Raw genomic sequence first — 72,089 nt, 5'->3', positions numbered from 1 at the left:
CCTCTTTGCCATGGGTGACCCTACCAGGGGCACGAAGCCCCAAACAACTTAGCTCCGAGGATCATCGAGACAAACACACCCCTCCACCACGATAAGGTGACGGCTCGAGGAGGGGAGTCTACAAAATATATTACTCATACCAACACTGATTGGAGTGTGTCCCAACAATGGCAATAGGCAGAAAAAAATAGGTTCGCTGATCAAGAATTTAATGACTTATATGCCAGAGGGAAAAAACTGCTCAAATGCCTGCTAGTTTTGACTTGCTTTGATCTGTTGCACTTTCCTGATGGAAGGAGCTGGAAGAGCTGGTTGTTTTAAGTTAGCGGCCCAGGGACAGACCCAAATGCAGGACTCCGAGGCCAGGGCATGGTATGGTAAGAGTGGTTTTGAAGTAGGTCAAACACAAAAAGGCAGTCAAAAACAGATGGAAGCACTAAAACACTAGGCAACAGACAAGATCCAAAAACATGCACGAGGTCCGATGACTATGAGGCAGACGAAGAAACATCGACAAGACGTGGTCAAACTAAAGAGGCACAGGCTTGCTGTGATAAAGGATTGCTCTACACTGAACTTGCTAACTTACCCACACAGCGGAGTATCTCAGGATGCAGTAAAAAATAAGCAACGAACTGGCCAACGACACATTCACCACTTACGTGCTTGCTCAATTAGTGTCAAACATGCAACACAGCTGTGTGACAGCTGTCAGAGGTCGCACCGCCCAGGGCAGTGGCCTGGCCACACCCTTCACAGGAAGCGCCGCCCATGGCAGTGGCTAGGCCATGTTCCTGACACTGGTGGCCAGGATGTAGGGGGTCTAAAAGGATCCTGCCCGCACTGGACCGAGTTTGCGTTGCGTGCAAGTCTTCAATCGTGGCAACCGCCACTTGTTCGTCCACAACTTTCACCTCCTCCTGTTTGGTTCCTGCTTTGCCATTGGGACCCTCCTTGTGGACGTCCCCCTGAGTTGCCCCGTAAGGACCATAGTACTTGGCATCTCAGTCGACCTACTGAAATGTTCGGCCAAGCTGCTCACTTTGGGTGGCCTGGACGGCCATCAGACAGATTGAGGTGGTGGTTTAAAAAGGTGGAGTCACACATGCTGATAGCACTTGGTCAACAGAGAATTGTTCCGATGCATCCATCTTCTGCTTACCTGGGGTCAGGTCATGGGGCAGCAGCCTGAGCAACGAAGCTTAGACTTACCTCTCTCTTGAGGCACTATGCCCAGTGCTTACCTTTTTCTCCAACACAGTCTCTCCAGTGAATCCTATGTCTTCCCTGGGGCTTCCTCCCAGTGCATGTGTATCAAACACTTTAAACAAGGAGGTGACCAGGACACATCTTGATCAGATGCAGAAGCTACCTCTTCTCTGATCATCTGGCATTACCAAGCTTTTTTCCCTCTTTCTGATCGACATCCCAAACACTGAGTAGAGAAAACTCGATATATAATCTTATTTAGATCACGACCAACAGCTCATATCCATAGGAGTGGGTAGGAATGTAGATATAGCGATTAAAAAAATGGAATTTGCCAAAAAAATAGCAGGAGGAGAATTTGTCCATTCCACCTCACATACAGTGTAGTGAAAGAATATTCGTTCTATTCTCAAATGATTATTTTTTGCACAACTTCCCAACTTCAATGTTTAAGATAGTCAAACAAACATAATTATCAAATAAACATAACCAAAGTAAAAATAAAATGCAACTCAGATTTGCTGTAAAAAATATGAGCAACAGTTAATTAATGATTTAACAAGGGTGTCATGGTTCTGCCGGTCCAGCCCGGGCTGTGTGGGTTCCCGCATAGTCGCACTGATTAGGAGGCGCACACCTGCCCCTCATACTCGCTGATTGACTCCGGTATATATAGGACCCAGGGGACGACTGGTCTTGGCCAGATCGTCGCAACTCATGCCCCGTTCCTGCACTCCCGTATCTCTGATCGTAAACCCGTGTGTACCGACCTCCGCCCGCTCTCCGACCAACCCCGTAGGCCTGACTCCTTTGACACTCCTGCCTTCTTTGATCGATCTTCCTTGTACCGACTCCTGGCTGCCCGCAGATCTGCTCTCTACGCCCGACGTCCTGACTGCCGCTGCTGCACTTGACTGTCTACTTGATCCCCGACCTTGGAACAAATAAACACTTTTCCCAAAATGCTTCTGCGCCTCCGGAGTCCCGCATTTGGGTCCTCCTCCATCTCGATGGATCGTGAGAAAGGGGGAGGAGGTTACTTTTTCAAACAGGAATAGGGAGTTCTTTTCTGTTTTTACTAATGAAAACACTTTTTACCAGTTTACTGAATTTGTCTTTGTATGGTATTACACATTTTTTGTACGTTTGTTTAAGGATCTTAAAATATAAAGTGGAGAAACAATGCAAGAAAAAAAATGCGATCAGCATATATACTTTTCATGGCACTGTATATATCGGATACTAGTTGAAAGAAACTATCAAAGTATTTGGTGGCTATTATGCAGTGCAGAAGGACCAATGGAGAGTGTGCTAAGTAAGTGAAGAAACGACTCCAAACGGGGTGGAACAGTTGGCGGAAGGTGTCTGGTGTTCTATGCGACAGAAGAGTCTCTGCTAGGATGAAGGGCAAAGTTATAAAGCAGTGATGAGGCCGGCCATGACGTTCGGATTAGAGACTGTGGCCCTGAAGAAACAAGAGGAAGCAGAACTTGAGGGAGCAGACATGAAGATGCTGAGGTTTCCGCTTGGAGTGAACAGGTTGGATAGGATTAGAAATGAGCTTATTAGAAGGACAGCCAAACTTGGTTGTTTTGGAGACAAGGTGAGCGAGAGCAGAGTTTGATAGTTTGGACATGTTCAGAGGCGAGAGAGTGAGTACGTTGGTAGAGGGGTGCTGAGGATGGAGCTGCCAGGCAAAAGCGCGAGAGGAAGACCAAAGAGAAGGTTGATGGATGTTGTGCGGGAAGACATGAGGACAGTGGGTGTTAGAGAGGGAGATGCATGAGATAGGCTTAAATGGAAAAATATGACACGCTGTGGCGACCCCTAACGAGACAAGCCAAAAGAAAAAGAAGAAAAAGATGTAGTGCAGCTAGTATTATGTTTAATAATTATTTCAAGGGTATAATACTTGTGCAAGGTTCAGCTCTGTGTGGTGGATCCTGGAATAATGGGCAGACCATTACATAGTGTCAACATTGGGATACATTTATGTGTTTAAAAAATATTTCTGATGAAACAGAAATATTGGGACTTTTCCATTTCTTGAAATGAGATTTGTATTAGTAATAATAATAACCATCTACATTCTGGGCATTTAGTCATTTTTTTTCTCTTCACACAGCTCACTCAACTTTCCCATGTCCTGGGAGTCTGCTTAAATAGATTATTAGATAATTTAGATTTAATCCAAAAACTGACTGACCTGTTGGGTTATTACTGTTGTTTTTTATGCAAATAAAACATCAAAATGGCATAATATCAAATAACTTCAAAAATCTACCCTAGGCAGACTTTTATCTGGTATATTTGCCAACAGAATAACTGTCTTTAAGCGATGAACTGTATATGATTTTACAGGTTGATCTACTCCCAGGCATCACGGTAGGAGATTGGTTACCACACATGTTGTTTGGGTTGCTCATTCAAGGGGAGCATGAGGTAAGCGCACATACATTTAATAGGGCTTGCAAGCAGGCAGCAAATTGTTATGTTGCCCAGAAAGTTACCGTATTTTCCAGATGAAACCGTACACCGGAAAATAAGCCACGCTCCCTCTGTGTAGCATTGTCTTTTCTTTTTTTTTTATACATACATGAGCCGCACCTGACTTTATTTATTTATTTATAATTAGATATTCACACAGAAAGACTTTCTAAATGTTGATTTACATTCCTGTCTTTAACACTGCAGTACGACGTCTCAAACATAGAAAATTGTTTTCATTCATCCTCCTGTTCACTCAAACCACAAAAGTTGTCGTCTTCAGTATCAAAGGTGAAGAGCCTCAGAAAGTCTCAGTCACAGACCATTTCACTCTTTCAGTCACTCCAATGTGTCATGACCAGAACGCAGAGTTGGACCCAAATGCACGACTCAGGAAACGTGGTGGCAGTTTGGGAAATAGCTTTATTCAGTCCAAAATTAGTAACCAGGCAGGCAGTCCACGAGAGCAGCAGCGATAATGATGTCTGGCTTACGGGGCAGGTCAGAGACAGGCAGGGGTCAGTACACCGGAGTCTAGATCAGAGTCGAAGAAGTGCAGGAACGAGGCATCAATGGCAATGATCTGGCAAACCCAGACCATCCGCTGGGTCCTATAAATACTGCAGGTAATTACTGGGAATGAGGCACAGGTGTGCACCTCCTGATGACTGCCGGTGTGTTGGAGGACCTCCACAGCCAGGGCTACGACCGGCAGGATCATGACAGTACCACCCACCCCCTCCCCCCCAGACACACACACACTTTAACGGCCGGCCCTAGACGGCCCAGGCGTACCAGGGTGGGATGCATGGAAGACCCTAATGAGCTTAGGATCTGCCACGAACCGGGACGCGATCCGAACGCTCTTCTGGGCCGTATCCCTCCCAGTCCTCGAAGTACTGGACCCCCTCCCTGTACGGCGGGACAACAGGAGCCGACGCATCGAGTACACCGGGGCTCCATCAACCATACGGGGAGGGGGGTAGGCCGGAGTGACTAATGGCGAAGGGCGAGCAGCCCTGACCAGGCTCATGTGGAACGTGGGATGGACTCTCATAGACCTGGGGAGCTTCAATGAGACAGCGACCGGATTAATTACTTTGGTGATGGGGAATGGACCCATGAACCTGGGAGCTAGCTTGCGAGACTCTGGTACCCAGATACACATACATGAAAATTACCGGGGTGTGTGTGGGCGGTGAGCGGTGGATGAAGGCGGCGGAGGGGGTTCTACTTTGCATTTTTTCACATTTCACAGGGGGTTCTGGTCCCCATTAACTGCGAAAAACGAGAGATTACTTAAATGACACTTGTCTCTGTTCCAACACTGTACAATTCCTTGGACTCTCCCATTCTTCTAAATATTAGTCATCCATTGTGTGCTGTCAAACAAATGATTTTTATGCTGGCATGAGAAACAAAGAGCTGCAGTCATTGATCAGAAAAAAAAATACTCAGGCGAGACCTTTCAGGTTACAAGACATTGAGTCAAATTTGTACCCCCATTTTTGGTAAAAAAAAAAAATAAATAATCTATAGTCATTCCACCCTGGAAAAGAACACTTCAAATAAATAATTTAAAGTTAAAAAATAAATATGATACTAATGCCAAGTATAAGTGTAATTTCTGATGATAGCTGATGCTAACACAAATGGTAAAGAAAACACATGGCAGCAATGGGTGTTGTCAATGTTGAGGACAAAAACAAGCCAAGCCTAATAATTACCTTAGCTCATATGGCCATCGGCCAGTTTCTGAGTTGTCAAACTTACTGTACCAGTTTTCACGGCAATAGAAAAAAACAATCGTTAAGTTAAAACAACAAACAAAATCGGGTCTCGTTTTTTTGAACGGTATTTTTGTTTGAAAGCACTTTTGGTTAATGCCTTGACAGCTGTATTTTTTCCATCTGAAGTATGTTGCTGCTTCCTATCTACCATTTATTTTTAAAATTGTACAACCTTTGGAACAAAACAGACATGGAAAACTAGTCTCTGTCTAAAGAGAATAAATTTTACTAAGTCATTCAAGTCAGACAAAGGAAACTCCCAAATGAATCAATGGAATGGAATGCTCATTCATTGTTGACACTAAACACAAAAGGTCAATTAAAATACATTCTTCACTGAAACAATTTTTTGGCTAGTATACAGCTCTAGATTTACTGACTGTAATTTTATACTTGTGTGATATACTCAATATGTTTACATGCACTAAAGACACTGCAGTCAATAAAATAATAAACTACTCCAAAAGTTGTTTGAGGGCGGCATGGTGATTCAGCTGGAAAGCGTTGGCCTCACAGCTCTGAGAACCCAGGTTCGATCCCGGACCTGCCTGTGTGGAGTTTGCATGTTTTCCTGTGCCTGCGTGGGTTTTCTACGGGCACTCCGGTTTCCTCCCACATTCCAAAAACATGCAACATTAATTGGACACTCTAAATTGCCTCTAGGTGTTAGTGCAGCTGTTTGTCTCCTTGTGCCCTGCAATTGCCTGGAAACCAGTTCAGTGTGTACCCTGCTTCCAGCGCGTTGACAGGTGGTATAGGCTCCAGCACTGCCCACGACCCTTGTGAGTATAAGCAGATAAGAAAATGGATGGATGAATAGTTGTTTGAAAGATACAAATCTGCATCCTGACTACTATTACTACTACTACATTCCCTTGTGCAATGCACAAAACTTTGTCCTTAACCTTACATTTTTTACATCATTTCCCACAGCCTTCCAATCTTAGCCCATATTCAGCAGCTAACAACGCATGGGCGAGGGCAAGAAGAAGTGGTTGCTGGTCAAGGACCGCCGAGCTGTGGGCAACAGATGCCAGCTGCCGCTGGTCGAGCACCGCCGATGGTTGGTCGAGAGACATCTGCTTCCTCTGGTCAAACAGAGCTGAGGCGGTGGCTGCTGGTTGAACACTACTGAGACATGGGCGAGGGGGGGGGGGGATCTTGCTGGTCTTGCACCTTATAGGCATGGGCAAGAAGCACTAGCTGCTGTTAGTCGAGCACCGCTGAGGCATGGGGAAGAGGTGGCGGCTGCTGGTTGAGCACCACCATGACATTGGCGAGAGGTGGCGACTGGTGCTGCTCTAGCAACGCCGCGACATGGATGAGAGGTGGCTGGGCACCGCTGCGGCATGAGCGAGAGGAAGCTGGGGTTCAGGTACCACCAACACATGGATGAGTGGTGGCTGAGGGTCAGCTACCGGCGAGGCATGAGCACAAGGCAGCCGGGGTCTGGCACCCCCTAGGCATGAGCACAATTTGACTGCATGTCAGGCACTGATGAGGCAGAGTGCACAGGGACTTGGGAGGGTGAACTGGAAAACATGCGTGGTATGGAACACGTTGACTCAGGACCACAGTGAATCAGAATGAGAATCACCTTTATTTGGCCAAGTGTGTGAACAACAAAGCAGCAAGAATGAAGAACAAGAACATTTCTGCTCATAGGAATTATTCCTTATAAAAGTCGTGCAAGTTGTCCAATGTTTCTTCAAAACAGGTACAAGGTAAGAGTGTCAACATCCCACATTGTGTAAAACTTGTACCTATTCGCGATTCCCCTAATAGATCAGTGCAATGACCAGTAGGAACAGGTAAAAGTGACGAATGGTGCAATAGTCTACAAAATAAATTACTAATACTGTTATTGATTGGATGAGCAGAATATGAGTGTCCCAACAATGGCACAAGGCAAAAAATGGTAAATTTGCAGATTAAGAATGTAATGAGTTAATTGCCAGAGGGAAAAAAATATTCGAATGCCTACTAGTTTTGACTAAAATGAAGTGAGAGGCATAAAGCTGAGCTCTATTTTGACACCTCCACTAGCTACCATGAAGGAGTCCGGAATATTGCCCAAACGGGTGAACCAGAAAAGGTTTGGACACACGGGGGGTTAGAGATGGGGAGAGGTGACACAACTTGACTTAAAAAAAAAAAATAGGGAAGGAAAACCAGCATATAGAGCTCGTGCACGTGACGTCACCATATTGCCGGTCAAAAAGAGCTGCTCGACAGTGTGGGGGACATTGAACCGGAGCAAAATATTCACAATGTCCGACGAGACAGTTATTCAAAGAGGTCATTCTATAGAATACCAGCTGAAGAGATGAGAAAAAATCGATGGCTTTTGGCAATGATGATGGATTGTCCCCAACCAAATACACGTGACTGAGTAGTGATCACTTCATTTCAGGTTGGAATTATTCTTCTCAATCTCAAATTCCCAAGTAGTATTTATAATGCCAAGTTGGCTCATTTGAGAACAATGCGTTTTTTAAGAAAAATACGACAGGGAGTCGTCTCCAATGTACATGGAAGCGTGTTTCGGCAACATGTTAAACTTTGGTTAACATCTCCTCGACAGATGTTTTGTTTTTAAATATGCATTCTTCTCAAATGAGTCCAATGCGTATTTAAAAAAAGAAAATAAAACGTCTGTCGCACAGAGGTTTACGTAGGTTAACATGTGGCCGCAACATGCTTCCGTGTACGGGGGCTGAAGCCTGTCCCAGCGGTTTATTTGCTTTTTTAAATACGCATTGGACTCTTTTGAGAACAATGCATATTTTAAAAAAAAACGCCTGTCACGGAGAGGTTACCCGAAGTTTAACTTGAGGCCGAAACACACTTCGTGTACGGAAGAGACGACTCGCTGTCTTTCTTTTGTTTTCCCAATCATAGTTAATGAATGTGAGTTTGTGTAAAACCAGGGGTCATTTATTTAAATATTGGTATTTGTATTGAAAAAAATCTGAGTGGCTCCATCACTATGTGGGATTTATTCTTGAGTGAGAACAGATCCAGCAACGTATTTTTATGCGTCCAGACTTTTATACGCTTTCAAACTCTTCCGTGTAAATCTCGATGACTTATTCAACAGATACACGTGTAGATCCAGTTGTCCAAGACAAGCGGGTTAACAGTCCACTTTCTTATCGGCAAAAACATCAACTTTGACATTAAATATGGGTCCTCTCTGTCAAATGTCTCTAATTTTTCCATGTACCTTCGTTAATTATCCATCTATCCATCCATTTTCTTCACTGCTTATCCTCACAAGAGTCATGGGGAGTGCAGGAGCCTATCCCAGCTGTCAATAGGCAGGAGGCGGGGTGCACCCTTAACTGGTTGCCAGCCAATCACAGGGCACACTGAGACAAACAGCCGCACTCACAATCACACCTAGGGGCAATTTACAGTGTCCAATTAATGTTGCATGGTTTTTTGAATGTAGGAGGAAACCGGAGTGTTCGGAGGAAACCCACGCAGGCACGGTGAGAACATGCAAACTCCACACAGGTGGGTCCGGGATTGAACCATGGACCTCAGAACCATGAGGCCAACGCTTTACCAGCTGAGGCACCGTGCTGCCCCTTCGTTTATTATCGCTTTCTAAATGTTTAACAGTCTTGGGCAAAACTCTGGGCGTCGTGCTATAAAACATATTTTCATTTCATCTCAATGGACTTGACCGGAATATGGCCAGTAACGTGATTTTAGAGACCTAGGTGCACGAGCTCTATATCAGAGTCAGAATTAGACAGGTGGTTGTATAGATCAAGGTTCTCCTCAAAATCACAAAAATCCGAGTCTCATTTTACATGGCGGTGATTGGATTGGGTGTGATAATCACAATATGTGAGCGGTGCAAGTGAAAAGGAAGGAGAGGACAAAAATAGAGGGGAGACTTGTTCGGCAGACGAGGTGCGCTGGGAGGCAGACTTACAGTGTGACCAGCAACGCTGGGTTTTTCCTGTTGGGTATCCTGTTCGTTCTGTCACGAACATGGGACATGCGGTATGACCCAGATGCAAGACTCCAAAGGTGGTTTTCGTCCAGGTAGAGGTCATTCGTTATACATGTAGGTAGTCAAAAAAAGGCAAAGGCACAAAACATGGTAAAAGGCAAGATCCAAAAAACATGAAAACAAGGTTGGATAACTGTCAAGTTTACCAATTAGACATTCATTAAACAGGACAAAAAAGGAAGCAAAGACACCATTTCAAGTTTCACAGTTCGCGAGGAGAGAGGAACTGTCTTGTACAATTCACCATTGCACTCTCTGATTTTCCTCTCCTGAGCACCTCTCTTTATTTAGTTTCAAAACAGACCTTATTTACATGAATTTTACAAAAAGGAGATGGGCGAGCAAAACATTGTTGGAAACAAAGCGTATTTGTTTGTTCGTGTGTGTGTGTGTGTGTGTGTGTCCGTGGGTGTGCGTGTGTGGAAGACTGCTGAGTACATGTGTGGTAATCATTTCTTTCACAGACAACAGATGTGCCTGGTTCTAACAGTTCTGATGATTAGATGTTCTTGCGCTATCTCCTGCTAAGCGGCTGGCACGTTATCTAAAGCAGAGCAAATCATTTCTTTATTGAAAGCAGATTTATGATAATCATATTCATAATTATTCCTACCAGACAAAATCATCTTAACTAGACTAGGCTGTGGTAGCACAGGAACACTGGCCATGACAATGAGGAAAACCAAATTCAGAATTAGAATCAGCTTTAATGGCCACGTATGTAAAAACACACAAGGAATTTGTCTCCGGCAGTCGGCGCCTCCCTATTACGGCATTCAAAACAGACTTAAAAAAAAACAAAACAAGAACAAAGAACAAGAAATATTCAGTTAATGGGAACAATTCCTTACAAGAGTCACAGTTGTGCAATATGCAGTCTTCTTCATTTAGAACATTTAAGGGTGCGTCAACGCCCCACATTATGTTCATCTTGTACAGTGTGCCCTTACTCGTTCCTGTTATAGACCAGTGCAATGACAATTATGCTAAGGGAGCAGATCAAGAATTTAATGATTTAATTGCCATACAGAATAATCTGTTCTATGTTCGATTGTTCTATGTGACAGAAGATTATCCGCCATGATGAAGGGCTTATATATAAGTTTATAAAACAGTGGTGAGCTACGAATTAGACAGGCCCTGAAGAAACAACAGGAAGCAGAACTTGAGGTCGCAGAAATGAAGATGCTGAGGTTCTCGCATGGTGTGAACAGGTTGGATAGGATTAGAAATGAGCTCATTAGAGGAACAGCCAAAGTTGGATGTTTTGGAGACAAGGTGAGAGAGAACAGACTTTGATGGTTTGGACATGTTCAGAGGCGGGAGAGTGAGTATGTTGGAAGAAGGGTGCTGAGGATGTAGCTGCCAGGGAAAAGAGCGAGAAGAAGACCAAGGTAAAGGATGGTGGATGTTGTGAGGGAGGACATGAGGACAGTGGGTGTTAGGGAGGAGGATGCACGAGATAGGCTGAGATGGAAAAAGATGACATGCTGTGGTGACCCCAAATGGGACAAGCAGAAAGAAAAAGAAAAATTGCCATACAGAACAAGAAACACACAAACTCATGCAGACGAATGAAGTCTCCTTTAAATGAACTGGCAACTATTGATACAACACACAAGCTTAAAGTGCCACTGTCATGAAATGCAGGATTTTTAGTATGTTATTAATGAAAAAAATGGCAGTCGACATGGACCCATGCGTTTCTTCACCACAAAACATGATTTTGACAAGCACAGCTTTTTGTAATTCCCGCCATGAAAATCCTCTCTAGGATTTGTTTTCGAGAAGAAGCAGAAAGTGATGCACATGGCAGGACCGCCCTCAAGTGGACTCGTTTGTTCTATCAGTTTTACCTCCGGGAAGGTAGCACGTTGTTCCTTTGTGTGAGCCAAAATGTCGGCTCATTGCATTGCTGGACATTGCTTAAACACTCAGGAGGATGGATTTACCCTTCATAAGTTTGCAAGAGACCCAGTTCATCATGAAAAATGGATTGCATGGGTACAAACGATGAGAGCTTTGTGGGTTCCAAATGACAGGTAGGTGCGTATACAGTGTGTATACAAAAAATAATTTGTTCAGTTTGGGGCGGACCACGTAATCCATCTCTCATAATTTAACAAAAGATCCGCATATGTACGACAGGGGGGCTAAATGCGTCGATGTGCACATCGGACGGGTTCCGCGACGAGCTTGCCCGCCAAGGCTGCCATGTCGGCTCGCCCACACAGGCTTCCGTGACGGCTCGCCGGCGAAGGCTGCCATGTAGAGCTTGCAGACGGCGGCGGTTATGAACAATACCGCTGGCAATGAAGCACTCAGTCACATTCTACGACAACGCTGTAAAGCGGTCTGGCTCGGCTCCATGATAAGCCACCTCGGTGATGAAAATGAGCCACGACAAGGCTGGCAGCAGGCTCGGCCTTGTCGGCCGGGGTGGCTCGTCATGGCGCCGGGCCGCGAAGTCTCATCTCCACCGCGGAAGTGGATCGGACGAGGAGGCGGTTTGGCCGTGATCACATATATTCTGAAAATGGCTCGAAACAATTGGGTAATATTGCCCCGGTAACTTCACTCGGTTGTGTGATGTTGATGTTCTCTTCTTCGAAAAGAGCTTCCGTGTCAGAAGGGGCGTGTCCCATAGTCGAGGCTTTTCAATGGCGAATGTCTTGGGTGATGTCACGAACAGGAGATGCAGCCAATATGGTGACCACTTGGATGTCGAATGACACTTCTGCAACTTTGCGCATTGATGACGCGCTCTCCGCTCATATTTATTTTTTCGTGTAGACATTGAAGTGAATAATGCTATATGTTTTTTTCATTTCCCTATTTTAGAACGTTTATCTTCTGAAAACAGTTACCACCCCAATTATAAAGCTTTAGGATTCCATGGAACCACAGTGAGGCGACATCATCATCCTCAAAGAGAGAAAGAAAAAACATGGAAGAGTGGTGAATCTTCTCAGCAGTGGGTGGCCAACAAAAATTACCCCAAGAGGACAGTGACGACTCATCTAGAAGGTTACAAAAGAACCCAGGACAACATCTAAACTACCGCAGGGCGCTTTTGGCTCAATTAAGGTCAGTGTCCATGACTCAACAATAACGAGGAGACTGAGAAAAATCTAATCCATAGTAGAGTTCCAAGGCAAAAACCATCCATCCATTTTTTTGTACTGCTTATCCTCAGTAGGGTCTCGGGCAAGGTGGAAGCTATTCCATCTCAGTCTAGGCAAGAGATGATGCGACTAACTGGTTAACAGCCAATTGCAGGGCACATATAAACAATTATTTGCACTCACATTCACAGCTACTGGCATGAGCATCCCCTTCTTCAACCTCAAGGGCACATTCCAGTGAGCAGGCACGCCCACCTACTTCTTGTTCACTTCAATTACCGGTCTGGTCCTTCGCAGGATCGTTGAATTTTTTCGTCACATTCCCGTAATACCTTGTCTCATATTACTGACTTGTCAGATGATTGGCCTTGCTTCATGGTTGTCCTTGCTTTATAGCTTGCTGATTTTGATACACTTTAGGTTCAACCTCGAGTTCTGCTCGAGTTCTGCTCATGACAGAACGATCTGGCCAAGACATGGACCCAACTTACTCTGATCTGGTGCGCAAGGCTTTCCAGGCACAAGGTCTTAGCCTCACCCAACATGAATAAGATTTAATAACTGAGATTTGGCTACCAGATGGAGCAGAAGGCCATCATATTGCGACAGGTAGTTAACCTTACTGTATCGGGGACTTCACCAGCTCGGTGCCAGTAGCAGAGAGTCACCTCGTGGGTCACCACCACGCATGCGTGCGTCTGCTCGCTACTCTTACACCCTGAGAAATTCTCAGGGGACTCCGTCAATCTTAAGGTCTTCATAATGCAGTGCGAGCTCCACTTTGAGCTACAGACTGCTGCCTTCCCCTCAGAGAGAGCCAAGATTGCTTCGTCCTTTTCCACCATGCGTCCGGAAGCGTGGGCAACAGTGGAAAGGAGCCACAACGCAAACACATGCTGGTTGTGGACGTCCTTTGTGAAATCCATGGGGGAAGTGTTTCACTATGCGACCCCAAAACGTGAGGCAGGCAAAGAGAGGAGAGGGGCTCAGCTTTGACTGCTGTCATTTGGGGCACACTGTGGTCTGTGGCCAGGTCAAAAAAGCCACTGCCTCACCACGGACCCCAACTACGGTGAGTCTCAACCTCATTCAAGACAACTCAATCCCGGCACCGCCTCAGGTTCAGAGGGGATGGCACTCCAGACGACAGCTTTCATTGACTCGGGTTCGGATGGCAGTCGGATGCCATGGGTTTGACTTTCAACGTACACCGACTCCGCAACATGTACGCGAGAGAGCAGTTTCCTTGGCAAGATAACCCACTGTACCTGGACACTTGACGTTCCCAGACTCACACTCTGAGCACATTAGTTTTCACGTCTATGATGCAAAAAAACATAACATAACCTTGGGGGGTTCATGGTTTGAGACTGCACAAACCCAGTCAAATGGGATGCTAAGTGCACTCTAACCTGCTTCCTATCATAGAGTCTTCTTCTTCTTCTTCTTTTCCTTTCGGCTTGTCCCGTTAGGGGTCGCCACAGCGTGTCATCTTTTGCCATCTTAGCCTATCTCCTGCATCTTCCTCTCTAACCCCAACTGCCCTCATTTCTTCCCTCACCACATCCATAAACCTTCTCTTTGGTCTTCCTCTCGCTCTTTTGCCTGGGAGCTCCATCCTCAGCATCCTTCTACCAATATACTCACTCTCTCGCCTCTGAACATGTCCAAACCATCGAAGTCTGCTCTCTCGAATCTTGTCTCCAAAACATCCAGCTTTGGCTGTCCCTCGAATGAGCTCATTTCTAATCCTATCCAACCTGGTCACTCCGAGCGAGAACCTCAACATCTTCTTTCTGCCACCTCCAGTTCAGATTCCTGTTGTTTCTTCAGTGCCACTGTCTCTAATCCGTACATCATGGCCGGCCTCACCACTGTTTTGTAAACTTTGCCCTTCATCCTAGCAGACACTCTTCTGTCACATAACACACCAGACACCTTTCGCCAGCTGTTCCACCTGCTTGGACCCGTTCTTCTTCTTCACTTCCACCACACTCTCCATTGCTCTGTATTGTTGACCCCAAGTATTTGAAGTCATCCACCCTCGCTATCTCTTCTCCCTGTAGCCTCACTCTTCCCCCTCTACTTTTCTCATTCACGCACATATATTCTGTTTTACTTCGGCTAATCTTCATTCCTCTCCTTTCCAGTGCATGTCTCCATCTTTCCAATTGTTCCTCTGCATGCTCCCTGCTTTCACTGCATATGACAATATCATCTGCGAACATCATGGTCCAAGGGGATTCCAGTCTAACCTCATCTGTCAGCCTATCCATTACCACTGCAAACAGGAAGGGGCTCAGAGCTGATCCCTGATGCAGTCCCACCTCCACCTTAAATTCCTCTGTCACACCAAAGGCACACCTCACCATTGTTCTGCTGCCATCATACATGTCCTGTACTATCCTATCATAGAGTATAGGAGGAAAAGATGCCTCTCAGAAAAACCCACAGACTTAACTTGATTTTGTATTTGTCTTTAGTGACCTCCTGTTACCATGATCTGAAGGAAGTATTCACTAAATCCAATGTCACGTCCCATCGGAAACGAGAGTAGGACCCAAATGCAGGAATTCGGAAGACGCAAGGTAGTTCAAGAAGAGACACGTTTATTATATGCAGAGGTAGGGGATCGAGCAGGCAGTCCGGTGCAGCAGCAGTAGTTCAGACGACGGGCGAAGCAGGAGTCGGCGCACCGGGGAACAATCAAAGCAGGCAGAAGTATCGAAGGACTCAGGCTTACAAGGTTGGTCGGAGAACGGACGAAGGTCGGTACACACAGGTTCAATCAGGGATACCGGAGCACACGAATGGGACATGAAGATCATACGAACTGGCGCCGGCCAGTTGTCATCGCGGTCATATAAATCCATCGCATAATCAGGCTGCATGAGGCGCAAGTGTGCACCTTCCAATCAGCGCAACCGCGGACACCCGCCCAGCCCAGGCTGGAGCGGCAGGATCATGACATCCAAGGCCAGTGTTCTATGAAATTTACTTACTGCGTGGTTCCTCACCCACTCGTGGGAGTCCTTTCTCTTCCAGGTCAAGAACATCAAGCCTCGAATCAATACGTGAAGGAGTCAATGGCTGCTGGACTTATTCGGCCTTTGTTGTCGCCGGAAGGTGCTGGCTTTTTTTTTTTTTTTTTTGAGCAGAAGAAGGATAAGACTGTCCCGCTTATTCTAACTTTGGTCGAGGGCATGCTGGAGCCTATCCCAGCTATCTATGTGCATGAGGCGGGAGTGCACACTGAAAAGGTCCCCAGTCAATTGTAGGGTGGTGGGGAAACTACTTAGTAAAATAAGAATTTGAGAAGGGTGCAGATACTTTTCACACCATTGTATATTGCTCATTTTTGAATTACCCAGGTTGTTTTGATGACTAATGAAGCCAGCCCCTCTTCACATTTCCCCCTGCACCTGCAGCAATTCGCTACAGTTTAAGTCAAGCACCTGGCGGCATCTTGGTCCCCTCTTGGTTCCCCTCTCATTCTGGAGCTGCAGCCTTCCTTTCGACATCTTATTCTTCGATTGTGGTCAAAACCCCATGGTTTTGCTCCTCAGCTGAGGTTCTTGGTGGTACTGGTGAGAGAATGACCTGCCATGTCCCAGCTGCCCTCGTGACCAGCATCACCAAACATCTAAACCGGCCTCCTAGAAAGGCTTCAGTTTGTACCTTGACACCTTCCAGAAGGGCCTCATCATGTCCAAAGGGATTTGCCACCCAGTGTCATGATCGTGTCGCTTCAGCATGAGCTGTGCGGGTGTCCGCGCAGGTGCGCTGATTGGAAGGTGCACACCTGCGCCTCATGCAGCCTGATTATGCTATGGATTTATATGACCGCGATGACAACTGGCCGGGGCCAGTTCGTATGATCTTCCTGTCCCGTTCGTGTGCTCCGGTGTCCCCGATCGAACCTGTGTGTACCGACCTTCGCATGTTCTCCGACCAACCTTGTAAGCCTGACTCCTTTGATACTTTTGCCTGTGTTGATTGTTCCCCTGTGTACCGACTCCTGCCTGTCCGCTCATCTGCTCTCTTCGCCCGTCGTCCCAACTACCGCTGCTGCACCGGACTGCCTGCTCGATCCCCTACCTCTGCATATAATAAACGTGTCTCTTCTTGAACTACATTGCGTCTTCCGAGTTCCTGCATTTGGGTCCAACTCTCGTTCCGATGGGACGTGACAGAACGAACTGGCCGTCACAGGACCCAGCAGGAAAGACCCGGCGTCGCCGGGACCGACGCAAGGTAGAATGTCTGCCGGAGGACCATGGTCTGTCCAATCCGGGTAGGCTCCCTGATGTCCTCCGCTTCCGTGTCTTACGCTCCACCAGCGAGGTATGAATACGTCCCGAACACGACCCGTCCGGCTCCTCATATTCTTCTGGACTCTGACTTTTCGGAATATGAGGAGGACCGCGATTTGTATGACCGGCTGCCTGAGTACGACTCCGACGACTTTGATTTTGAATCTCTTTGCCCGGCTTTTCATCCCAGTCAGTTTGCTCCGCCTCCCCGCATTTCCAGCACCCGAGCGACTTCGCCCTGTAGATCCAAGTACACCTATCAGTACGAGGGAACCCGCTTGGCCATCTACCCGGGACCTCCGCGTGGCGGCCAGAGGAGACGCCCTGGCCAGGCGCTCCCTTGTGCCTCCCGCTGCGCGGCAACTAAGACACAGTCCTCCCACTCCTCGCCGGCAACGGCGAACCCCGCAGACCCGCAGCTGGTGGCGAAGCTTCCAGCCCAGAGGGAGGAGGAGCCGCCAAATCACGAGGCGTTCTACCGTGAAATGCGGGCGGAGATAGAGCGGCAGAGCGTCGAATTGGCGGCTCTCACGGCCCAGGTCCGGCAAGGATTGGCGAACCAGCCGAGCTACTCTGACGTCGCAACGGCGATGGACTCGCTGCTGATGCAGGTTCACGTGGCAGTTGGAACTGACCCGCTCCCGAGACACGCCCACGTGTCAGTTTCGACTGACTCTCCGCCTGCTCAGGTTCACGTTGCCGTGGAAACTGACCCGCCCCCTTGCCAAGTGCACGCCGCAGTGGGAACGGACTTGCTACCTCAAGTGCACGCCGCAGTGGGAACGGACTCGCCACCTCAAGTGCACGTCGCAGTGGGAACGGACTCGCCACCTCAAGTGCACGTCGCAGTGGGTACGGACTCGCCACTTCGCCAAGCGCATGTAGCTGTGGAAACTGACCCGCCTCCTCGCCATTCCCACGTCGAGGTTTTGGCTGTTCCGAGCAGAGTTCACGCGGCAGTCGGAACTGACCCGCTCCCGAGACACGCCCACGTGTCAGTTTCGACTGACTCTCTGCCGACTCTCGTTCACGTTGCCCTGGAAACGGATTCGCCACCGCGCCACGCTCACGTTGCTGTTTCAACGGATGCACTGCAAGCTCACGTGGCCGCCTCACGTTGCTGTCCAGGAGGTGGCGATGACGATGGGGTCACCGCCTTCTCACGTTGCTGTCCAAGAGGGGGCGGTACTGGCGCCGCCTTCTCATGTTGCTGTCCAGGAGGGGGCGGTACTGGCGCCGCCTTCTCACGTTGCTGTCCAGGAGGGGGCGGTACTGGCGCCGCTTTCTCACATTGCTGTCCAAGAGGGGGAGGTACTGGCGCCGCCTTCTCACGTTGCTGTCCGACAAGAGCTGGGGAGTTCTGATGATCCACCCCGGAGCTGGAAAGACTTCGGGATGGTAATGGTGGCGGTCATGGCTCTGGTCCTTCTCTCCATCATCCTATTCACTCCAGATGGCTCCCAGCCGCTTCATGGCTTGGCCTCATTGGTGACCAATCCACGGCTGCCTACTGACCAAGCCTCGGTGGCAACCAATCCCTGGTTGTTTGGCAACTACGGCGTGGGAGGTTCTCGTCCTGAGCAGTGGCCTGCCTCGTTCTGGTGCCTGCTTATTCGTTTGGTTCCTCACAGAGGTCGTCCGCCCAAATCGCCCCGTGGGGACCCTGGTGATTGGCGTCCGGGTCGTCCTCCTGACCTGTCCACCCAGACGCCTCGTGTTTGGTGGCCTGGATGGCCACCAGTCTGGGGTTCAGGGGGGGGGGGGGCGTGCCCTCCTCTGGACCCCCTTCTGCCCACCCCTGCCTGTGTTAATTATTGTCTGTTTTTTCGTTTAGGCACGTCTGGGAGCCGTGCCTTTGAGGGGGGGGGTACTGTCATGATCCTGCCGCTTCAGCATGAGCTGTGCGGGTGTCCGCGCAGGTGCGCTGATTGGAAGGTGCACACCTGCGCCTCATGCAGCCTGATTATGCTATGGATTTATATGACCGCGATGACAACTGGCCGGGGCCAGTTCGTATGATCTTCCTGTCCCGTTCGTGTGCTCCGGTGTCCCTGATCGAACCTGTGTGTACCGACCTTCGCATGTTCTCCGACCAACCTTGTAAGCCTGACTCCTTTGATACTTCTGCCTGCGTTGATTGTTCCCCTGTGTACCGACTCCTGCCTGTCCGCTCATCTGCTCTCTTCGCCCGTCGTCCCAACTACCGCTGCTGCACCGGACTGCCTGCTCGATCCCCTACCTCTGCATATAATGAACGTGTCTCCTTGAACTACCTTGCATCTTCCGAGTCCTGCATTTGGGTCCTACTCTCGTTCCGATGGGATGCGACACCCACTAGAATGGCCTAAAAAGTATTGTTTCTCGCATTGAAGTTACCCTGCACTCAGGATCGTTATTCTTTTTCCAGCTACTTTCACAATCGGGTACAATTTTATCAACCAGGATTGAATTGTCATTTTTTTCCATTATTACTTCTAAATCTCATTCCAGACCAACTCTTTAAATACCAGCAAATTTTGGGGTTTCATTTGTTTCAGAAAGGAAACTTGAACAAGTTAAACTTCTCTGCAGCAATATTTTCCGATAACAATAAGTGTACTTTATTTGTTACGTATAATGTACAATGTAGATTTGTCTGCCTAACTATCCCTCAGGAGCAGTGAAAAGTAAATATTAACTATTAAAGGAGAGAATCCATATTTTTTTGTGAAACTGAAAGGAAATTAACCATATCTTTATTGTTTGTCGCAACTATGATGTGAATTTCTTGGTTCCTCTGTAGTACGAGATGGGGTAAGGCTTGCCTGATTGTAATAACTTGTTAAATGATGCTGTTTACTTTACCGTGAATTCTTGAGGTCAAATAATCCCATTCCGTGAACCAGATGTTAAAACTGCAACAAAGGAGGCAGAGGTCTACAGTAAAGTCATGTGAAACCTGATTTTAATAAGTGTATTAGTGTGACACTGCCATTATTTCACTTATGCAGTCCGTAATGCCCCATGGGCTTATTTTACCCTATCATAGATTCTGAGGTCCAGCTGGCAGCCTGCTCAACTACGTCGACATCAGAACCTGATGTGGGAAATCTCACAAACAAGACAACTAAAGTTATGTTTAACTCTTATGGATATGGCGTTTATAGAACAATTAATTATCGACATTATCTTACTATAAGTTTCATTTTTTTCCTTTCAACCTTTGATTAAGGAAAATTGGCAACGTTTTCTGTTTGTGTCAAGTTTGGAATACACTATGGCCAAAAATAATATAAATAATAATATAAACTACAAGCTCTGTCCAAATTCACGAATGAAATTTTTGAAGGTTGAGATCACAAGTGTTTCCCTATTCAATTAAGTATGAAATTGCTTGTGTCCAAATATTGCATCCTGTCTTGCCACAGTATTGGTTTATGCTTGGGACCCACTTTCACAGCATTCCATAGTGCTTGCTTCTTTATAAAGCCTTCCATATCCCATGACTCAGCCTTCTGCTTTTAAATGTAGGTTTTCATTTCAAAACAGCTGATGCCAGGTATGTTAAGCAGAGTGGGATCTTGTATCTTACTTTTTTAAATACAATGCATCAGGGCTGGCGTGAGAGAGAAGGAGATATTTTCAGTCCTGGAGTTTCATGACTCAGATCAGCCTACCTTAAATCACAACATTTTAATTAAAATGTATAATTTTACCCATATTAATGTATCAAAATGGGTTACTATTCCCTCGAACAACAACATGGTGCAACTGTGCGCCAGGGGCATTTTAGACAGATGTTTTCAATGTCGCAGACCACCACAACCCAGCGCATCTGAGAGTGGGTGGTCTACGTCACTGTGGGTGTGTTTAGAGCCGACATCATCCACTTGGACATCGCTGTGCAGAAGAGGTTCAATGCATGATAGCAGAGATCCTTGCATGTCACTTTTGCAACAAACAGTGGGAGCAGGTATCCTTAACAAAATACAGAATGAGTTGGTGATAACCGCTGGTGACATTATTGCGGACTTTAGTGTCTGTGTGCCTGCACCCTGGTCAAATTTATCAAAAGACCAGGAGTATAGCCTGCACCAGCAGACGACATCAGCAAGGCATACATTTCTCTCTCCCTCTCTTCTTCTCAATTGGAAAGGAAATGAAAAGCAAAAAGCAAAATCTGAAGAGGATCTCTGGAGTGATTACCAATAGCGCTTAGGTGCACCTAATTATTCAACTCCTCGCTGTTCCACAACAGAGAACAAAGAAAAACAAAGGCAAAAGTGACAGAAAAAACAATAACCTCAGAGTGGATCATAACATGTCGATGTAATTTATTTCTCATCAACTAAAACTACAATACAGGATATCATAAGCTATCAAGTATTAAGTACTTCTTTGAGGATGGTAAAAGGTGCCAAAAGAATTACTTATTGTGTCATGTGACAATGACAGTTGGGCGGACACTCGTAGCTTTCCTTGAATATGACCAATTAAATAAATTTTCTATAACATGCCCCATTTAATGTTTTCAAATGTTGCATCCGATATAAACAAACAGATGAACTCATCCAGTGTAACCTTGAGTTACGAATTTAATTCATTCCGTGTCTGTTAGAAAACTGAGGTAACGTTTCCCATTGAAATGAAATGAAATGAAATACAATTAATAATTTTCAGCCGCAGAACGACATTATGCTTACCTTATTTTAATTGATGTGTGGCTAAAAATAAAGAATTTGATCTATGGAGGGTCTTTTCCAGAATAACACAGACAGATCTGGCATTTTACATCCCTGTAATTACATGGGATAGACCTCCAAGATACAATGGAAAATTTATAGAGGATTTTTCAGAACTGCTGTCAGTTATTTGTATTGACTACAGCTATTCTGTCATAAATGGAGAATTTAACATTCATGTTGACAATTACATACATACTAAACACATTTGGCCTCTCTCAACATATGAAGACTTCAACACACACACAAGGTCACATCTTAGACCTGGTCATCTCTAAATTTAAATCCCAGCCTTGCCTGCGTGGAGTTTGCATGTTCTCCCCGTGCCTGCGTGGGTTTTCTTCAGACATTACAGTTTCCTGATACATCCCAAAAACATGCATGAATAGATATTTTTCATTGACATCATGCCGACCATGTGTTTTTTTTACAACGCCATTTTGGACCGCAAGATCGTGCCTATATATCATGGCTAGGAAGTGATAAGTGGAACTATACTGTTTTAGCTATGGATATCGTTTCATTTTTTATCTTGAAAGTCCTTTGACAAACAAACACTGTAACCAGAGTCGATCGAGGCACTTGTGCTGGAGTGAGGAATAAAGAAAGAAGCCACATGTGAAACTTGAGAGCAAGTATCATCTCGTTATTATTAGATTGAACTATAGTCCATCCATCCATTTTATTTTGCCACTTATCCTCACGAGGGTCATGGGGCGTGCTGGAGTCTATCCTAGCAGTCAACGGGCAGGAGGCGGGGTACACCCCGAACTGGTTGCCAGACAATCGCAGGACACATAGAGGCAAACAGCCGCACTCATAATCACACCTCGGGGCAATTTAGTGTCCAATTAATGTTGCATGTTTTTGGGACGTGGGGGGATACCAGAGTACCCGGAGAAAACCCACACAGGCACGAGGAGAACATGCAAACTCCACACAGGCGGGGCTGGGATCGTACCCGTATCCTCAGGACTGTGATGCCAATTCTTCACCAGATGACCCACCGTGCCGCCTTGAGCTATAGTACTTCTCATATGTAGAGCTCGTGTACCTACATCATAAAATCACGTGACCTTTGTTTACCTCGCCATATTGCCATTCAAGCTAAGCATTGCTCAATGCTAAGTCGCTTGGAGACGACACGGAAATATATCTTGTAGCTCAATGCCCAGGGTCTTGTCTGATACCGTCAGACATTAAGAAGGTGAACATAAACGACGGTACATGGAAAAATTAGATAAACTGCGGCACCTATATTTCATGCCGAAATTGATGTTTTCGCCGATAAGAAATTGGACTGTTAATTCGTTTCCGCTTGTTTTGGACAACTGGATATAGACATGGATCTGGTGAGTAAGTCGTTGAGATTTACATGGAAAATTTTAAAAGTGTATAAAAATCTGGATGCATACGAATACTTTGTTGCTGGATCTGTTCTCATAAGGAATAAATCCCTCATCGTGACGGTTTTGAAGGCTTGTGAACGCGGAAGTGTGGTGACACATTAACCTTTGCCGGAATCCATTGATCTTTTCAGCTAGTATTCTATACAAATACCAATACACCCCCCCCAACCCCACTCTGGTGGTCATCCAGGCCACCAAACGCAAGGCGTCCGGGTGGACAGGTCAGGAGGACGACCCGTACGCCAAGCACCAGGATCCCCACGGGGCGATTCGGGTGGACGACCTCGGTGAGGAACCAAACGGCGAAGCAGGAACCAGACCAAGGCAGGCAACTGCTCCGGATGAGGACCTCCCATGCCATGGTTGCAAGACGACCAGGGATTGGTCGCCACCGAGGTTTGGTCAGGAGGCAGCCGTGGACTGGTCACCAACGAGGCCAGGTCATGGAGGGGCTGGGAGCCAACAGGAGCGAAGAGGATGACGGAGAGAAGGACCAAAGCCATGACCGCCACCATCATCATCATCCCGAAGTCTCTCCAGCTCTGGGGTGGCTCATCAGAACTCCCCAGCTCCTGTTGCCGTCGAGACAGGGGCGTGGGACGGCCACTGACCAGTCGCCGCTGGTACTCCTCGACAGGGAACCGTCGCCACCTTCTGGACAGGAACTTGAGAAGGCGGCGGCGCAACCATTGCCACCTCCTCCTGGAAGAGAACGTGAGAAGGCGGCGGCGCAACCCTCGCAACCTCCTCCTGGACGGGAATGTATGGGTGTGCCAGTCACCGTCGGAGCAGGAACGGGGGGCGAGCCGCAGACCGGTCGCCACCAGTACTCCTGGGCATGGACGAGAAGCAGCTGCGGAGACGTCGCCAGCCCCTGGATAGCAAGGGGAGGCGGCGGCGGATCGGTCTCCACTGCCACGTGAGGTCTGCTCAGAACAGCCAAAACTGTGACATGGGAATGGCCAGGATGCAGATCCGTTCCCACAGCGACGTGGGAATGGCGAGGAGGAGGATCCGTTCCCACTGCAACATGTGCTTGGCTTGGTAGCGGATCAGTTGTCGCTGCAGCGTGAGCACAAGTCAGTAAGAAGTCATTCGAAACTGCAACATGGGCGTGTCGAGGTGGCGGATCCGTTCCCACTGCAGCGTGAATCTGCGTCAGGAGCGAGTCAGTAGTAGTCGCGACGTCAGCATAGCTCGTCTGGTTCTTCAATCCTTGCTGAACCTGGGCCGTAAGAGCCGACAATTTGGCGCTCTGCCGCTCTATCTCCGCCCGCATCTCGCGGCAGAACACCTCATGATTTGGCGGCTCCTCCTGCCCCTGGGCTGGGAGCTTCACCACCAGCTGCGGGTCTGCCGGTTTCACCACTGCCGGCGAGGAGTGGAAGGATGAGGACGGCGTCTTTGTTGCCGCGCAGCGGGAGGCACAAGGGACGTCTCCTCTGGCCGCCACGAGGAGGAGTCCAAGCGGGTTCCCACAAACTGATTGGTGTACTCTGACCTACCGGGCGAAGACGCTCGGGTGCTGGAAATGTGGGGAGGTGAAGCAAACTGACTGGGATGATAGATCGGGCGGAGAGATTCATCATCGAAATAATCTGAGTTGTAGTAAGTAGGTAGTTCAGGGAAAAACGTATATTATTAGAAGGTTGGGGATCGGCAGGCAGTCAGGTGCAGCAGCGGTAGTTGGTACGTCGGGCGTAAAGAGCAGGTCAGCGGGCAGGCAGGAGTTGGTACACAGGAGATCGATCAAAGCAGGCAAGAGCATCAAAGGAGTCAGGCTTACGGGGTTGGTCGGAGAACAGGCGAAGGTCGGTACACACGGGTTGTCGATCAGGGATAAGAGAGTGCTGGAACGGGAAATAAACCTCAACGATCTGGCAAAGAAGCAGTCGTCACCGGGTCCTATATATACAGGGGATAATCAGCCTGCATGAGGCGGAGGTGTGTGCCTCCCAATTAGCGCGACCGCGCAGGCACCCGCACAGCCTGGACTGGAGCGGCAGGATCATGACACATTATGGTCGCTGCAATTGGTCGGCAACCAGCTCAGGGTGTGCACTGCCTTCTGCCCAAAGATATCTGGGATAGCCTCCTATACTCCTACGATCCTTGTGAGGATAAGTGGCTCAGGTAGTGGATGTCTGGATATTTCTGCCATCGTCACTGATGGTGTAGTGATTCAGTCACCTCGTTTTGCTGCAGGCACCATGGGGTCAGTTCCCAGTCAGTGAGTCTGTGAATGTGAATGTGCAAATGGTTTGCCATGTCTACCAGTCCCCGGCAACTGACTCGCCACCAGTTCAGGGTATAGTCAGTTTTTCACCCAAAGTTGGTGGGGATGGACTTCAGCACCCCTTAAACTTAAAGGAAGACTCTCCCCAAAATTCAGATGTACAATAAACACTCTAATCTGAAGTAATATTATTATTACATATATTTTGGACATTAATTGAACAAAAATTGAAGATAAAGAACATCCCTGACGTCACCAGTGCTTAGCATAACAGACCATTCCTTCGGGCTAAGCCAAGATGGTGACGTGTTTTGGACCAAACTGCAACAAAACTGAGAAAACACCCAAATTTATCCTTTAACCTCCTGTGGGGTCAAGCTGACAGGATAAAGTTGTGGCTTCTCACAGTTGAGGCTCGTTCATCAGCCGGGGAAATTTGCACGCATCTAATCATTACTGGTTATTAGCTGCTTAGTAATAGCCTCTCGTGCTGGTACTGATAAGCAACAACATACTTTATGAGGCGCCATAGTGGCGGAGCTGTTCAATCTCGACCTCTGTGTGTGGAGTTTGCATGTTCTCCCCGTGTCTGAATGTATCTAACCTGCCTCCTCCCCGTTGACAGCTGGGATAGGCTCCAGCATTCCTGCAACCATCGTTCAGCTAAGAAAATGGATGGCTGGCTATATACAACACTTCCCGGGTACTATTTACGGTGATGCGCGCATCCAAACTCCCACCCCCCTCCACCCAAACCCTCCCCCACCGCCATCCCCGCCGCCGGTCGATCACGAGAAGCTGGCTGCTTGAAAAGTACAACTTGGGGTAAAAAAAAGTCTGGCCACGCCTGCTGTATATTCTCTAGATCTAAACCAACTACTCAGAAAAGCATCAAACAAATCTCCATGGTCCATATAATGGGACTGTTATTGTCCGTCGTCAGCGCCACACCCCTCTCCAACACGTCAAGTTGATCTGCCTGTGTGTATTCTGGCTCAAACGCTTGAACATTGTACATTGTTATCTTTGTTTTGTTTGCTCAATGGTGGGAGTAGTAATAACACGGCGCATCAACTCGCTTTATTGGGTCTTAGCACACAACACTTCCCAGTTACTATTTACAGTTATGCGCGCATGCAACCCACCACCCACCACTGCCGGTCGATCGTGAGACGGTGGCTGCTTGAAAAGTACAACTTGGGGTTAAAAAAGTCTGGCCACGCCTGCTGTATATTCTCTATTTCCAAACCAACTCCTCAGAAAAGCATAAAAAAAAAATCGCACTGGTCCATATAATGGGATTATTTTTCATCATTAGTGCCACGCCCCCTCTCCAGCACGTCAAGTTCCTGCCTGTATGTATTTTGGCTCAAGCGCACGGTTGAACACTGTACATCATGGTATTTATGTTTTCTTTGTTTGTAATTATTTTGTCACAAAAATCGGCCACAAAATGCCAGATAGTGGACGTTCTCCTTTTCGGTGAAACGTATCCGCCAACAATGGGGTGTCAGAACAGGAAGCACCTCAGGCATGGAAAATCCTGATTGGCCACCTCAGTTTTCCAGCCGGGCTCATTGGAATGTCTCAGCGAGAGAGGAATTTCGATAATACTTTTCCAATTTAGAGATGTTTCTTGGTGAAATCTGTGGATAACTCTGGCATTAGAAGAAACACTGAACCCTCATCTACTAACTTTTAATGTGTGCTCCCATTCCGATAATTTGGGGGAGAGTCTTCCTTTAAAAAGGATAAGTGGTATTAAGATGGATGGTTCTGCCATTGCAATAAATTCACCCTTCACAATATATTAGCCAGTCTTGTTTAAAATAATATGTGCTGATTTTGTTCGCTAGATTTTGTTGTTGGTTCAATGTACATACTTTTCTAAATGGAACTATGACTTGTCAAGGAAAATTCCCAAAAGGTATACGTAATATGCGCATATATTCTAAATTTGCTTTTGGCGTATGAGAAGTGGAGAGGGGAGGATGGCTGGCTATGTCCTACCAGTGCTCCGTTACTGCTATTAACAATTGGAATATACGCAGGACACATTAAACTACTCCTTTTATTGCATTTGTTCACATTATATTTTATTTGTAATTAAAGATTTAACTGCTTTGCAATTTTGTCTCTCGGCCGTGTCCCTGTCTTGATTGGCACACCATCTCAAAAAGAAAAAAAGTCTGATTTTATCATTGGTTGTTCATGATTAAAATGTGGTAACCTGAGGTAATTAAGGTAGGTATTATGAAAATTATATCCATGTCTAGTTTCCAAGTCAGTTATCCACACATACTAAGTACATTGTTAGGTCATATTTTAGTGTGGTTGTGCAGTAACAATGTAAATTGCCGCAATACCTTTTTTTTTTTTTAGGTGAAGTAAAATTCCCGACAGATGTTCCTGCAATTGCAAGCACAATTTTAGCACTTTTTTTTTTTTTTTTTTTTTGCGTACATACACATTTAGTAAGAATCCTCCTGTGTGAAAGTCAGTTACTGGGGCTGAGTGACTTTGTATGGTAACCCACCCTCCAAAAAGTACAAAAAAAGAAAAACAATTTGAAAAGGTTACATTGACTCAAAAAGAATCCAGTTTTAAAAACAGGGCTGATTAATTTTATTGTCTGAGTAACAGGAACATTGTGCAGAGGTGGAGCTTACTGTACTCTTTCTGTACAGAAGAACTGCAAATATTTGGCCATGAGACAGTACATGTTATACGTGGAAAACAAAAATTGGAGTGAGGTTATCAAGATAACATGATGATCATAATATTGAAACATAGTCCCACTCAGGCCATTTTGGTAGATTCAAATACACACCAGGGTACCATCGTGTCTTTGTTCGGATGACCATCTTGAACCAAATTGATGTTTAGAGAGCAGCACATAGCATAAATGTCATAAAAGCATCCAGCTATGTAAAGAGATGTTAAAACGGCTTATTTGCCCTATTATTTGTTTGCTGACTCTGCTTTTCCTCCTGTGTGGCATTGAGCTCATGTTCCCTTCCAGTGGACCCATCCTGTGATGCACAGAGGCTCGCCAATAGCTCTTTTTATTCATTGTTCTTATTTCAAAAGACGCATGAACATTGACTGATACCTGTTATACAGGTAAAATACATATGAGCAAGGCAGGTTTAAACTCCATTTTATATAAATGTAAAATCTGCAATGAAGAGATTATGAAGCAAAACTTGGCAATAAAAGACAGGCTTTTACGAAAAAAACTTCCACAATGAAGTGTTTTCTCTAAAAACCTTGGAGACACTTGAGATAAGTTTTCACCCCAAGATGCATCACAATGTCTTCCCTGTTCTTCCCCTCCCTCATCTCAGGGAACGGTGATGCAGGGAACTCCACGACCTTAGTTGGTGGGTGGTGAAGAATGGAGGCACAGCAATTCGCAGGAAAAGCATCTCCAGAATCCTTTCCTGGTTGCCAAAGTTAACATACACCAGAGGATTCAGTATCAAAGTTTCCAATATTTGGTTTTACAAACACAATATCTGCTAAAATAACACCAGTGAAGGTGTTCCCTGCTGCCTATTCAAATAGAAACTGTTTAATTATGAACATTTGGGAAATCAAACTGCTCTGCCTTGGGTACTTTGCACCACCCTCCAGTGTTTGAAAGCATAGCGTGAGGTCTTTCACCAACATCAAAACTATGCCTGGTTTTACCAGTCTTCCTGTTCTCTGAGGCAGTGTTTCTATATTTCAACAGAATTTATGGAGCTAAAATCAAGCAGAGACACTTTAGAAGCCACAGTGTCGAAGAGTGAGGTTTACAGCTAGATTAAGCATAAAATTGGTTTGAAGGAATTGTTCACACTGCTGAACTCTAGTTTGGAATTTGCCATACCCAGATTACAACCATATTCATTTTGAATTTTTTGAGGTTTTATTTATAATTTTGTTTCAAATGTAAAAAAAAAGAAAGAAAATAATACTCAAACCACAAATTAACTTCAAACTAGACAAAATTCCAAACAAGGTAGCACTTCTAAAAATTTCTACATCGCAATATGGAATTTGCAATGTGATTAAATTCTGCAAAAATTCTTATTTCTGTTGATCCCACTTCAGACCATGCACTAAGATCAATCAAATCAGAAAAAAACCTTGGTCTCGTGAAAAGACCGAAACGCAATGGACAATGAGGAATGGGTACAACTCAAACCATCAGTACAGTACTTGTATCATCTCTGTACACTCGAAAACATATTTACTGATACTAATTTGGATGTGTTGGCTCATTTTGACACACACACAATTTATGTAGCTAAATGTTTTGATGTCATTGTACACAGATAGGCGGCACAGTAGCGCAACTGGTTTGCGCGTTGGCCTATGACAATGATAATAACAATCAAGACAGAAAATAAATGTATGTATAATAATAATAATTTAGAGCATCCAGTGACCTCAAAGTGAGCATTTATTTTCACATATTAATTGTGCGTTTGCAGTTGGCCAAGTCGCCATTACATAAGAAATGTGTTCTTAACTGACATACTTGTTGACATCAGGTTAAAAAACAAAATTTGTATGAAAAACAGCAGCAGTTATGGGATGAAAAATAAATATGACTATGATAATTGTATGTCATTGTTTCAGCATATTTGATTGATTTTAAAGTAAATTTGGTCCACTGACAAACTTCAAAAGCAGACAAATGACACAGTGAGGTACAAATACAGAAATTGTGGGTAGTTTTGATGGCCCACAGTAATGATAAAAAACAACATCAGAAAAATCTTCTTTTCCTTACGGCTTGTCCCATTAGGGGTCGCCACAGCGTGTCATCTTTTTCCATCTTAGCCTATCTCGTGCATCTTCCTCTCTAACACCCACTGTCCTCATATCTTCCCTCACAATATCCATCAATGTTTTCTTCGGTTTTCCTTTCGCTCATTGCATGGCAGCTCCATCCTCAGCACCCTTCTACCAATACACTCACTCTCTCGCCTCTGGACATGTCCAAACCATCAGTCTTCTCTCGAACCTTGTCTCAAAAACATCCAACTTTGGCTGTCCTTTTAATTAGCTAATTTCTAATCCTATCGGACCTGCTCATTCCGAGCGAAAACCTCAACATCTTCATTCCTGCCACCTCCAGTTCTGTTTTCTGTTGTCTCTTCAGTGCCACCGTCTCTAATCCGTACATCATGGCCGGCCTCACCACTGCTTTATAAACTTTGCCCTTCATCCTAGCAGAGACTCTTTTGTCACATAATACACCATTCCTCCAGCTGTTCCAACCTGCTTTGACCCGTTTCTTCACTTCTTTACCACCCTCACCATTGCTCTGCATTTTTGACCCCAAGTATTTGAAGTCGTCTGCCCTCACTATCTCTTCTCCCTGTACCCTTTACAAACAAAATGTGAAAAGTAGTTTCTTGGTTCACGGCCTTCAGACCCAAAAGGTTTGGCTGTTCTTTTCCTTCTGCACATAAACATCATCCTATTTTTCTTTTTCTGTGTTCTTTGCTCTAAGTTAGCGCTGACCACCATATACAATATATATCTGAAGAAATTGGAAAACTGCCAGTGTTTCTACGAAGCCCAGTTGTATAGTGTTGAATAAAAAGAAGGAATAGCGAAACAAGAAATTACTGTTCATATTTTTTTCATCTCGGTGCAGAATTCAGTTAGGTGATAACTATCATCTGTACCATTATTAAGGACAAACTGGCAATATAGCCAGCAGTGACTGACGAAGCAAAGACCAGAAATTGCATAATTACAAGTGGTGTTAAAGATCAAGATTTTAATGTCAGAGAAGGCTGGCTTAAAAAGTTTCACAAGCAAAATAAAATATATAATGAAATCATTTGAAATTGGTTCATGCATTATAAATGACAGTTTTCTTCAAGGACAGAAGTATATATAGAAAAGCTCAATGTATAAATTCCCTCATCCACTTAAAATGTTGGTGCTCATAATGGTCCATTTCTCTTCACTTCACTTTCATGCCATCAGTCGAAGCTGCACTGTGTTTACATAGGACTTGAAAGGCTCTCTGCACATTTTACAGATTCACTTCCACAGGAAGTCATGGAAAGAATGAAAAGTTCAGGTTTGACTCAGTGGGAGTAGGACTTTGGGTGGGGGATGATACAGTATATTGGAGATCAAAGTCTAACACTAAAGCGATATTCACATGAAAGAAATACGCTGTTTGCTCAGGGCACAAGTTCTGTTATCAACAGAGTTGAACTGTCAAGAGGCACAGTAGTAAATGTATGAATCTCGGTGGAAAATTCCTTGGTCAAATCCTCATACACCACTCCATCAAACTATGACAGTCAGGGCTGACCAGGAGTTGTTTTCTCGTGATCTGTGATCGTCTCTGTAGTTTGGTGAATCCACATTCAATTTAAGATGTGGCTGAACTCTTGTGACTTTAGAATTCAAAAACAGAAACCTTGTCACATTGATAGATTTTCAGACTGATTTTCCAGCTAGAGTTTTTAATACATAATGTCAGTAAAAAAAGAGAATGCAATATTATCCAGGCCAAGTAGAACTGATCTGTCTAACACGGTATGGACCAGCAGTCCCCAACATGTTTTTTTTCTTTGTTTCTTTTTTTTATTTTTTTGTTTTGTTTTGTTTTGTTTCGTTTTTTGGTGCCACAGAACGGTTTCACGGACTTTGAAAAAAGATTACACTATTTTTTCCCCCTCCTGTCAGACATACTACGCAGATGTAAATAAGTAAATCACCTACAGTGAAGAAAATAAGTATTTGAAAACCCTGCTATATTGCAAGTTTTCCCACTTAGAAATCATGGAGGTGTCTGAAATTTTCATTGTAGGTGCATGTCCACTGTGTGAGGGATAATCGAAAAAGAAAAATGCAGAAATCACAATGTATGATTTTTTTAATGATTTATTTGTGTGATACCGCTGCAAATAAGTATTTGAACACCCGTCTATTTGCAAGAATTCTGACCCTCAAAGACCTGTTCGTCCCCCTTTAAAAGTCCACCTCCATTCCATGTATTATCCTGAATCAGATACACCTGTGTGAGTTCGTTAGCTGTATAAAGACACCTGTCCACACGATACAATCAGTAAGACTCAAACTTGTAACATGGTCAAAACCAAAGACCTGTCCAAAGACACCAGAGACAAAATTTTACAACTCCACATGGCTGGAAAGGGCTACGGAGAAATTGCAATCATTAGAAAATAGAAGAAGCTAACCATGACGGTCAATCTCAATCACAGTGGAGCCCCATGCAAGATATCACCTCGTGGGGTCTCAATGATCCTTAGGAAGGTGAGGAATCAGCCCAGGACGACACGACAGGACTTGGTCTAACCCTGACCTGAAAAGAGCTGGGACTGCCGTTTCCAAGGTGACTGTTGGTAATACACTAAGACGTCATGGTTTGAAATCATGCATGGCACGGAAGGTTCCCCTGCTTAAACCTGCACATGGCAAGGCCCGTCTTAAGTTTGCCAATGACCATTTGGATGATACAGAGTCATGGGAGAAGGTTTTGTGGTCAGATCATATGAAAATTGAACTTTTTGGTCATAATCCCACTAACCGTGTTTGGAGGAAAACAAATGATCAGTTCCATCCCAAGAACACCATCCCTACTGTGAAGCATGGGGGTGGTAGCATCACGCTTTGGGGGTGTTTTTTGGCAGATGGGGCAGGACGACTGCACTGTATTAAGGAGAGGATGACCACGGCCATGTATTGAAATTTTGGGGAACAACCTCTTTCCCTCAGTCAGAGCATTGAAGAGGGGTCGTGGCTCTGGGTCTTTCAACGTGACAATGACCCAAAGCACATTGCCAGGAAAACCAAGGAGTGGCTCCATAAGAAGCATACCAAGGTTCTGGTGTGGCCGAGCCAGTCTCCAGACCTAAACCTAATACAAAATCTTTGTAGGGAGCTGAAACCTAGTGTTTCTCAGTGACAGCCCAGAAACCTGTTTGAACCAGAGAAGATCTGTGTTGAGGAGTGGGCCAAAATCCGTCCTGCAGTGTGTTCAAACCTTGTGAACATAATGGTACATGAAACTTTGACCTCTGTAATTGCAAACAAAGGCGACTGTACCGAATATTAACATTGGTTTTCTCAGGTGTTCAAATACTTATTTGCAGCTGAATCACACAAATAAATCGTTAAAAAAAAATCATACATTTTTTTGATTATCTCTCTCACAGTGGACATGCACCTAAAATGAAAATTTCAGACCCCTCCATGATTTCTAAGTGGGAGAACTTGCAATATAGCAGGGTTTTTAAATACTTATTATCTTCACTGTATATGTACAGTGCTGAACTGACAGTGTACAATCAACAGAACGTATTTATTTTCTTCATTGTGCCTGAATGCATTTGAGAAAATGACTGCCTAATTACTACAAAAACCTTTAAATTATGTATTTGGTTCAGCATATTGTAACAATGAGCCAGTGAAGTACAACAGATCGGCATGAAAATATTTATATTCATCCATCAATCAATTTTCTTCGCCGCTTATCCTCACGAGGGTCGCGGGGAGTTCTGGAGCCAATCTCAGCTGTCAACGATCAGGAGTCGGTGTACACCCTGAACTGGTTGGCAGCCAATCGCAGGGCACATGGAGATAAATAGCCACAGTCACGATCGCACCTATGGGTAATTTAGAGTGTCCAATTAATGTTGCATGTTTTTGGAATGTGGGAGGAAACGGGGAGTGCCAGGAGGAAACCCACACAGGCACGGGGAGAAAATGCAAACTCAACACAGGCGGGTCTGGGATTGAACCCAGAACCTCAGAACTGTGAGGCCATCGCTTAACCAGCTGACCCACTGTACCGCCCTAATATAATTAAGGAATGACAAAAAAAGAAAATCAATTATTTAAGTCATTCAAACCTACTCCTCCATGTTAACATTTTTTTGTCCCGTTAGGGTTAACCACAGCGTGTCATCCTTTTCCATGTAACTCAGCACACCTCACCACTGTTCTGGTGCCCTCATCCATGCATCCATGCAGTCATTTTCCATACCGCTTATCCTCACTCAGGTCACGAGCATGCTGGAGTCTATCCCAGTACATTACATACATTATCAATAAAACATTCATACCTACAGCAAATTTAGAGTCTTAAACTAACCTACCGTCGAAGTTGGCTTCCGGTCCCCGAACTGGTGACAACAAATCAAAGAAGCTCCGACCTGGACGACCGTTCAATACTAAATCCTGCTGAATTTGGACTGAATGTTTGTGAGTACTCGACGTGGGATGCCCCTGGTGACGACTTCAGTGGACTAAAATCATCATCTATACAATCTTAGTACCCGAATTGGAGCCGTATTCGTTCGTGTTGAAGCTGCGCGGCCTCACCTAGACTAGCTTGGGAACATTAAGTCACGTATGTAATTAAATATTAAACATCAATCGTGAGTACTGACACGACATGCAAAACCTATGTTTCGTATACAACAAGGACCGTGAGTACTCAGTACTTACTTACTTACTCATACCAATTTATACTTGCGTATAGGCCCAGACCACCTTAGGTTAGCTGGCTAACAACGAGTAGTGTTTGTGATCAAACCGTGCTGTTGAAGAAACATCGAACTTGTGTAACTTCATAACGTGTTGGACCCAAACAACGGGTACAACGAGAGACGTGAGGACTTATAGGAAATGTTAGTACCCAAATACGAGCCGTATCGTTCACATTGAGGCTGCTCGGCCAAAGTTAGCTTAGCACACTAACAACCTTACCTAATCCCTTACATCTACATATCCTTTGAATCGTCCTATCCATTATAATTTCACACAGGTAGAATGTGATTTGTGTAACTTATTGTGCTGACTGTGTTTATTTGATAGCTTTTATCTGACTTAAAGTTCAACACAGATTAAGTTGTATGTAAACGGTGTATTTTATGTGTTGACTTTGTATATTTGATTGCTTTTTTCTGACTAACTTTAACAGAGACGAGGTAGTGTGTCATTTGTGTATCTTATGTGCTGACTTTGTTTATTTGTTTTTATTGTATTTTGTTTGTTCTGTAGCCTGAAGGGGTGCAGAATTCCTGTGCGTCCTGTAGGCCGGTCCCAAGGCCGGATAAATGCAAAGAGTTAGGCAGGAAGGGCATCCGATGTAAAACTGTGCCAAACATATATGAGTGTTCATCAAATGACTTCCATAACGGATAGGTCATGGCCCGGGCAAACTACGCCTGCCCTGGCACTGTTAATCTGCAAGGCATGGGTAGAAATTCAGGTAATGTAGGTCGAAGACAAAAAAGACGAGGAAAGCGAAAGAAGAAGAGGCATGCACAGTCCCTACAAATGTGTGTAGGGATTTTGAATGTTGGGACTATGACAGGAAAAGCTCAGGAGTTAGTTGACACGATGATTAGGAGAAAGGTTGATGTATTGTGCATCCAAGACAGAAAGTGGAAAGGGAGTAAGGCGAGAAGCTTAGGAGCAGTATTTAAATTATTTTACCATGGAGTAGAAATGAAGTAGGGGTTATTTTAAAGGAGCTGGCTAAGAATGTCTTGGAGGTGAAAAGAGTATCACATCCAGTGATGAGGCTGAAATTTGAAATTGAGGGTATCTATGCCCCACAAGTAGGATGTGACCTTAAGTTGAAAGAGAAATTTTGGAAGGAAATAGACGAAGTAGTCCTGAGCATCCCAGAGAGAGAGAGAGAGAGAGAGAGAGAGTTGTGATTGGTGCAGATTTCAATGGACATGTTGGCGAAGGAAACATGGGCGATGAAGAAGTGATGGGAAAGTATGGCATTCAGCAAAGGAACTTTGAGGGTCAGATGGTGGTAAACTTGACAAAAAGGATGGAATTGGCAGTGGTGAACACTTATTTCCAAAAGAGACAGGAACATAGACTGACCCGACTAGAGCGGAGGTAGGAGCATGCAGGTGGACTATATTTTGTTGGAGTGGGAGAGAGCGTAGCTCGACAGCATTGGATGGTGATGTGTAGGTAGCGGGAGGAGGATTTAGAGGACAAAGGTAGAGCAGAGTATCAGGTGGCAGACGTTGAGGAAGGAAGTATGTTGTGTGGCCTTTCGGAAAGAGGTGGGGCAGGCTCTAGATGGACAGGAAGACCACCCAGAAGACTGGAATACTACTGCCAAGGTACTCAAAGAGGCAGTCAGGAGAGTACTTGGGGTGCATTCTGGGAGGAAAGGGGAGAAGGAGACTTGGAACCCCAAAATACAGGAAGTCATCCAAGGAAAGAGATTAGCGAAGAAGTGGGACATGGAGAGGACTGAGGAGAGGCGAAAGGAATACAGTGAGATGCAACATAGGGAAAAGGTAGAGGTGGCGAAGGCTAAACAAGAGGCATATGATGACATGTACACCAGGTTGGATACGAAAGAGGGAGAAAAGAATCTCTACAGATTGGCCAGACAGAGGGATAGAGATGGGAAGGATGTGCAGCAAGTAAAGGTATTCAAGGATAGTGATGGAAATATATTGACTGGTGCCAGTAGTGTGCTAAGTAGAAAGAGTACTTTGAGAAGTTAATGAATGAAAAGAATGGAAGAGAAGGTAGAGTTGAAGAGGCAAGTGTGAATGACCAGGAAGTGGCAATGATTAGTAAGGGGGAAGTTAGAAAGGCACTGAACAGAATGAAAAATGGAAAGTTGTCCTGATGACATAGCAGTGGAGGTATGGAAGCAATTTGGAGAAGTGACTGTGGAATTTTTGGGAGAGAAGATGCCATAAGAATGGCGGAAAAGTGTGCTAGTCCCCATTTTTAAGGACAAAGGCGATGTTCAGAGCTGTGGAAATTATAAAGGAATAAAGTTGATGAGCCACACAATGAAGTCATGGGAAAGAGTAGTAGAGGCTAGACTCGGGACAGAAGTAAGTATCAGCGAGCAACAGTATGGTTTCATGCCTAGAAAGAGTAACACAGATGCATTATTTGCCTTGAGGATGCTTGTGGAAAAGTACAGAGAAGGACAGAAGGAGCTACATTGTGTCTTTGTAGACCTAGAGAAAGGCAATGGCATAGTACCAAGAGAGGAACTGTAGTACTGCATGCACAAGTCTGGTATGGCGGAGAAATGTGTTAGAATAGTACAGGACATATATGAGGGCAGCAGCACAGCGCTGAGGTTTGGCGTAGGAGTCTCAGAAAAATTTAAGGTGGAGGTGGGACTGGATCAGGGATCCGCGCTGAACCCCTTCCTCTTTGTGGTGGTAATGGATCGGCTGACAGATGAGGTTAGACGGGAATCCCCTTGGACTATGATGTTCACAGATGATATTGTGATCTGCAGTGAAAGCAGAGAGCAGGCGGAGGAACAATTAGAAAGATGGAGGTACGCACTGGAAAGGAGAGGAATGAAGAAAAACAGAATATATCTGCATGAATGTGAGGGGCAGAGGAGGAGGTGTGAAGCTCCAGGGAGAAGAGATAGCCAGAGTGGATGACTTCAAATACTTGGGGTCAACAATACGGAGCAATGGAGAGTGTGGTAAAGAAGTGAAGAAACGGGCCCAAGAGGGGTGGAACAGTTGGCGGAAGGTGTCTGGTGTTCTATGTGACAGAAGAGTCTCTGCTCGGATGAAGGGCAAAGTTTATCAAACAGTGGTGAGGCCGGCCATGATGTATGGATTTAGAGACGGTGGCACGAAAGAAATAACAGGAAGCAGAACCGGAGGTAGCAGAAATGAAGATGAGCAGGTTGGATAGGATTAGAAATTGGCTCATTAGAGGAACGGCCAAAGTTGTATGTTTTGGAGACAAGGTTAGAGAGAGCAGACTTATATGGTTTGGACATGTTCAGAGACGAGAGAGTCAGTGTATTGGTATAAGGGTCCTAAGGATGGAGCTGCCAGGCAAAAGAGCGAGAGGAAGACCAAAGAAAAGATTGATGGATGTTGTGAGGGAGGACATGAAGACAGTGGGTCTGAGAGAAGATGCACGAGATAGGCTTAGATGGAAAAAGATGAGACGCTGTGGCGACCCCTAACGGGACAAGCCGAAAGGAAAAGAAGAAGAAATTAACCTCCCATGCTTGTTTTTGGGAGAAAACCGGAGAACCAGGAGAAAAAACGCACAGGCACAAGGAGAACACTCCTATGCTACACAGGTGAGGCCAAAATTCAACTTGTGTCCTCAGAACTGTGTGGCAGATATGCTAACCAGTCGTCCACCGTGCTGCCCCCTTGTACAGAACTTGTAGTATCCTAACATACTTCCCTGCCTCTACAGACTTTTGCATGCAGTATCACAGTTCCTCTCTGGGTATCCTGTCATACGCTATTTCAAGATCCAACATGACAGAATGAAGCTCCTTCTGACCTTGCCTGGACTTCAACACCCCCAAGGCAAATATTACATCTGTGCTACACTTACTTGACATGGAACAATACTGTTCCTTGTAATTTCTCACTTCTGATCTCATTCGAGTCTCCACTACCTTTTCCCATGATGTCATTGTGTACAGTAACTCATCAATTTTACTCATTTTTAGTTCTTACAGCTCTCCACATCACCGAGGCCCTGTAGCTCAGTGTTTAGAGCATTGGTTTGGTAAACCAAGGGTTGTGGGTTCGTATACCATTGAGGTCTCCACTCCCTGAGAAGGGTTGCGTCAGGAAGGGCATCTGGCGTAAAAATTGTGTCAGACAAATATGTGAGATGACACGCTGTGGCGATCCTGAAAGGGACAAGCCGAAAGAAACTTACTTACAGCTCTCCACACACTGGTAGCACACTTTACCTCCATTCCTCAGGAATCTTCTCACCTGCTAGAATTCTGTTGAACAAACTATTCTGTCACGGACAGACCACAGGGTTGGGCTCAAATTTTACGACTTTGGAGACATGGTACAATTTGAGCAGGAAATTAATTCGGTCCAAAGTCGCTACACAGGCAGGCAGTCCAAGAAAACAACAGTAGCAGAATCCTGAGGCAAAAAGGCAAGGTCAAACACAAGGTAGGGTCTGGTATATGAGAAGTAATTCACATGAGCAAGGAACTATGGGAAAATGATGGGGAGGTACAACGAACAGGCAAAGGACACAGTGAAACGCGAGGCACTATATAGAGGAGATAATCAAAGTAAATGAAGTGGTGGGGTGGCTGCTCCCAGAAGCAAGTCCACCTGAGGCAGGGAAAATATCAAACCCATGACCTGTTCAAAGACTCCACAGCCAAATCTTCGAGATACTTCCATACCTCTACAGGTACTGTATTTCATCACCACCAACTGCATTCCCGTTTCTCATTCTATTTATCCATTCATCAATCCATCGATTTACTTAGCCATTTATCCTTACAAAGGTTGTGGGAGTGCTGGAGCCTATCCCAGCTGTCAACGGGCAGGAGGCAGAGTACATCCTGAACCGGTTGCCAGCCAATCGCAGGGCACATAGAGACAAACAGCCGCACTCACAATCACACCTTGGGGGAATTTAGAGTGTCCAATTAATGTTGCACATTTTTGGGATCTGGGAGGAAACCGGAGTGCCCGGAGAAAACCCACACAGGCACAGGAGAACATGCAAACTCCACGATTGAACCCATGTCCTCAAAACTGTGAGGCAAACCACTTTCCAGCTGCCCCACCGTGCCGCCCATTCTCTTTAGTGCTTTTTGAATATCTCCCTTAGCAATCATTGGGGCTTCCTGGTCCTCCACACTTGCTTCTTCTAATCTTCCTGAACTCTCATTTTCCTTACTCATCAACTCCTCAAAGTAATCTTTTCATCTTTCCAGTACACCGCTGGCACCAGTCAATACATTTCCTTAGCTATCCTTAATCACTCTAGCCTGCTGCATTTTCTCCAATCTCTATCCCTGTCTATCTGGATTTTTGTCTCCTTCTTTAGTCTCCAACCTGGCATGCATGTCATCATATGACTGTTGTTTGGACTTTGCCACCTCTATCTTTGCCTTATGCCACATCACCATGTAATCCTTGCTCCTCTCGTGAGTCATGTAAATGTCCCACTTCTTAGCCTTTCCTTGTATGATTTCCTGTACATTGGCGTTGTATCACCAAGTCTCCTTCACCCTTTTCCTCCACAAAGAGACATTGAGTACTCTCCTGCCTGTCTCTCTAATTACCTTGGCTCTCTGATCATGTCGTCTCCAAAAGCACCACAACACTCTTCCACCTCATAGTTCACCCGTCTGTCTTCCTTTTTTCTTTTTTTGTAATGTCCACTCATTAGGTCAGGAAAGAATGTCGGATCTGTATCTGATCTGCCAGAACACGTGGTAATAGCCTTTACACATTGAGATTTTTGACACATTGTCTATTTTTGATGCAGTACTGTCTGAGGGATTTAATTCAACGTTGGTTTTTGGCCTTTCAAGTTACCCACAAACCCATGATGTCTCTGGCAATCATTTACAAAACTGTCATAAAATGCACACTGCAACGTCGTGTGGTGGTGTTGATGTTCAGCTCGCCTTCTGTGTCTTTCTTAAAAAAAATCAATTCATTGCATTTCTGTTTCCTCATGTTTTTTTAGCGCACAAAAAAAACCTTACCAAGGGGTTCTCAAAATTAAGGCATACAGCAAACAATTAAGGGGTGTAGTTATTGTTATCTTGCTGCACAGTGGAATAGGACATTGTTATGGAAGCTAAACTCAGCTGACTCACAACTGAGAAGCATAGCAAAATAAAACAACGTGACTTTGTCCCCGTATAGTGTATATATAGTGTGAAGGACCAGGAAATGGCAATGATTAGTAAGGGGGAAGTTAAAAAGGCGCTAAAAGGATGAAAAATGGAAAGGAAGTTGGTCCTGATGACATACCTGTGGAGGTATGGAAGCAATTTTGAGAGGTGGCTGTGGAATGTTTGACCAACTTATTTCACAGAATACTAGCGGGCGATAGGATGCCTGAAGAATGGAGGAAAAGTGTGTTAGTTCCCATTTTTAAGAACAAAGGTGATTTGAAGAGCTGTGAGAACTATAGAGGAATAAAGTTGATGAGCCACACAATGAAATTATGGGAAAAAGTAGTGGAGGCTAGACTCAGGATAGAAGTAAGTATCTGCAAGCAAAAGTATGGTTTCATGCCTAGAAAGAGTAGCACAGATGCATTATTTGCCTTGAGGATGCTAGTGGAAAAATACAGAGAAGGTCAGAAGGAGTTATATTGTATCTTTGTGGCTATAGAGAAAGCCTATGACGGACTACCAAGAGAGGAACTGCGGTACTGCACGCGTAAGTCTGGTGTGGTAGAGAAATGCGACTGCGAGCGACGCAACCAGTTGACCTAGACACTCCTCTGCATGCTGAAGTATCCCAGTAGTGACTTTTTTTCTTCCAGTTGAGCAATATTAACCCCAGATCATGGCTCCAAAGAAGGCAAGTGGAACTGCTGGTGCTGAAAAAAGGAAATTGGTGCATAAAACTGTCGATTTCAAGAAGGATTTGATAGCCGAATACGAATCTGGTGTGGATGTTTCTGAGCTATCAAAGAAGTATGGCTCGACAATCAGCACCATTCTGAAACACAAGGATGCCCTCAAAGCAAGTGATGTTGCTAACGATGTTGACTAAGCAGAGGCCAGAGATCTCGGAGGAAGTTGAAAACTTGATTCTTATTTTCGTAAACGAGCAGCAGTAAGCTGGGGCTAGTGTTGACGAGGAAGGGATTTGCGCGCAAGCGAGAAATATGTACACAGATTTAAAAAGAAAAGACACCAGTCTAGTTCCTGAGGGCTTTGAATTCAAATCAAGTCGAGGATGATTCGAAAAATTCTGCAAAAGAAGTGGGATACAGTCTGTTTTTCGCCATGGGGAGGCTGCAAGTTCGGACCAGGCCACCGCAGAAAGGTTCAAAGCCGAGTTTGCCCGTTTTGTCAAGGCCAAGGACTACCTTTCCCAGCAAGTTTTCATCTGTGACGAAACGAGCTTATTCTGGAAGAAAATGCTACGAAGGACCTACATCACGCCCCGACCGTGAAAGCCTATTTGGAGGAGAAAAACTTGCCCTTACGTTACCGTCTCCTTATGGACAATGCGCCTACCCACCCTCAAGGTTTGGAGGACGACTTAACTGATGAATTTGAATTCATTAAAGTCAAGTTTCTTCCTCCTAACATGACGCCCTTGATTCAGCTCATGTACCATCAAGTCATCGCCACTTTCAAGAAGCTCTATACAAAATTTTTGTTCCAAAGATGAATCGAGGTGATGAGTGACACTCAGCTAACCCTTTGTGATTATTGGAAAAATATCTTCTACAGTTACCACTGCATCACCATCCTCAACAAAGCCTGGAGCCAGGTGACACATAGGACCATGAACTCTGCGTAGAAGAAATTGTGGCCCAAATGTGTTGCTGAGCGCAACTTCGAAGGTCTTGCAGCTGTTGGAGGGCACTGATACTCCTCAGTGTGGATCTGCTGATGCAGAGGAGCATGAGGAAGTTCTACGCCGGCAAAGAGACGGGCTCTGCTTCTGCTGTGGGCAGTCAGGGTACACCTCACACCACTGTGAGTGGACCGTCTTTCCAAAATGGTACACTTCATTGCACTGCCTAAAGTCCCACCCGCAAAATAGATGGCAGCACTTATGATGACGAACAAATTCACGTTGGATATGAATAGTTTCCGACAAGGGGCCCCAGTTCATATCACGGTTCTGGAAGGAGTTTTTTTCCCTAATAGGTGCCACTGTCAGTCTTTCCTCAGGCCGTCACCCAGAAGCCAATGGGCCAGACCGAACAGATAAACCAGGAGCTGCAGACGGGGCTCATATGTCTTTCTTCTCGTGATATGCGCTCTTGGACCCAACAACTAATTTGGGTACAATACTCTCACAATTCTCTTCCCTTGGCATCCACTAGGTTATCACCTTTTCATACTGTTCACAGTTGTCCACCCTCTCTTTTTCCATCTGTAGACCCCGACTCATTGGTGCCGACCGCGTTTGCCATCGTGAGGCATTGCAAGTGAACCTGGGAGCAAGACCGATGGATTCTTCTTTGCAAGGGGTGGTCCTACAAGGCAGCGGCGGACCATAAATGGGCCCCAGCACGAGCCTACAGGGTTAGTCAGCACGTCTGGCTTTCAGCTAAGGATCTTCCACTCTGAGTGGAGTCACGGAAGCTTGTTCCCAGGTTTGTCGGTCCATTCCCGATTACCAACATAATTAATGTGGCTACTATGAGATTGGGAATTGTGAAGTTGATGCAAGTCCACCTGAGCTTTGACGTTAGCCTGCTCAAGCCTGGTCAAGTGTCCTCGTTGGTCCTACCTGCCAGACCCTTGCAGGCCAGTACCAGTCTGTGGCCGGAGGTTAGGTACCCATGATGTCGACAAAACTGACTCTAACTTGCAGAGGAAGATATACAGTACAGTATTTGCTCCATAGAGAATGACCCTGTAAATGACTGTTGGGTGGTTTCTTTAATAGTACACCACTGAGATGGCAAAGACATAGTACACTGTTGAACTTCAACAGATGAATGTTTACCCCAAGACAATTATGCACTGTTCGATTTGCCTAGTAGTTTCATGGTTATGCTCATGGTTTGTCAATACTGCTATGATCAAAATAATTAGAAATGCAACAAATCTCTACCAGCATATTGGAGAATGTCATTGGTTTGAAAAAAGGTGGTTCTTTCTTCAAATATCACATGATATACAATATGATGTACAGTTTAAAAATGACAGGATGTGTTAGCCAGGTGTTTTTCATTCCAAAACAATAAATGTGTAGTAGCTGGGAAATACAAAGATAATTAATTACTAATTTTAGTGTCCATCAAGTGCTGTACAGAAACATTCAGTCATTGTGCACAGGAAGAACAGGAACATGGATGGATACTTAAATGTCCATCCATTTTCTGAATCGGTTATCTTCCCAAGGGTCACAGGTGTGGAGGAGCCGATCCCAGCTATCTTTGGGCAAGAGGCAAGGTACAGTGCCTTGTGAAAGTATTCAGCCTCCTTGAACTTTTCGCCACATTCCAGGCTTCAAAGATAAAGATTAAAATGTTCATTTTTTGTCAAGAATCAGCAACAACTGAGACAATTGTGAAGTGTAACAAATTTTTGGGGATATTTTATACTTTTTAATAAATAAAAAAAATGAAAAGTGGGGTGTGCAATGTTATTCGGCCACATCACATTCAGTGCATCAAACTCACTCCAGAATTTCAGTGAGGATCTCTAAATGATCCAATGTTGACTGATGACAATGATAAATAGAATCCACCCGTCTGTAATGAAGCCTCTGTATAACTGCACCTGCTATGTGATAGTCTCTGGGTTCTGTTTAAAGCGCACAGAGCATCATGAAGACCAACGAACATACCAGGCAGATCCGAGATACCGTTGCGGAGAGGTTTAAAGCTGGATTTGGACAGGGGGGAGTGAGGGGGGATGGACCCTCTCCAAAGGACAACAATCAGCTAAACACTGCACAAATCTGGCCTTTATGGAATAGTGACAAGAAGAAAGCCATTTCTTAAAGACATCACTAAAAAGTCTCATTTAAAGTTTTACACAAGTCACCTTGGAGACACACCAAACATGTGGAAGAAGGTGCTCTGGTCAGATGAAACCAAAATCAAACTTTTTGGCCACAATGCAAAATGATATGTTGGGCGGAAAAGCAACACAGCTCATCACCCTGAACACACCATGCCCACTGTCAAACATGGTGGTGGCAACCTCATGGTTTTGGCCTGCTTTTCTTCAGCAGGGACAGGGAAGATAGTTAAAGAAGAGTTGGGAAGATGAATGGAACCAAATACAGGATCATTCTGGAAGAAAACGTGTTGGAGTCAGCAAAAGACCTGACACTGGGACGGAGATTTATCTTCCAACAGGACAATGATCCAAAACATAAAGCCAAATCTACAATGGAATGGTTCAGAAATAAACATATCCAGGTGTTACAATGGCCGAGTCAAAGTCCAGACCTGAATCCAATCGAGAATCTGTGGGCAGAGCTGAAGACTGCTGTTCACAAACGCTCTCCGTCCAACCTCAATGAGCGCGAGCTGTTTTGCAAGAAAGAATGGGCAAGAATTTCAGTCCGTCGTTGTGCAAAACTGATAGAGACATACCCCAAGCTACTTGCATCTGTAATTGCAGCAAAAGATGGCACGACACAGGATTAATGCAAGGGGGCCGAATAATATTGCACGACTACTTTTCAGGTTTTTAGTTATTAAAAAAGTTTAAAATATCCAATAAATTTCCTTCCACTGCACGACTGTGTCCCACTTGTTGTTGATTCTTGACAAAAAAAAAATTATATATTTTTGTTAGAAGCCTGAAAAGTGGAAAAAGTTTGAAAAGTTCAAGGGGGCCAAATACTTTCACAAGGCACTCTACATCCTGAAGTGGTTGCCAGTCAGTCACAGTTCACATAAATACAAACAACCACATTCCACTACATTTACACAAATTTCACACCTACAATTAATGTAGAGTCTTCAATCAAACTTCCATGCATGTTTATGGGTTGTGGGAGGAAACCGGAGTACCCAGACAAAATTCCACACAGCCGGGGGTCAGGATTTCAATGCTAGTTCTGATAATTGTGAGGTGGATGCGTTAATCAGTCATCCACCATGCCTCCCCTAATTACTAATTACAATTAAAGAAACCCCATCAAGTGTAACAATGGTGCCATGACTGTCTCAAAGCGCAACTGTCCACTCAAATTGGTCTGACTCTGTTCTAAATTTTTGGTTCAGGTTCATAATCCAAGGGGATTTTTTTTTAATTATTATTTTTGTCTCTCATCTTTGGCTGTTAGATCAAGCAGAATGGAGATTCTGTGTCTCCTTTTCACTCGAATATTCTACTGTGTCGCTGTGGAGTTTTTGAGTTGCCTCTGTGATTTCTTTATATTTTAATTGAAGTTTTATTTGAAGTTTAACAGAGCAGAATTTCTCAGGGATGAGAGGTGGGGGGGAGACAACGCGCAAACTGTAAACAATGAGAAAACCAAATGTGTTCTATACAGTATCTACAACAAAGAAAAACATATGGATATTATTTGAGATTGTAGTGCTACACACTATCAAGGAAGAACAGGACAAGATAGGACATAACAAGGACAGGAGAAGAACCCTGCAAGACAAGAATCGTGACCCCAGCTATAAAACTGGAATGGAGTTGGCCTTACTCTGTGAATGATGTCTATATAATGAAAACATAACTGGGGTGATACATAAGCACTTCAAGTATACTTAAGTTATTCGGTGCAAAATGTTAGTTGTCCCACACCCAGTGAGAGAATCCCAGGGATGTGCAACTACGGACACATGCAAATGAATTGAAACCATTGTGAATGAAAAAAGGCTGAAACAAATGTCCTATAATTGCTGTTTGCAATACGGAGGCAATGGACCTCACCCAATCAATCGAGGACAGAAACCAGGACCAGAGGTCCGCCCAAGAACGACCTTGTGGACAGGACATGACCCATGCCAAGGCACCCGGGGCGGTCCAATGGGAATTGACTTCTTTCTTTTTGCATTTCATCTCAGAAATAACATTACTTGCAATAATACATTTTCTGCGTGGGGAACAACATTTTACGCACCAGATTCATTGTGGAAATTCTAGTAAATAAACGTGTAAGGTGATTATACTCTAATTAGTATCTCACCAAATTAACTACATAGTTCACGTATTCAAAAAACATTTTAAGGAAATAAAATTGGGGGGGTAGGGGGAATAAAAAAATGTGCAACAGTCCTGTCCCCTCAATAGGATGGAACTTTTAGCGATGAATGCCTCCACGACTGGAAACTGTCATGATCCTGCCGCTTCAGCACGAGCTGTGCGGCTGTGCTGATTGGGAGGCACACACCTGTGCCTCATGCGGCCTGATCATCCCCCGTATATATAGGACCCGGTGACGACTGGTCCTGGGCCAGTTCGTTGAGCTTTATGTTCCGTTCCAGCAGTCTCGTATTCCTGACTGAACCTGTGTGTACCGACCTCCGTCCGTTCTCTGACCAACCTTGTAAGCCTGACTCCTTGACACTTCTGCCTGCGTTGATTGTTTCCCCGTGTACCGACTACTGCTTGCCCACTCATCTGCTCTCTTCGCCCGACGCCCCAACAACCGCTGCTGCACCGGACTGCCTGCTCGATCCCCGACCTCTGCACACAATAAACGTGTCTCTTCTTGAACTACCTTGCGTCTTCCGAGTTCCTGCATTTGGGTCCTACCTCTCGTTCCGATGGGACGTGACAGAACGAACTGGCCCCCACAGGACCCAGCAGGAAAGACCGGGCGTCGGCGGGACCGACGCAAGGTAGACCATCTGCCGGAGGACCAAGCCTGTCCAATCCGGGTAGGCTCCCTGACGTCCTCCACTTCCGTGTCTTACGGTCCGCCAGCGAGGTATGAATACGTCACGAACACGACCCGTCCGGCTCCGCATATTCTTCTGGACTCTGACTTTTCGGAATATGAGGAGGACCGTGATTTGTATGCCGGGCTGCCTGAGTACGACTCCGACGACTTTGATTTTGAGTCTCTTTGCCCGGCTTTTGATCCCAGTCAGTTTGCCCCGCCTTCCCGCGTTTCCAGCACCCGAGCGACTTCACCCGGTAGATCCAAGTGCACCTATCGGTACGAGGGAACCCGCTTGGCCATCTACCCAGGACCTCCGCGTGGCGGCCAGAGGAGACGCCCCGGCCGGGCGCTTCCTGGTGTCTCTCGCTGCGCGGCAACGAAGACACCGTCCTCCCACTCCTCGCCAGCAACTGTGAGACCGGCAGACCAGCAGCTGGTGGCGAAGCCTCAAGCCCAGAGGGAGGAGGAGCCGCCAAACCACGAGGCGTTCTGTCGCGAAATGCGGGCGCAGTTAGAGAGGCAGAGCGCTGAATTGGCGGCTCTCATGGCCCAGGTCCGGCAACGATTGGCGAAACAGCCGAGCTTTGCTGACATCGCAACGGCGATGGACAAACTGCTGACTCAGGTTCACGTTGCCGTGGAGACCGACCCGCCCCCTTGCCAAGTGCACGCCACAGTGGGAACAGACTCGCCACCTCAAGTGCACGTCGCAGTGTTGGCGGTTCCGAGCAGAGCTCACGCGGCAGTTGGAACTGACCCGCTCCCGAGACACGCCCACGTGTCAGTTTCGACTGACTTTCCGCCTACTCAGGTTCACGTTGCCCTGGAAACAGATTCGCCACCGCGCCACGCCCACGTTGCCGTTTCAACGGATGCAGTGCAAGCTCACGTGGCAGTGGGGACCGACCCGATGCCGCCTCACGTTGCTGTCCAGGAGGTGGCGACGTCTCCACAGCCGCTTCTTGTCCGTGCTCTGGAGTGGCCGTGGCGACTGGCCCGCGGACGCTCCACACTCCTGCTCTGTCGGCGACCGGCCCGCGGTCGCTCCCCGTTCCTGCTCTGTCGGCGACGGGCACGCCCTCACGTTCCTGTCCAGGAGGTGGCGACAGTTCCCCAGCCGCCTCACGCTCCCGTCCAGGAGGAGGTGGAGTTGGTGATGCTGCTGCCGCCTTCTCACGTTCCTGTCCAGGAGGGGGAAGTACTGGCGCCGCCTTCTCAAGTTGTTGTCCAGGAGGGGGCGGTACTGGCGCCGCCTTCTCAAGTTGCTGTCCAGGAGGTGGCAGTACTGGCGCCGCCTTCTCACGTTGCTGTCCAGGAGGGGGCGGTACTGGCGCCGCCTTCTCAAGTTCCTGTCCAGGAGGGGGCGGTACTGGCGCAGCCTTCTCAAGTTGCTGTCCAGGAGGGGGCGGTACTGGCGCCGCCTTCTCAAGTTGCTGTCCAGGAGGGGGTGGTACTGGCGCCGCCTTCTCAAGTTGCTGTCCAGGAGGGGGCGGCGATGGCGCCGCCTTCTCAATTTGCTGTCCAGGAGGGGGCGGCGATGGCGCCGCCTTCTCAAGTTGCTGTCCAGGAGGGGGCGGCGATGGCGTCGCCTTCTCAAGTTGCTGTCCAGGAGGCGGTGGTACTGGCGCCGCCCAGGAGCTGGAGAGACTTCGGGGTGGCGGTCATGGCTCTGGTCCTGCTCTCCATCATCTTCTTCGCTCCTGAGTTCGCCCAGCCGCTTCAGGACCTGGCCTCGTTGGCGACCAATCCCTGGTCGTCTTGCAACGACGGCGTGGGAGGTTCTCGTCTGGAGCAGTGGCCTGCCTCGTTCTGGTTCCTGCCTCGCCGTTTGGTTCCTCACAGAGGTCGTCCGCCCGAATCGCCCCGTGGGGACCCTGGTGCTTGGCGTCCGGGTCGTCCTCCTGACCTGTCCGCCCGGACGCCTCGTGTTTGGTGGCCTGGATGGCCACCAGTCTGGGGTTCGGGGGGGGTGGGCGTGCCATCCTCCGGACCCCCTTCCGGCCACCCCTGCCTGTGTTAATTAGTGTCTTTTTTTTTTCCGTTTAGGCACGTCTGGGAGCCGTGCCTTTGGGGGGGGGGTACTGTCATGATCCTGCCGCTTCAGCACGAGCTGTGCGGCTGTGCTGATTGGGAGGCACACACCTGTGCCTCATGCGGCCTGATCATCCCCCGTATATATAGGACCCGGTGACGACTGGTCCTGGGCCAGTTCGTTGAGCTTTATGTCCCGTTCCAGCAGTCTCGTATTCCTGACTGAACCTGTGTGTACCGACCTCCGTCCGTTCTCCGACCAACCTTGTAAGCCTGACTCCTTGACACTTCTGCCTGCGTTGATTGTTTCCCCATGTACCGACTACTGATTGCCCACTCATCTGCTCTCTTCGCCCGACGCCCCAACAACCGCTGCTGCACCGGACTGCCTGCTCGATCCCCGACCTCTGCACACAATAAACGTGTCTCTTCTTGAACTACCTTGCGTCTTCCGAGTTCCTGCATTTGGGTCCTACCTCTCGTTCCGATGGGATGTGACAGAAACAAACGGGATTACACCCTTAAATTAAAAATCCAAATTGGGCCCAATTAGCCATTTCCTGTCCAGTCCCAAAGATTTGTGAGCTACTTTTTTAAAAAAAAGGCACATTTACCTTATACTCATTACAGTTTATTACACCCCATTAAGTAGAATGTAATCTAAATGGAGAGGTAGTTTCAAGACTTGTTGTACTCGGCACAGAAATTGATAATATGTCGAGAGGTGTTTTCAATATAGTTAGAGAAAAAGTGGACTGTCTATTTTTCAGAAACTGTAAAGCCCAGAGGACTGATATGTTTTGGGAATGAATGCAGGCAGTGGAAGCCCTGATGATCAGCTTTTTTTTTTTTGTTTGCTTTTTTTTCACTGATATATTGTTGCTCCTTTTTAGATTCCATGTTTTCTTCTTCTTCTTTTTCTTTGGGCTTGTCTCGTTAGGTGATGCCACAGAGTGTCATCTTTTTCCATCTAAGCCGATCTCGTGCTTCCTCCTCTCTCACACCCACATTCCTCATCTCCTCCCTCACAATATCCATCAACCTTTTCTTTGGTCTTCCTCTCGCTCTTTTGCCTGGCAGTTCCATTCTCAGCACCTTCTACCAGCCTTCTACCAATATACTAACTCTCTTGCCTCTGAGCATGTCCAAACCATCTAAGTCTGCTCTCTCGAACCTTGTCTCCAAAACATCCAACTTTGGCTGTCCCTCTAATTAGCTGATTTCTAATCCTATCCAACCTGCTCACTCCGAGCGAGAACCTCGACATCTTCAATTCTGCTACCTCGAGTTCTGCTTCCTGTTGTTTCTTCAGAGCCACCATCTCTAATCCGTACATCATGGCCGGCCTCACCACTGTTTTATAAACTTTGCCCTTCATCCTAGTGGAGACTCTCCTGTCACATAGAACACCAGACACCTTCCGCCAACTGTTCCATCCCGCTTGTACCCGTTTCTTCACTTCTTTACCACACTCACCATTGCTCTTTATTGTTGACTCTAAGTATTACAAGTCATCCACCCTCGCAATCTCTTCTCCCCAGAGCTTCATTCTTCCTCCTCCGTCCCTCTAATTCACGCACATATATTCTGTTTTACTTCGGCTAATCTTCATTCCTCTCCTTGCCAGTGCGTACCTCCATCTTTCTAATTGTTCCTTTGCCTGCTCTCTGCTTTCACTGCAGATCACAATATCATCTGTGAACATCATGGTTCAAGGGGATTCCAGTCTAACCTTGTCTGTCAGCCTATCCATTACAACCGCAAACAGGAAGGGGCTTAGTGTGGATCCCTGATGCAGTCCCACCTCCACCTTAAATTCTTCTGACACACCTACGGCACATCTCACCGCTGTTCTGCTGTCCTCATATGTGTCCTGTACTATTCAAACATATTTCTCTGCCACACCGGACTTGCACATGCTGTACCACGGTTCCTCTCTTGGTACTCTGTCATAGGCTTTCTCTTGATCTACAAAGACACAATGTTGCTCCTTCTGACCTTCTCTGTACTTTTTCACGAGCATCCTCAGGGCAAATAATGCATTTGTGGTACTCTTTCTAGGCATGAAACCATACTGTTGCTCGCAGATACTTATTTCTGTCCTGAGTCTAGCATCCACTTCTCTTTCCCATAACTTCATTGTGTGGCTCATCTTTATTCCTCTGTAGTTTCCACAATTCTGAATATCGCCGTTGTTCTCAAAAATGGGGACTAGCACACTTTTCCTCCATTCTTCTGGCATCTTCTCTCCCGCTAGTATTCTGTTGAAGAAGTTGGTCAAAAACTCCACAGCCACCTCACACTCATGAAAAATGGAAAGACAGTTGGTCCCGATGACATACCAGTGGAGGTATGGAAGCATGTGTGTTTGCCACAGAAAACCCTCTTTCCAGATGTGGGCTTTCGTCGGTACACTGGGGTGGACATGGTGGAGATCCTACCCCGAGGGATTGGCTTCGCTTGGCCCGTCAGCAGGGAAATGGAGGAGCTTGCACTGTGACTGGTGGATCCAGACATGACAGAGGTAGGAGTCACTGCAGTCACCTGGTGGGGGCCGTCCCAGCATTCACTGTCCCAGCAGGGGTCATCTCAACACTTTGAGGAAGACTTTGTCCCCCATGCGGATGCGGTCTGTCTGTGCATGAGATCACAGTGGCAAGTCATTGTTTGTATGCATCTCCCTCTGGTCGAACATGTTTTTCATGTGGACTGGGATCGATGTGCTAGTTGCCGGTGATTCTGACGAGTCAAGGTCTTGAAGTCTATATGGGGGGGCATATAGAATTTCAAATAGGGATAATCTTTTTTCTTCGGCTGTCACTATTCTCATTGCCGTGGTGACGATTGGAACACAGTCAGGCCATTGTCTTTTTGTTTCCCTCATTGTCTTTATGATTCTGGCTTTGACAGTTCTGTTTGTATGTTCAACAAACCCAGCAGATTCTGGTTGGTATACACAATGACGCTTTAATTCGATTTTCAGTAGCTGTCCAACTCTTGTCACAGCTTTCGTTCACAAGATGTTTGCCTGTCACCTTGAATCACACTTTGAATGCCAAACGTTGGCATAATGCGATTACACAGTGCTTTCACGACTGTCTTTGCATCAGCATGCTCTGTTGGAAACAACTCAACCCATTTGGAGAACACATCAATTATCACCAAGCAATATTGCATCCCTAATGGTTTGTTCAACTCAATGTAATCCATATGGATTGTGTAAAATGGTTCTGGAGGTAAAGGAAATGTTCCTTTTTGTGGTCTTAAATACCCTTGTGTATTGTTTTTCAAACAGATACGTTTGCAAAAAAAAATAATAATAATTGAAACGTGTAAACCCATGTGTACGTCTTTGAACGTCTTTACCTGTTGTGGTTTTAAACCCATTGTCGACAGAACACATGAACTGGGCCCCAGCCATATTGGCTGTCAGTCCAGATTGTAACATGTTTCTTGGAAAACATCTTACAAACCTAGATCAGTGAAGATGATTCTGCTGCTTGTGGGATATAGCAAATCCCCTTTGTTCCCCTTTGCTTGCGGATCTGTCACCAAAAACAACCTCTCCAGTTGGGAGGGGAGTGTCCATGAGGTCAGGTCGTGAGGTCAGGTCGCGGTTTGGTGGAAATTTGGACGTGGCTTCCACAGTGAAGTAGAGTGCCCTCTGCTGGTGTGGGCAAAGTGTCGCTGTGTTGAGTGTCCCACATCTTACAATTGTGATGTGTCCTTGTGATTACAATGTCACGGCGCAATGTAAGTGTCGTCCTGGTGACAAAAATGTCATCTTTGCTTCCAAGAGAAGGACTGAAACTGCGTGTGGCACTTTCAGTATTAACTGGTGGAACAAGACTACTTCTGCAGATGCCTCAACAGCCAGAGCGGCTTGCTGGATTGCCTGAACGCACTCTAGAGCGGCTCGTGCTACGGAATCCAGTTGTTGCGAATAGTATGCAACTGGTCTCATTTTTTCCCCCCTCCATGTTTCTGCAGCAACACCGAGGTCATGAACCCATTTTGTGTAGTCACTGTCTCTTCAAATATCTTGTCATAATTTGGCAGTGTTAGCACAGCTGAATCAATGAGTTCTCGCTTGACAAGATCGGCTTCTGGCGTTCATGCAATTTTGTCTTGTAATGTAGGCCTGTCATAAATGATGTCCACCAATGGTCATGTGATTTCTGAGTAATCAGCAATGCCGGCGACAACAATTGCAAAGACCCAAAAATGATATAATATACTTTGTTACTGGTTTAGGAGCCTTGGTGATGGCTGTTTCTGTTTGTCACAATGTGTCCTTGTTCAGTCAAAATGTGTCCTAGATAGGTCACTTCCTGTTTCCATAACTGGATTTTGTCTTTCGAAACTTTGTTTCCTTTGTATTGATTTTGCATTGTTCTTTGGTGTATGATATGCCAAAATTTGGATTTTGTTTGTGGTATTAAAGGAGGCCAAACACCCTGCGGTTACTTCTGAAAAAAATTGTTGGGAGTCACAAAATCCTTGGGAGAACCATGTGAACGTAAATTTTTCACATTTGAACATAAACGTGAACCAGTATTGGCTGTCAGGCTGGACAGGAATGCTCCAAAAGGCATGACTCAAGTCAACCACCGAGAACCAGGTCGGACCCTCTCGTGAGTTACTTCCAGCAAGTTCTCAATGCCACATTGTTCGTCGGGCAAATCCAGCGACCAATAATGATGTGCCCCATTTCCTCGAATTTTGATGCTTGCTTCTATTTGCCCCTGCTTGTTGACTGTGATGCAAATGTACAATTGTGTCAATGCTTCTTCTTCTTCTTTTCTTTTCGGCTTGTCCTGTCAGGGGTCGCCACAGCGTGTCATCTTTTTCCATCTAAGCCTATCTCGTGCATCTTCCTCTATAACACCCACTGTCCTCATGTCTTCCCTCACAACACCCATCAACCTTTTCTTTGGTCTTCCTCTCGCTCGTTTGCCTGGCAGCTCCATCCTCAGCACCCTTCTACCAATATACTCAATCTCTCGCCTCTGGACATGTTCAAACCGTCAAAGTCTGCACTCTCGAACTTTGTCTCCAAAAGAACCAACTTTGGTTGTCCCGCTAATGAGCTCATTTCTAATCCTATACAACCTGCTCACTCCGAGCGAGAACCTCAACATCTTCATTTCTGTCACCTCCGGTTCTGCTTCCTGTTGTCTCTTCAGTGCCACCATCTCTAATAAATACATCATGGCCGGCCTCACCACTGTTTTATAAACTTTCCCCTTCATCCTAGCAGAGACTCTTCTGTCACATAACACACCGGACACCTTCCGCCAGCTATTCCAACCTGCTTGGACCCATTTCTTCACTTCCTTAACACACTCTCCATTGCTCTGCATTGTTGACCCCAAGTATTTGAAGTGGTCCACCCTCGCTAGCTCTTCTCAGTCCTCTCACTGCCCCACCTCTTCTTCATTCTCACTATCGGAGGAGGAATTCAGAGGGTGGGTCACCAATCTGCAGCCTAGTCATTTATCAGCAGATGAATCGTCAACACGACGTTGACTAGGCTTGGCCTTGGCTTTACATTGGCGTGCCCGATGAACTTCTTTGCCGCAGTTGAAATACTTGCCTTCTCTGAACCACTGTTGCTTTTTGGCGATAATTTGGACAAGTCAAATGGAGGATTTTTGTTGTTTCTGTCACATTGGTCCGCCTTTGTGTCAAAACTCTCTCCTGTATAGTTAATATATGTCACAGGACGCTCTGCTTTTTTCTTTTTCTGCTCGACACATTCATAATTTTTCTTCTGTCTGTCTTTAAGAGACAATTTACTGAGAAGCTTGTCAAATTCTTCATAGTTATTTATATTTCCAGAAAATCTGTTCATTTTCTGCCACTTTCCGGTGAATCGTGTTGTTCCCCTGTAAGCAATTTCAGCCAAACGACATTTTCCCTTTACTTCAACCTCGGAAAGTGTACACTTGGATTTCTTGGTCGAATTTGCCACTTTTTTTGACGGTCTTTTTTCTTATTGGCGTCTTGATATGGCTCCGCAGTTTCAGGAAAAATTGAAAGAGCCTGACTTCGGGTCGAATACCAAGATTCTACTCCCAATTTGGAGGAGGTATTCCTGGGTGTGTTCAGTTTTTGATTTCCCAAACTTTACACATTGACTCTGTACACATTCACATTCACAGACTGGTCAATTTCTGTGTCTTGAAACTCAAGAGTTTCTGTTCGGAAGTAGCAATCTTCCTACAATCTTATTCTTTTGAAAATAGGAAATATACTAGTCGTTCCAGTATAGTTATTCTGTGCTATTTTCCTCGTGAAAAATAGGAACTACACTAGTCATCCAACAATAGTTACTCTGTGCTACTTTACCTGTGAGAAATAGGAAATATACTAGTCGCCCAACCATAGATATTCTGTACTATTTTCCCTGTGAAAAGTAAGAAATATAGTAGTCTTGTGACTGGATCTTCTGTGTGATCTTCCCCATGAAAAACAGGAAATATACTATTCGTTGAACGTGATATTCTGTGCTATTTTCTCCATGAAAAATAGGAAATATACTATTTGTTTGACTAGATATTCTGTGCTATTTTCTTTGTGAAGAATAGGAAATATACTATTCACAAGGCTTCTCGTACACACTACCTTCGTGTAGACTGCGATGCACCTTCGGCAGATTTCCTGTCGACATTCACTCTTTTTATACCCTGTAAGAAAATTGTTCGTACCAAGACGTCTTCTTTTCCCTCGGATTACTGTCAACCTTCAGATCCCAGTTCGAGAGCTTGAGGACCAGTCCCTTAACGGGTCTGTGTTGCCGTGGCCACAGTCTTTCCTGGAGGTTGACTCTGAAGCTGGGATCCTCAGGTATGTTGAAATCCGGCTTGAATGACCAAAGTAAATGTTAGGTTTGTTACCTAGTTTGCTGGACTAGATGCACAAATAATGGACAAAATAACCTAACCTAACGTCTTTCTGATCAGGAGGACGTGAGAGACTGACCCGTTACAGTCTCCAAACACGTTCTGAATCATAGAGATAAAAGTGGACTTTCGTGAAAATTCCCGAAAATACAAATGCGAACACTGAAGGTGTGAAGTTCTACTAGGGGGATCTGGGGGCATGCCCCCCCTGGGAAATTTTTGAAAAAATGGATGGCTATGGTGCATTCTGGCAATATCTGTCAGACAAAAATTTAAAGTGAAGTTTCTAAGTCCTGACCAAAAAAAATTTGGGCAGAAGTTCCCCAAGGGCCAAGGGAAATGTTAGTATATTAATTATCGTTTTATTAACTGCGAATGCGTGGGCAGAGGCTCTACTTTCCCCACACTTCAATTCACAGGGAGCGGTGCAGGAGTGCCATCTACTGACTACTCGGACAAATAACTAAAACCACAATAAAAAGGTCAGTCACTATCAGAAAGTAGTTCTCATCATCTTAAAAAAATGGGGGTGTCTGTTTATTATAAACTTTTGACTAGAGGTGGTTTCCGAACTCACGACAGGAGCATGTAAATAGCGTTCAAAGTGCATGTTCAAGCATATTAAGCATAGCAAATGAGTATTAAAAGCAAAACAAGAGCGTAAATATCAGATAACTTTATGTACAATTCCAACAATATCTTTTCATGCGGCAACACTGTTAAAATGAAACTTTACAACAACGAAGTAATGCATTGGTTACCTGTGTACTTTAGAACTTTTTGACAACCTGTTTGTGAAATTTTGAATGGTCAGCCTCCAGATTATATCTGTGATCTTCTTGCTCCCTATGAGTCTCATCTCTACCAAATATCCTCAGCGGGACCCTCCATAAAACAGACCCATTCAAACAATGTTTTTTTCTCACTCAAGATGAAACTGAAGACCAAAAGGTAAAGCATCTACAAAAGAAAATGCAACATTTTCAGCGATTGTGTATAAAAAGTTAATTTGTTGTGTTCCTCTGCCTTTGCCATGCTATGGTGGTTTGAAATCTCTATCACTCTCAGTATTATACTCCAGTCTCCCTTCCACTCCTTGCCAGAGTGTTTCACGCATGGTTTTGATCATCTGTCTTTTTACCGTTTAGGCCTTTTGCCTCTCATAGTTCATGTTTCTTAATCTCACTTAAAATAGTTACTAGTCATTTTCTGATGATACTTTCACAGACATTTCATTTCACTTTGTTGGTTTTTGTTTTGTCCAGGATTTTGGGTTATTTCGTCCAACATTCTCTTTTCTCCTTTGTTAAGAGGACAGCCGCAGTCACATCCAGCCGTGATTTTCATTTGCTACTTGTTTTCGAACTAAATTAAAATTTTAATTTGGTTGATGGTAATATTTTCACATTTACATCCATCTCCAGTTCTTCATAAACCTTAAACCTTCCTTCAGAACCAAGTAAAGTGACAGGCCTGCTTAAGACACCATTGATCAGACAAGGAGCTCAAAGACCCATGCTAGCTTTGGAGGATCTGCAGAGACTCAACTGGGAGAATCTTTCAGTCATTAACCTGAAAAGTCTGGCCTTCGAGGTAGAGTAGAAAGAAGAAAGCAATTGTTTGGGAGGAAAAAAATCCTTCAGAGTCTTGTTTTCAGGAAAATCCTTGTGAGGATAAGAGGCTTAGAAAATGGATGAATGGATGGATAAACTATCTTAAGCAATTAAAGAAAGTGGAACATGAGGGGGCGGAACGGTGAAGCAGCTGAAAAGCATTGGCCTCACAGTTCTGAGGTCTCAGGTTCAATCCCGGCTCTCCCTGTGTGGAGTTTGCATGTTCTCCCCATACGTGGGTGGGTTTTCTCCAAACACTCCGGTTTCCTTCCACGTCCCAAAAACATGCAACATTAATTGGACACTCTAAATTACCCCTAGGTGTGATTGTGAGTGGGGCTGTTTGTCTCTTTGTGGCCTGTGATTGGCTGCCAACCAGTTTAGGGTGTACCCAGCCTCCTGCCTGTTGACTGCTAGGATAGGCTCCAGCATTTCTGCGCCCATTGTGAGGAAAAGTGGCCAAGAAAATGGATGGATGGATGGATGGAACATGAGAGAAAAACTATAACAAGTATTTAAATATTTAATATACTTCCCGAGGGTTCACAACCATGTGGTAGGGGCAATGATCCCTCGAATTTTTATGTCTGAGCAAACACACTCAGCCCGTGAGCGCCCCCTTTGACCACTGTGAGCAATATCAGACGTATGCACTGTGGTCACATCAGTGTCATCCATTGAAGTTACATGGCTCATTCAAAGATTCCGATTTCAGCATTTACATTTCCATCAGAACATTTTTAAGAACAATTTTGTTTTTGCAAAATACATAGCCAACCAAACCAAGCCAACTATGAACTGTAAATTTGAAATGTCGCTTTCAACTTTGTTTAATTTATTTTCTTTTTAACCCACAATCTATCTTTCGCAATGCATGTTGAAAGCTGAATGATGCGCCCAAACAGTTTTAGGGTTAATGTTATGTTGCCTCCTATATTTAAAATACAGAATTAGCTATTTGTCCACTGTATCGTCTGTGCTGTTATCACCAAAGAGAAGGTTTATGGATGTGGTGAGGGAAGACATGAGGGCAGTTGCGGTTAGAGAGGAAGATGCAGGAGATAGGCTAAGATGGCAAAAGATGACACGCTGCCGCTAACGGGACAAGCCGAAAGTAAAAGAAGAAGAAGATCGTCTGTGCTGTTATCCACAGGCTGTGCCAAGGTGGAATTCCAACGTTACACACCATCTCATCCTACACTTTGTACTTTGGCTTCAGACCAGATCTTTCTCACTCAAAAAAGAGAAATCACGTCCAGTGTCACCACTTTTTCTTCAATTATTCACATACTCCGACAGTCATTAAAGCAACAGCATTTCTTTTTTATTTTCACCATTATTATTGAGAGTAAACATAAGCAGCATGTCTAAACTCGTCTTTGATCTACGTTTCCCAGACTGTGTTGCTAAGTAAAGCACTTGGCGTTGGACCGTGTTTGTAATTATGAGTGTACCCCTTTAAGAGCTGGAGGGGGGCGGAGTCAGGTAAAGTAGGAAATAGAGTATGTGGCCCAGTGTGGCCGAGCAGCAGCGTTGTGAGAGGCACTGTGCCTAGTCGGGATCGTGACCGGTTACAAATAACCGGTTATAACCAGTTTTCATTTTTTAAAACCGAAACCGTAATTGGACTTTCGAAATCGGTTAAAATTTTCAATCATTTCTTCCGGTTCCGGTATTCCACATTGCGCTATTTTTTCAACATTTCCACGTTTTTCAAGTTTCGCTGTAAGAGTAAAGTTGGACTCAAAAGAACATTCAGTTAAATCAAAGAAACATCAAACATGGCATCGAGGAAACACTCGGTATACTTTCATGCCCTTTCTGAAAGTCCGAAAGAAGAATGTTAACACTAACACAGCTGTTCGGTTAAAACCGGTTATAAAAGTAAGCGTTTTTTTGCGATCCCTAGTGCCTAGGGATGTGGAATGTCAGCTCCCTGACCCGAACCTGTATGCAAAGCTGAGAAGTTCTGACTAAATATTGTCAGGCTCACCTACAAACACTTGGGCTCCAGTACCAGTCCTCTGGAGAGGAGTTGGAGTTTGTTCTGCTCTCGAGTTGTTCATGGTGAGAGGTGCAGAGTAGGTGGGGGCACAGTTTTTGCCCCCTGCCTCGATGCTCATACGTTGAGGTTTACACTGGTGATGAGAGGGTAGTCTCTTTCTGCCTCCGGGTGGGTGGACAGGTCCTGACTGTTGTTAGTGCTTACGCACCGAACAGCAGTTCAGAACACCCACCCTTGAAGTCTCTGAGAGATTACCTCCTTCTGCCGGGGGACTTCAATGCTCATGTGGGCAATGACAGTGAGACCTGGAAGGGCATGATTGCGAGGAACGCCCCCTCAATCATAACCCAAGTGATATTCTGTTCCTGGACGTCTGTGCTCATGACAGATTGTCCATAACAAACATCCTGTTTAAGCATAAGGATATCCATACATACATTTGGTACAGGGAGACCCTAGGTCACCATTTGATTATTGAATTAGTTGTCATGTCATTGGACTTTTGGCTGCATGTCTTAGGCACTTGGGTGAAAAGAGGCGAAGCTGTCCACCAATCATTACCTGGTGGTGAGTTGGCTCCGATCGTGCGGGAAGATGCTGGTCTGCCGTGTCAGGCCTAAATATATTGTAAGGGTCTACTGGGAAAGTCTGGCAGAATGAGTTAGAGTTTCAACTATTACCGCTGAAAGAACTTCGCTCTTGTTCCGTGGGAGGTGGGTGACATTGTGCCCAAGTGGAACATGTTCTGTGCCTCCATTGCTGAGACAGAAGACCGGAGATGTGGGCATAAGGTGGTTGGTGCCGCTTGTGGTGGCAAAGCTGGAAAGCAGTGAGGGATGCCATCAAGCTGAAGAAGGAGTCCTATTGGGCACTTTTAGCTTGTGGGACTCCTGAGGCAGCTGATGGATACCAGTTGGCCAAGCAAAATGCAGCAACGTGCCCCCAATCAACACCTTTTTTCCTTTTGTCTTGCCTGTCTGAGTAGTGTGCAAAAAACAAAAAATCCATCCATCCATTTTCTTAGCTGCTTATCCTCACAAGGGTCACGGGAGTGCTGGAGCCTCTCCCACCTGTCAACGGCAGGAGCCAGAGTACATCGTGAACTGGTTGCTAACCAATCGCAGTGCATATAGAGAGAAATAGCCACACTCACAATCACACCTATTGGCAATTGAGAGTGTCCAATCAATGTTGCATATTTGTGAGATGTGGGAGGAAACCCGAGGGCTCAGAGAAAACCCACACAGGCACAGGGAGAACATGCAAACTCCACACAGGTGTGCCCAGGATTGAACCAGGGACCTCAGAGCTGTAAGCCCAACGCTCTCCATCTGACCCACTGTGCCACCAAAAATATAATAGTAATAAAATAAAATTGATAAAAATACAGCAGGATTTACAGTATTTCATGTCATTCAGTCGCGGAACAACTTAAAACATGAAAATTCAACATTCAAACGTTATATGTACTAATTCCACTCGAATTTCCAGCAAGCAGTCTCTACTGTATAGCTTGGGGGGAAAATGCTATTTGTGTATGCTGTATAAACAGTAATAGTGCATATGCCAGGTGGAGTTTTTGCCTCTGGCAGTACACACACATGTAGAGTAGGCACACAGCACAAACTTTTGTCTCGTCTCAAAACAAGAAGTTGTATTGTGGTTTGGTTGTTTCGCTGCAATGGAATGTATTGGTGAGGGAAGCCAAACACATCTGTTTTCACCACACACAGCATCACTGCTGTCACAATACAGCTGCTATTTGTTGGCTAAGCATACAATTTATCAACAATATGTACTCACATTATTTGAACAGATAAAAGCCATCTTAAAAATGGTAAAGGCTATATTTTTCATGAGTCTTTGAACAGTTTGTATTTCTTTTGCTCCTCTGTGCAATCTTTTGTGTCGAGTCACACAGCACAATTTGCAGAAGAACTTGTTTTGAACCTTGGCTACATTATTACGCTTCTAACCTTCAAGAATGCTATCTTAATCTCAACATAAAAAATCGGCTTCAAGATTATAAGATTATTACTAGAGCATTAGAAATGCCATGGTATATCGCTTCAAAACCCTTCTGTGGGCGAACCTGAAACCATTAACACAAAAGACGTTTATATAGTTAATCCTATGAGCTACTGTATTCAGTGAGCGAACTCTCATAATCAGTAACAACTATGTAAAAACACACAAGGAATTTGTCTCTGGCAGGTGATGCCGCCCTGGTACAACATTCATGTTGAGTACTGAAAAGAATCACAGTTGTGCAAAGATGCAGAGACGTCGAGCATTTCGAGCAGTTAGAGTACATCTACCCCCCACACTATGAACCATTCGGGGTTCACCATTACAGACCAGTGCAATGACAATTGTGCAAAGGGTGCAGTTTAAAGTGATGAATCAGGTAATGGGCTACTGTATAGATTATGCATATTAATACTGATTGAGTGAGGGTGAACAACGGCCCAAGGCAGAAAATAGTAGGTTTGTTGATCAAGAATTTAATTTATTGACTTAATTCCAAGTGGCAAATGCAGCCCTATGGGAGCACAAGCCAGTGCAATCTGTAGGCCAGTCCCAAGCCCGGATAAATGCAATGGGTTGCACCAGAAAGGGCATCTGGCGTAAAACTAAGCCAAACAGATATGAGCGTTCATCTAAAGAATATACCACAGAGGATTGGTTGTGGACCGGGTTAACAACGCCCGCCCCCGACACCGTTAACCTACAGGGCGTTGGTGGAAATTAAGCTACTGTGGGTCGAAGACAAAGAAAAGGAGAAAAATTGATTCATTGGCAGAAGAAGAAGAGAAATGCGCAGAGCCTACAACTGAGTGTTGGTATTTCTTCTTCTTTTTCTTTCGGCTTGTCCAGTTAGGAGTCACCACAGCGTGTCATCTTTTTCCATTCAAGGCTATCTCATGCATCCTCCTCTCTAACACCCACTCTCCTCATGTCCTCCCTAAAAACATCCGTCAACCTTTTTATATTTTTACATTTAAGCCTATCTCGTGCTTCCTTCTCTCTAACACCCACTGTCCTCATGTCCTCCCTAAAAACATCCATCAACCTTTTCTTTGGTCTTCCTCTCGCTCTTAGTTGACTAGGAGAAAGATTGATATATTGTGCATCCAAGAGACCAGGTGGAAAGCGAGTAAGGCTAGAAGTTGAGGAGCAGGGTTTAAATTATTTTACCATGGAGCAGATGGGAAGAGAAATGGAGTGGGAGTTATTTTAAAAGAAGAGCTGGCTCAGAATGTCATGGAGGTGAAAAGAGTATCAGATCGCGTGATGAGGCTGAAATTTGAAATTGAGGGTGTTATGTATAATGTGATTAGCGGCCATGCCCCACAGGTAGGATGTGGCGTAGAGTTGAGAGAGAAATTCTGGAAGGAACTAGATAAAGTAGTTCTGAGCATCCCAGACACCGAGAGAGTTGTGATTGGTGCAGATTGTAATGGACACGTTGGTGAAGGAAACGGGTGATGAAGAAGTGAGTCAGTACGGCATCCAGGAAAGGAACTTTCCGGGACAGATGGTGCTGGACTTTGCAAAAAGGATGGAAATGGGAGAAGTGAACAGTTATTTCCAGAAGAGGCAGGAATATAGAGTGACCTACAAGAGTGGAGGAAGAAGCACGCAGGTGGATTATATTATGTGCAGACGATGGAATATGAAGGAGGTTACTGACTGTAGGTAGTGGTAGGGGAGAATGTAGCTTGACAGCATAAGATGGTGGTGTGTAGAATGACTCTGGTGGTAGGTTGGAAGATTAAGAGATGCAACGAAGGGCAAAGGTAGAGGTAGCCAAGGCTAAACAAGGCGTTTGGTGGGGCGCGATCCTGTTACCTAGGGCGGGTGATCATACAAAAAAGAGAGTGTTTTTATGTGCTAAATCATGAGGAAAAAAGAACAAAGAAAAGCACATTTATTTAAACGGCGCATTCCAGGTGGCACGGTGATGCAGCTGTAGAACGTTGTGAGCCCTCACAGTTCTGAGTTTCAGAGTTCAATCACAGCCCCACCTCCGTGGAGTTCGCATGTTCTCCCCGTGCCTGCGTGGGTTTCCTCTAGGTCCTCCCACATCCAAAAAACATGCAACATTAATTGGACACTCTAGATTGCTCGTAGGTGTGATTGCAAGTGTCTTCTTTGTCCTGGACAGGGTGATCGAACACCTTGAGGTGTTCAACGGAAAAGGAGTTGAACGAATGGAGGACCGGAGAAGCGTTATGCCATAAAACAGTGGACCATTTAGCTGCTTTGCCACAGAGGAGTTTAGTCACCTATGCTACTTTTGAACATTCAGTGGAATAACTGTACGGTTGGAGGTTGAATAAGAGCGAGCATTTTAGTAGAAAATGGCTACCTAAACTTGGGTCTCTGGAGTAGAGCTCGGGAGCAATGAATGCATGAGTACATAGCAGAGCAGGGTCAGTTTGCAAACGATGAGAAAAATGGGATACCTGTTGCCTGAGGGATCGGAAAGATTCCATGAGTTCCTGGAGGGTGAGTGCGGTTGTTATTGCCTGCGGAGTTGCTGTGTCCATGATGGCCAAAGTTGAGTTGAGTCAAGAGTTGAGGGGAGCTGGACCCAAGAGCAGGTGGAGGCTGATGTAATTTGATGAGCAGTTTATTGACAAAAGTTTGTGGGGGTCGTCCAGTGATGTGTTGGCAGGTCCAAGCATGGACAGGTGGCAGGCAGTGGATTGAACAGGTGGCCTGCTTGGTGGAAGGAATGGTGTGGAACGGGAATGCAGTAGAGCACTAGGAACACACATGACACAAGAATTCACGAGGGAAGTAGGGGTTCCGAGACTTATTAAGTAGATTGACTGTGGTACTGCGATGAGAGTCTCCAATACTTGGCATCAAACTCAAGAAACAGGCAGGCTTCAATGGGGGTGGTGATGATGGCTGATTGAGAACAGGTACTGGAAGAGAGAATGGTGGGGCAGGGGCGTGAGAAAGCACAAGCATACTGCAGGGCAGTACATGACACATTTGTTGTTACTTATTTTATATATTCTCACCACGGAGTGACCAACGGGTATTTCAGACGCAGCAGATACTTGAATTTTCTTCTGCATTATGTCTAATAATTAATAATTGACCACTATGAAATCACATGGTAGACACTGTACATCAAGCATGGCAGATATTCTACAGCCTCCTGTAAATCAAAAGCTAATGTCATGACAGCTTCAGAAAAAAATTGGATGCTCTGAAATGAACAGTGCATCATCACACAATCTGACTGGCACTTAGAGAGAAAATAAGACTCAGATTACAAAAAAAGGAATACATCCATTTTGTAATGCTTACTCTGATCAGTCACAGATGAGCTAGAGCCTAACCTAGACAATTTAGCATGTGTGACTACACCCTAAACATGTAACCCAATTATTCACACTTACCCTATGGGATATTTTGAGTCTCCAATTAACCTACCATGCCTGTTTTTAGAATGTGGGAAGTCCAAACCAAGAACTCAGAACCCTCAAGGCAAATGTGCTCACTACATGTGCCATGATAGTGCCCAGAAGAGGGAATGACAAATATTGCAGACAAAAATTACTAAACGGGCAGTACAACATTTAAACCAAGCAAGAGGAAGAAAAAAGGCAGGGCACACCATTAACAGACTAGGGGGAAAAAAGAAGACAATTAATGCACAAGGTGTGTGTTTTTATTGACATTACTCAATTAGAGTTCAATAGAAAGCAATGTCTTGACTGTAATTTTTTCTGCTTTCACAAAAGCAATACTGGCGAAACATCCTTCTTTGGATGAAATGAGAAGAGTCAAGGAAAAACTTACTATTAGAACTATTCCATAAAATGGTTATTAATTTCTTTTCATTGTGCAGTGAGGTACTAGCAGACAAATAATTGTCTAATAATCTAATACAAATTATAGTAATTTTAATTTTCCATTGTATTCTGATTCTGATATTAGGTGTGTGATTGGGCTCTTGGCTGGCATGGTGGTGCAGCTATAGAACATTGGCATCACAGTTCTGAAAACAGGGTTCTAATTCTGGCCCCGCCTGTGTGGGGTTTGCATGTTTTCCCTGTGGCTGCGTGGGTTTTCTCCAGGCACTCCAGTTTCCTCCCACATCCCAAAGACATGGATTAATTGGAGACTCTGAATTGCTCCTCAGTGTTATTGTGAGTGCGACTGTAGTCTGTCTCTATGTGCCCTGCGATTGGGTGGGAACAAGCTCAAGATGTACCCTGCCTCCTGCCTCAAAGAGAGTTAGTCTCCCGCACTCCGGTGAGGTTATGCGCCTAAGAAAATTAATGGCTGGATGGATGGATGATATGTAGGTACCATATTTTTAAGACTATAACACTTAAAAGCATGCTGAGCATGTAAATACTGTTTAAAGTCCATGTTTTGTGTCAATTATTTCTTCAGCCAAATAATAACAAAGTGCAGCACAGTGGATCAGCTAGTAAAGTATTGGCCTCACAGTTCTGAGGTTCAGGGTTCAATCCCGGACCCGCCTGTGTGGAGTTTGCATGTTCTCCCTGTGTCTGCGTGGATTTCCTCCGGGGACTCCGGTTTCCTCCAACATTCCAAAAACATGCAACATTAATTGGACACTCTAAATTGCCCCAAGGTGTGGTCGTGAGTGCGTACGAAATGTGTCGATGTGCGCGTCAGACGGCGTCGGGCTGCTGCATTGCTTCGGCAGTGAAGCACACGGGCTCCCGGACGGCGGCGGCTCTGAAGAACGCTGGCACAATGCAGCACTCAGCCACGTGTGACGACAACACAGCAAAACGCCCCGGCTCGACAGTGTTGTTCATCGCGTACTGCGGCGTCTATGAACAACCCTCTAAAGCAGCACGGCTGGGCTTTGGCTCACTCAGCCGCGTTCGGCGTCAACACAGTAAACGCCACGGCTCAACAGTGTTGTTCATCATGTAGTGCGGCGACTGAGAACAACGCCCTAAAGCTGCACGGCTCGGCTCCGTAATAACCCACCTCGGCGCCGAAAATGAGCCACACCGGCCGGCTGCGATGAGCCGCGATGGCTCATCTCCGCCATGGAAGTGGATTGGACGGGAGGCAGTTTGGCCGTGATCGCATATCATCTGAATATGGCTTGAAACAATAGTGTAATATTGCACTGTAATATTGTAACTTCACTCCGTTGTGTGGTGTTCTCCTTCTCGAAAAGAGCTTCCGTGTCAGAAGGGGTGTGTTCGTCTCCCATAGTTAGGGTGCACCGCGTGTTTTCATTGGCGAATGTCCGGGTGACGTCACAGACAGAGGATCCAATATGGCGACCACTTGGATGCCGTAGAATGACACTTCTCCAACTTTGCGCATGGATGACACGCTCTCCGCTCACATTTTTTCATATAGACATTGAAGTGAATAATGTTACATGCATTTTTCATTATAATATCTATTTTAGAATGTTTATAGGGATGACACTTGGCCTTTAACTAATGACTTGCCTACACTGTCCGTATGTGGGGCAGTCTAAGCTTGCAAATGTAAACTTGGAATTGTTTCTCACTGCCTCATGAGTGCATAGACATCGTATGGCAACTTACATTCACGCTAAAACAAGGTAGAATGCATGTAAACAATTTAATCAGTGTATTCAAGTGTACTTTAATGGACTCACGGAACAACATTTACAGATTTTGGAAGTTGGTACACATAATGCGCACAACATTATAAAGCCCTCACCTATTTCAGAGAGAATTTAAGACTTCGAATTGCACCTTATGGTCAGGAAGACCGGGTACATAATGGAAAAAAACAATTGCAAGCAAAATCTGCGAACATGCAGGGCTGGGAATTGTGAACCACGAATAGGCATGGGCAAAAAAAAAAAAAAAATCCACGTTACAAAATCTATGTGCAACTCTCCCATGTACGCACATTAGTAAGTAATGTAATATCTCACCTGTCCTAAACTTCCATAATTGCGCAAACTGAATTATATTTGTATTACAAACGCCTTCAATTGACTAAATATGGGTTCCCTGTCAAAAAAAAAAATGTGTAGGCGGTAGAATAAAGTATGAAAAGAATGCAAGACTGACGACAGAGGAACTTATTGCAGAAGTGGAAAAGTAACCCATCTGGAATTCAACTTTATGGGTTACACAGAATGAACAAAATAACACTGTCTTGAAGAAATAATACAGGTGTTACCAACAATGAAAGAAAATGACATGGGCTACTGGGAGAATTTAACAGTTGCTGTTAATTCTATCGCTCAGAGAAAAGAGCAGTCTCGTAAAAACAAATAAAGGATTTGTTATCAAATCAAAATGGTTAAAAAAAAAAACAGATCATGGTCCAATGACAAGAGGTACGTTAAATAAAATTAAAAATGATAATGTCCTTTGTTATCTAATTAACTTGGGGAAAGGCATGGAATAAATGGATACTTGTATTGGAGCAGCTGGTTGGAGCATTGGCCTCACAGTCCTGACGACCGCAGCTCGAATACAGGCCCCACCTGTGTGGAGTTTTCCTGAATCACAGATCATTTGTGCACTAATTTAATGAAATCCTGTCCTATTCATGTTTGCCTCCAATCTCCTCTTACAATTTCCAGTGGTCAAAAGTCCCATTGGGATAACAGGAACTGGATGTGACCTTGAATGTCTTTGGTCACCATCTTTGTCTGTGCTCTTTGTAGTTTCACTTTTTGACCAACTCCTCTGTACTCAACATAAATGTCGTACCAGGTGGCACTGACTGCCACGGACAAATTCCTTGTGTGTTGTTACATACTTGGCCATTAAGGCTCCAGGTGACGAGTGGAAAACACTTACAAATGCTCCAGCTGCAAATTTATGACTTCTGATGGGAAATGATTGGTCAGTTCATTTTTGTTCACCTGGACAATATTCCAATCAATTCCAGAGACTTTGAAAAACGCAATAAAAATTTTCACTTAGTGCTGGATCATGGATCCCGAATTTATCGTTGACTTTCTTTCTCGTCGTCATGACAAGCCTTTTCGGCTGCTGGGGGGTTTCGGTTGAAGGGAGGGCAGTATCATCACTTTTTACCCCCTTCCTGGTTGTTTTTTCTTTATTTTATTGGAGGTGATTGGTGGGTAGAGTCCCCTCTGTCGCACCTGCCAATCATCGTCATTAGTAAGGTATTAAGACGACAGCAGGAAGAAGTTGCCGTGTTATTGTTCTTTACTGGTTGCCATTGCCAGTGCAAACTTTATCACTTGTATTTCCGTGTACTCATGTTACTGTGCAGGTAGTTCTACTTATTTTCTCAGTGCTGCTGTATATTCTATCCTAGTTACCTTCTACATCTTGTATGTGTTTTACTTTTAGCTTTTCCTCCTTCTATAGCAAATTCCAACTGTGACACTTTGTCAACCCTGAGCAGAATGTAACTGATCAAAGTCAGAGCCCATTCGCAGTAGTATGTACTTGTTGGGAATTGCGATATTGTTTAGGCCCCTGAAGTCTTTACAAGAATGAAGTGTTTTATCCTTCTTATCCAGAACAAAAAACATGCTCGCCCAATGATTTGGTTGTCCAAATTATGTTCCTTTCACGCTTCTTCCTTGGTCTTCGATACCTGATAGTCTAGCACTAGGCAAAGAAAGATTATGAGCTAAATCTATCCATCCATTTTCCCTACTGCTTGTCCAGACCAGGGTGAAAGGTCTGCTGGAGTCTATCCCACCAAACCAAAGGCAATAGGCAGGGTACATCCTGAACTAGTACGTAGTAAATTGCAGGGCACATACACTGTACAGTATCTACTTCTTTTCCTTTCAGCTTGTTCGGTTACAGGTCACCAGAGCGTGTCATTTTTTCCATAGAAGACTATCTCCTGCATCTTCCACTCTAACACCAACAGCCCTTATTGTCTTACCTCACAACATCCATCAATCTTCCCTTTTGTCTTCCTCTTGCTCTTTTGCCTGGTCGCTCCATCCTTATCGCCCTTCTACAAATATACTCACTCTCATTCATCTGGAAGTATTCAAACCATCTAAGTCTGCTCTCTCTAACTTTATCTCTAAAACAACTCACTTCAGCTGTCCTTATAATGAGCTAATTTCTAATCCTACCCAACCTGCTCACTTCTAGAGAGGACCTCAACATCTTCATTTCTGCCATTTCCAGCTCTGCTTCCTTCTGTCTCTTCAGTGCCATTATCTCTAATCCGTACATCATGGATGTCCAGCCTCCACTATTAGATCCCATAACTTCATCGTGTGCCTCATCATCTGTTTTAATCAATATTTCCCACACCTTTGCACAACAAACTCCACAGCCATCTCTGCAAATTGCTTCTGTACCTCCACAGGTACGTCATAAGGACGTTACTGCCTTTTCATTTTTAATCCTCTTTAGTGTCTTTCTAACTTCCCCCTTACTAATTATTGCCACTTCCTGATCCACCACACTTGCCTCTACTCCTTCTCTATCATTTTCATCATTCATCAACTTCTCAAAGTATTTTATTTATTTAGCACACTACTGGCACCAATCCTCACTTTTCCTTACCTGCTGCACATCCTTCCCATCTCTATTCCTCTGTCTGGCCAACTTGTAGAGATCATTTTCTCCTTCTTTCGTGTCCAATCTGGTATACATGTCGTCATATGCCTCTTGTTTCGCTTTCACCACCTCTACCTTTGCCCTACGTCACATCTCAATGAATTCCTTTTGCCTCTCCTCAGTCCTCTCATTGTCCCAATTCTTCTTCACTAAGCTCTTTCTTTGTATCACTTCCTGTAGCTTGGGGTTCCACCACCAAGTATCCTTCTCCCATTACCTAACACAAGATACACCAAGTACTCTCTTGCCTATCTCTCTGATCACCTTGGCTGTCCAGCCAAACTCTCCACTACAACTACTTTACAGTCAGTAACCTCCTTTAGATTGCATCTTCTGAACAAAATGTAATCCACCTGTGTGCTTCCAACTCCACTCATGTAGGTCACCCGATGTTCCTGCCTCCTCTGGAAAAAAGTGTTCAATATTGCCACTGCCATTCGTTTTGCAAAGTTTACCACAATCTGTCCCTCAAAGTTCCTTTCATGGATGCCACACTTATCCATAACATCTTCATCACCCCTGTTTCCTTCACCCACACGTCCAATACAATCTGCACCAATTACAATTCTTTGCCTCTGAGATGCTCAATTGACCTACTTAATCGAGTTCCCTCCAGAACCTCTTTTTCATCTCTAAATCACATCCTACCTTTGGGGCATAGAGTCATTAATCAAATCATAGATAGGTTTTAGCCTTATCATTCGATCTTATGCTTTTCCACCTCCAAGATATTCTTAGCCAACTCTCTGTAAAATAACCATGCTCCATTTCTTTTCCCATCTATTCCAAAGTGAATTAATGATAATCCTGCCCCAAAATGTCTAACCTGAATGCCTTTCCATCTGCCCTCTTGGATGAACAATATATCAACCTTTCTCCTAATGCTCTGTCATGGGTGTGTCCTTCCTCGACCCAGTGCACATCTGCTCCTTCGCCAGATCGTTGTACCGTGATATCACGTTCCTGCAATTCAGTGTTCTTGTCATTGATCCTCCGTGTACCGAACCCTGCCTCATTGACGACCTTGCCTCTTCGCCTCGTAATCCCAACACTGTTGTCTGTTTGGACTCCTTGCCTGTGTATTTACTATGGATTGAATAAATAAGCTGCCTGAAATGTACTTGGTGTTGTGAGTCGTGCATATTGGGTTTGGCCTCAAGTTCTAGTCATGACAGAACGATCTGCCCATGACATGGACCGGGCTAACTGATCAGGTGCTCTCCAGGCTCAAAGGCTCCGCCTCTGCCAACATGAAGAACATTCCCTGATGTTTGGTTGCAAGTTGTAGCAGCAGGACAACATGTTGTGCCAGTTAA

The 72,089-nt window shown here is 45.2% G+C and overlaps 1 long non-coding RNA gene across 1 annotated transcript; it reads right to left on the bottom strand.

Annotated features, from left to right (window-relative positions):
- Nucleotides 1-28,352: 28,352 nt before the first annotated feature.
- On the bottom strand, nucleotides 28,353-65,063 carry LOC133513597 (uncharacterized). Its single transcript, XR_009798526.1, has 2 exons — nucleotides 64,666-65,063; nucleotides 28,353-28,760 (listed from the first exon to the last, which is right to left on the bottom strand). It is a non-coding gene; the product is annotated as an uncharacterized LOC133513597 (long non-coding RNA).
- Nucleotides 65,064-72,089: the final 7,026 nt, after the last annotated feature.

Source organism: Syngnathoides biaculeatus, chromosome 15, assembly GCF_019802595.1.
Source record: "Syngnathoides biaculeatus isolate LvHL_M chromosome 15, ASM1980259v1, whole genome shotgun sequence".
In the NCBI taxonomy this organism is placed as follows: Eukaryota; Metazoa; Chordata; class Actinopteri; order Syngnathiformes; family Syngnathidae; genus Syngnathoides; species Syngnathoides biaculeatus.
This window is presented reverse-complemented; position numbering and strand designations above follow the sequence as displayed.